Source organism: Coenobita brevimanus, chromosome 80 (assembly GCF_032717465.1).
Source record: "Coenobita brevimanus isolate Jiangsu-jjx chromosome 80, ASM3271746v2, whole genome shotgun sequence".
Lineage (NCBI taxonomy): Eukaryota > Metazoa > Arthropoda > Malacostraca > Decapoda > Coenobitidae > Coenobita > Coenobita brevimanus.
In genome coordinates this window covers 16,217,111-16,289,199 of record NC_137033.1, presented here as the reverse complement: position 1 = coordinate 16,289,199, position 72,089 = coordinate 16,217,111, and the positions used below count along the sequence as shown (strand labels likewise).

Here is a 72,089-nt window from a genome sequence, read left to right as displayed (position 1 = left end):
GTTGTATGCTGCCTTCATGGATTTGGAGAAAACATATGACAGGGTGGATATACAAGGATTATGGAAAGTATTAAGAATATATGGAGTGGATGGGAAGTTGTTGAATGTTGTGAAGAGTATGTATGATGGTACTAAGGCTGCAGTGCATGTGGATGGTGAACAGAGTGAATTTTTCTCTTTGAAGGTTGGGTTGAAACAGGGATGTGTCATGTCTCCATGGTTGTTCAATCTGTATATGGATGGGGTAATGAAAGAGGTACAAGGTAGGGCAGTGGATGTTGGAGTGGCCCTAGTGAGAGAGGGTAGTCTTTGGAATCTCCATGTACTGTTGTTTGCAGATGATACTGTGTTGTTAAGTGAAGATGAAAGGGAGCTGCAAGGCTTGGTGGATGAGTTTGGGAGAGTGTGTAAGAAATGGAATCTAAAGGTGAATGTAGGGAAGAGTAAAGTGATGGTCTATTAGAGAGGTGAAGTCAGTGAATGTACAGTGGCGATGGATGGTGAGGAAATTGAAAATGTGAGTATGTTTAAGTACTTGGGGAGTGTGATGAGTAAGGATGGAAGTTTGGAGAGTGAAGTGCTTGAAAGGGTACAGCAGGGAAGAAAGGTTGCTGGTTCCTTGAAAGCAGTGATAAGAAACAGGGAAGTGAGCATTGAAGTGAAAAAGTTGCTGCATGACAGTATTGTGATACCAACTCTAACGTACGGAAGTGAAGCTTGGACATTGTTGGAAGGACACAAGTCAAGAGTGAGAGCAGTGGAAATGAGTTATTTAAGAGGAGCCTGTGGAGTCACATGGAGAGACAGGCTGACAAATGAGGATATAAAGGAGCCTTGTGGGGTGGATGTGGATGTGAAAGGAAGAGTTAGGAGGAACATACTAAGGTGGTTTGACCATGTGGAGAGGATGGAGGGTGAGAGACTGACAAGGAAAGTGTATGTGAGTGAGGTGGAGAGAGGGAGAGGGAGGGGGAGGCCAAGGATGAGATGGAGGGATGGAGTGGAGAGGTATATGAGAGAGGGGGGGGGGGTGAGTTGGGAGCAGGGCAGTGAAATGGCGGAGGGCAGGGTGACGTGGAGGCAATTTGTTTGTGGCCATCCCGTACGGGATTAAGGCGTCTGGCAGTGGATGGATGGATGGATATTACTTTGATATTAATATTCATCTCCATGGCAGGACCCCAACAACATCACTCTGTCCAACACTACCCTCATAAAGATGAAGCAGCTGAAGAAAAAGCGTGAGAATCTGCGTGATATAGAGCGTCGTCGGATGGAGCGAGAGTCAAGGAGAGCACAAGAGGAAAGAGCCAGAAAGTACAGGCAGTTGGAACTCCAACACAGCCAGAATTCACTGCAACCCTCTGGACCTAACACTGGGGAGGGCAGACTGTGTAGGTTACAAGGCAGACAGGATCCATGCATATTGTAAAATTCACTAAGCTCCTCTTACTCCAACTTGGCCCAAAATTTCACCTCTCCTTCATGAATGTTGAGGTGTAGCAATAGGTTAACATTAGGATATAATACTGGTCAGGAAGAAGTCTGTAGAAGGGATGTAGAGACATAGGATTGTCCTATTTTGCCAGTGAACTTCATAAAATATGCAGTAGAATGACAGAAGTCTAGGCCAAATTAAGGTAAAAAGAGTATTCTGTAATTGTAAGATAAACATGTCTCCATAGCAGTTTACTGTTTTCACTAGTAGTTTGTTTCTCATACTTTTTAATTTCAGTGTTAATATAGTTTGACTTTCAAGTGTATAGTTGCTGTATGAGTGATAATAGAAGTATAATCATGCCCTCTTATGCAGAGATTAAGATCAGGAAAGTACAGTATGTAAATAGAAACCAGGGTAGCCTGAGATAAAGTAAACCATATAGTAGTCCGACAAATTTGGGGTTGGGGTGATACTCCTTCCCAACGGATGCTAATTTGTATCACCATTTAACTCCAGCTGCTATACAAGTATAATTGTCTGGCTCATTTCACTTGGGATGCTGCTGATAATTTTCCCACTTCTGTACGTATTCCTTCCTTGTTTCTGCATCCTGTCTCATCCCATACTTAAATGAGAAAAAAGGTGATGATGATGATGATGATGATGCTATATCTTTTTGACATTGCAGCTGTCCACCCTAACATCACTTATCGAGGCCGCAACACCAAGATTAGCCCTCACCCCAGCCCTCACCGTACACTGAAGCCAAGTCCCCGCCCCAGTCCCCATCCCAGCCCTTCCCCAAGTCCCAGACCCCCTAGCCCTCCATTACCCAACACTAGGATGCCCAAAAGCCGGAGTCACAACAGCAATCTAAGCCATAATCTAGGTCGAACCAATGTTGAGAAGCGTCACAGATCCCTGGAACGTAACACCACTACACATCACAATGGAGTTAATCCCCGCACCACCTACAGGTATGGTACAGTTATGTCTAGTTTATTAAGACTGAGTACATAGGTGATGAGGAATACTGTATGTGCAGATTGATGTAGGAGGAAGGCAGCGTTCTGGATGATTGGAAATCACATATAATAGCTCCCTGTGTAAAGGAAAAAGGGAAAGAGAAGAGTGTGGCAGTCATAGGGGCCTTTGTCCTTAGTGTAATAGGAAAGATATACAACAAGGTTCTTCCTGACCAAGTTAATGAGGTAACTGAGAACTTTAGATAAACAAGGGAGTTTTAAGAAGGGAAGTTGATTTGTAGATCAGATATTTGTTCTAAGATATCAAGTGGAAAAGTATTTAGAGAAGAGAAAGTCTGAAGAAGACACATGACAGACCAAATGGATAAGGAATGTCAGTGCTCTTATGTAGCATACTGTTTATTGCTAATGATATAGTGAATGAGCTTTTTATTCTCCATTAATGTATACCACTTGTATGAGAAGTGTGATGATGAGGGGCAGTGAAACATCCCCAGTAAATGATGAGAATGTTAACAGATTGGACTGAGCTGAGATGAGCTTGGAGAGCTGGTTAAGTACAATATTGCTTCCTCAGTGACCATGTTGGATAGTGCAGCACTGTGGGACTGGTTATTTATAAAGTGCATCTGGGACTTGATGTGAATGGTATGGCTGAGATGGTTCATACATGTAGAGAGGATTGATGGGGTTAACAAAGTGAGGTAGATAATGGATATGAATGTTGATGTCAGAGTGCCAAGGGGTAGAAAGTTTTTAAGTAAAGTCCTTTGGGTTCTTGTTGTGGTCCCAGGTTCATCTGAACATGAAGCTAGTGGACTGCAGGTTAAAGTTCCCCTTCATCAGCAGTGCATCAGCATCCTTTGGGGGATAAGGAAGATATTTTTTATAACTGGCTAATAAGCCACTGGTTTATATTGGTAGTGCCACATGAAGCAAGCCCTCTAGCAACTCAGGGTTAAGGGACTGATCAGAGAAACTGTAGAAGATCAAGCAGTCATAAGATGACCAAGGCTTATACATACTAGCATGGGTAAGGCCTTTAAAAGCATAACTGTAAATGTTTGACGCAGAAAAGAAATTGTACTGATTCTTGCAGGACCCCACAACTGGTGAAGCGAGGACAAGCGCCAGGTTTTGGGAACCACAGGTCACCTCCAGCCTTCACTCACACAAGCAACTATGCCACAAACAAGTAAGACCAGAGCCTCATGTTTAAAGGCATGCTTATTGTACTGCTCATTTTCCTTAATTTGATATTACCTCCTTGAGTCAGATGATGTATTTTATTGCTTTCTTGCTACTTCTAGACAGTTTAATGCAGTTTAGTAAAGGTCTCTCATATTAAGGAGTTAGTGAAGGCTGTATCTAACCTCTTCAGCTCATACAACCTCTGCAGTGCATCTATCCACCCATTTATAACAGTGACAATAGGGTTAGACTGATGTTTATGATGATGTGTAAAGTCCAAAGAACTGAATATGGATTTATCTTTGAGTGTTAAAAAGAGTACCTACTACTACTGTAACCACATCCTAGTCATTATTTGTGTCTGGCTATTTAGCAGTAAGATACTAATAGTGATGAAACTTAAAGCCCGAAAGAACGAGTTGCGACGGATGGCCTGGAAAGGATACACAAATCCAAAAGCACCACACCACATGACAAGCCCAAGTTGTCTGGTGTAACACCTAAGTTGTCTGGTGTGACACCCAAGTTGTCTAGTGTGACGCCACCAGACAAGGTCAGGTTCTCAACTATCACCCCTCCTGACAAGCCACACCCACATATGGTGAAGGCTACCAGACCACTTCCCAAATCTCAGCCAGCCTCTGAACCAAGGGCTGAATCCAGGCTAGTCTTTTTGCCTTGAGTGGTGTGTGTACTGTATACTTGAATGTGTGTGTGGGTGTGTAAGTGTGTGTTTGGGGGTTTCTTTTTTTCTTTTCTAGTTGCATGTTATTACTGTATGTATTCTTATCAGCTTGCAGGCTCTTTAACACCTCTTCCTTAGCTGTTTTTTTGGCTTATTGCACCAAACTGCTCTATTGTATGTTATTAAGTTTTTCCAAGAGAGTATTGATATGGTTTATGAAATGACATACAGAAGAATATTAATTTATCTTATAATGAAGTACTGTACTATAATTTAGCAAGGAATAGATACCAGGAAGCCTCCTTGACCAATGATAAAACATACTTTTGACAGTTTATTGATACAATATTCATTTTGAAATTGCAGTAAGCTGGGCATTTTGTGTGTGCAGCTAAGCATTGAGTTTTTTTTTTTTTTTTATAAGCTACTTTGCACATTTCAGTTTGAATTTGTTTCAGTTGTCTTCTCCGTGTTCTTTATTTTATAAAAATGAGTATATTAATTAGTATCTCTTTTTCGCACTTCAGTCCTTTGTGTATTACGGCACCTGAGGAAGGATTGTTTTAGCTGTCCTTGTTCTGCAGATTAGTGGTGTGTGAGTATCTTCTGAACATGGCATCAGGTCAAGATGAGAGGTGCTCCTACTCCACTGTGCTAGAAAAATTCATTGGAACTGTTCCAGTCTTTTAGAAAGAGGGAAAATTTCAGTTCCAAAGAGATGCAGAAATTCTTTCACTGGTCAAGAAACCTAACGTACCTCCCACTAATTCCTCTAGAGTATTGGACTGTGGTTTTGATAGCTTTCTTTATACTCGATTCTTAGGTGGGAAAAAGAGGTGAGGATGATAAATGATGATGTTGTGCAAACTATGAAGCAGATATTAAGACATAAATAAATAAAATTAAGAAGTGGTATTAGATGGTTCTAAGAGACCTGCTGGTTGCTTCTAGGTATGCCATTAGGTGCCTGTAAGTAATTTCTACAGTAGTTATAGTAAGTATTTATAATGGTTATATGCTTAAAACAAGAATCATGAAAAGGAAGACCAGCCCCAAATTTTAATTAATTTTATTGAAAGCTTTGGGTTTTGAGATCTGATTAGCCTATGTCCTATATGACAGAATGCAGTCAGCAATGACTTGGAGTGGCCAGACACATTCTATCATTGTCTTGTTTCCAGAAATTATTGTGAAGTATTAGGGACTTGCCTTATCCTTCACAGCTTAAGTTTTAAGCTTACAACCATAAGTGCTGATTTCACTGGACATGCTTTTACCAGCCTGAAGTTGGAGAGTGTCATGAGTGTTGTGTGGTAACCATATAACCAGCAAATAGATGCCTAGTTGTGTAGTGGGTTGTTGTTGTTGTTGTTTTTATTGTCACTGTTGTATTTGTTGTTGTCCAAAGCTCAAATGAACATGAATTCAGAGAACTACAACAATATAACATTACCGTTTTGAGGGATAGGGAGGGAGTTGAGAGATGTTTGTACAACTGGATTGCAGAGCCTCCTGGCTATATTGATGCCACTGCAAGAAGGCATCTGTCTCCATCTTTACTCATTTTACTCTTAACTTGGCCCAAAATTGCCACATCATCTTGAATACTGAATTATAATGCAAGTAACAAAGAAGTACTGTAGAAAAAATGTAGAGCCATAGCATTGTCTTTTTGTTGTGCATTGCTAAACTATGTCAAATGAACTGAAAAAGGATGATAATCTGGGCCAAGTTAAAGTGAAAACATGTTAGTCTAGTGGGTTAAGTTGGTGCTACAAGTTGAGTCCCTTAAATGAATTGTATCCAAGAGTAATTGGGCTTTATTGCTCTCATAATGTCATTCAAGGGAAGCTGATGGTCCTTATTGCCTTATATGTCTTGACTTAATAACTTAGACTAAGGCCTCTTTCCATCTGAAAGGGTAATGAAGTTGTAATGCCATAAGAAGCATTTTTCTTCCTGCTTTACAGAGCTTCCGTAGATCTGATGATGTCCGTTGGGTTGAGGGCATCCAAACCTTCCTCTTCCTGCTTCAAGTCCCAACTCAATCCTTTTCCAAATCCAAGTGAAGCCCTCAGAGACGCACATGAAAATCTTAACTCGGGAGACTGGTGAGTTTCGTACTGGATTATGTTCTTGGAATGATACAAAAATTGGATGAGATCATTGCAGATATTATTGATTTATCACATGGGTTGTTAACAGTAAAACAAAATAGATATCTGGTGATCTAACAACTTAAGGTGCTCCAACCAGACGTGGCTCATAAGGGTTTACAATCTGTCTCTGTTGATATGGGTTTATTCTTCATATTATATCACTCAGGGCAAGTATCTGTCTATCTATCTATATATCTATCTATAGCCCGACGCCCTAATCCCGCAAAGGGTGGCTGCAGACAAAACGCCTCCAAGTCACTCTGTCACCCACCATTTGACTACCCTCCCCCCAACTCACCCCCCCCCTCCCTCATATACCTCTCAACTCCATCCCTCCACCTCATCCTCGGTCTACCCCTCCCTCTCCCTCCCTCCACCTCATCCTCGGTCTACCCCTCCCTCTCCCTCCCTCCACCTCACCTACATACACCCTCTTAGTCATTCATTCTCCATTCTCTCCACATGTCCAAACCACCTCAGTGTATTTCCCCTTAATCTTCTCAACCACATCCACATCTACCCCACAACGTTCCTTCACTTCTTCATTCGTCAACCTGTCCCTCCACGTCTCTCCACATGCTCCTCTCAAGTAACTCATTTCCACTGCTCTCACTCTTGACTTGTTCCCTTCTTGCAAGGTCCACGCCTCGCTTCCATACGTCAGGGTAGGGATCACAATACCATCATGCAGTGACTTCTTAACTTCCATACTCACCTCCATATTTCTCATCACTGCTTTCAATGTACCAACAACCTTCCTTCCCTGCTGTACCCTTTCACGTACTTCATCCTCCAAAGTTCCATCCTTACTCCTCACACTACCCAAGTACTTGAATGCACTCACATTCTCCATATCCTCACCATCCAACCTCACTGCACACTCTGTGACTTCATTCCTCTCAAACACCATAACTTTACTTTTGTTTACAAAAGTAACAGATCTTAAATGTTTGAACTAAGCACCCAAGCCCCTTGGGGCACAGATGGATTGGATGATAGATAGACAAAGTTTTGTTAAAAATTTTGCACTGTTTGGGGATTTGTACAATGAATCCTCACTTTAAGTCCAGGCAAAAGCTTCATTAAGTGAAGCAGGTTTAAGTGAGACATTCTTCTGGGTCACAACTGAAACATTAGAAGCACAAGAAGCACTCATATTTATAAATAAACTAATCAGTCCTCTATTTAAGTCACAGAATTAATGTTCTTTTCTACCATTAAGTCCATAGTAAACTGCAGAATATAATAAAATCTCATCGTACTGAAAATGCTTATTAAAACTGTCCTGTAGGGAGAGCCAGGTTGAGGGGATAGAAAGCATAGTGCGATTGACAAAGCATCACCCTGAGGTTATCCAAAGGGACCTGAAGAGCATCAATATTGCACTCCTCAAGCAAGCCAAAAACCTTCGCTCCCAGGTGTCTCGTGCAGCGATACAAGCCTTCACTCAGCTCTTTGACACCATGAAACGCAGTATGGAACCGGTTAGTTACAGTCACTTTTGATAGCATGTCTTAATGTGACAGTGCTTTCACAAGAATGGTTGTTGTTGTAATCATGATCCTAGGCTCATCTAGACATGAACCCAGTAGACTGTAGGTTGAAACTGCCTTTCTCCTGAAGTCCCATACCCTCCTTTTTTTAGAGGGGGGGATGATAGAGAGGGAGATGAGGGATGTTTGTATAACCATGTTGATCAGTTCCAGTTATATGAGTACCACCATGTAATGGCATCTCTCTCCAGCACCTACATGGATGGTGAAAAGGGTACATATGAGTGAGTTTGAAGGTGAGAGGAACCATGGTAGTACAAGAAGATGGCTTGATATGGTAAATGGGTGTGCTAGAAAATGTGATTTGAAAGTTGGGTAGTTTAAGAAATTGACGGGGGATCAAGTTGGTTGAAAAAATTATGACAAAAGTCTTGCACTCACACTTTTGACTTGGTAGTTGGTGAGTTGACACTATCTGGCAGGTTTATGAGAAGTGCATCTGTAAATAAGAGCATAAAAATATATATGAAGATTGCTAAACTTGCGAGGTGCAGCCAAGGCTCATGAACTTGAATTGTATGGTCCGTTTCATTGGGCATGCTATTGAGGGCTCTCTCACTTTTGTGTATTGTACTTTTTCTGGATTTTACCTTAATCATTAGATGGGAAGAAAGATAAGGATGATGATTATGAGATGGGAAAAAACATCAGAATGATGATTATGATGATGTAAGTGATGGATTTAGTGTATTAGATGCTTGGCTTTGTATATGCTGAAAGCATTCATCTTATGTTGCACCTCACAATCTGTAATATACTCCTCAGTATATTAATTACCTTTTACACCATAATTTCCCTGATGTGCTCCCTGTCTTTTTTTTTTTTTTTTTAACAGGACTCAGAAAAAATTGCAAATGTGTTGCTAAACCGGACTGCAGATACTAACAAGTTCCTTCAGTTGGATAGTCACCATGCCTTAGATGCTCTTGTGGAAAATGTATCTCCAATGAAGTCTATACCTACTATCATTCAAGAGGGTATTGGGTAAGTAACATATGGGTTAAAGTTGAATTTTGGATATGTATGTGTACTATATGACTGTATTGTGTATATGTTTTACGGTATTTTGATGTGTGAATGATTGTCTGACCCATTCTGCAGGGTATTGATAGGTTTTTCACTTTTATGCATTCTCATTTTATGTTTCTTCATCCTTCTTCACCCATTCTTAGGTAGGAAAGAATATCATAGTGACAGTGAATTATAGATTTCCTGTATTGTGCGTTTTTATAGGCATAGAAATGCGATAGTACGAACGACAGTAGCCCGTCTACTGGCATATGAGGTAGAGAGGATGGGAGCAAGCAAAGCGCTATCTGGCCAGAAGGATGTCACTGACCGCCTCCTCCCTGCTGCTACTAAACTGGCGCAGGAGGGCAGCCTCGAAACACGGTATACCTTAACTCTTAACTTGCACTTTGCCTCTCATTGCCTGCTAAAGGCTTGACTACCTTGTGTCCATAAGGTCTGTGTGGTCTGTGATCTGTCAGATGAACTAATCTTGAATTTGAACTTCTCTTTGTTCAATTTTCTTTGGAAAGAACAAATTTTGCACTTTCAGTCTTCATTTATTTTCTTTCTTTCATACATAAAAAGGCTGCTAGTGGACTTGATTATATTGTATCAAGGAATTTCTCTGAAAGATAGTTTTTGTTATTTGCTTTTTTTTTTTTTTTTTTTTTTTTTTTAAGTAATAATTTCATCTCTGGAATTACAGACAATATGCAAAGCAGATCTTCCAGCTCTTAATTCAGCAAGGGCAGTTTGATGCAGCTCTTAAGAAGTATGTGTCGTCTACTGAAATAAGAAACATAAGAAAGTTCTTGGATAATCTAACAAGTGAGGTAAGTTAGGTTCCATGATTTAGCCATTTTATTACTACAGTATAGTGTAATCAGTCCTCACCCAAAGTTTAGGATGTGTATTGATGAAATGCCATTTTCAGTGAGTCAACTTATAAGGCCCATTTAACTAGACGTCATTGATAGTTCCAGGTACTTTCACTTCCCTGCTTTGTGTTTCCTCATTTCTGGATCCTCTAATGGGAATGGTCAGGATGATAATAATGGTGATGATGATGACATACTTTTTTCTGCTGTGAAAATTTTTTCTTCATGCAGAACACCCAAAAAATAAGTTGGTTGCATTGTCATATTTTTGTTTTGTCAAAGCACATGTTCATTTCCTTTCAGCAGGTATTAGGTTCAGTATGTATGATACAGGTACAGTAGAATCTTGATTATACAAAATTCATAGGACTTTTCAAAACTTCGATTGATTGATTTTTACGTATAAAAGAATATAATACTGTACTGTCATGTATAGTACTGTATGCACCTGTACTTACAGAAATACACCCCATCATCATAGAAGTTGTACATACAATGTCATATAATACAGTATACATATAATGTAACATATATACGGCACTTTTCCATGGCCTGAGCTATGTCTGAGTTAGACACGACTTTAAGAAGCTTGTCATTATGTTTTCATATATCATACAGAGTGGTAGTTTCAACATTGTATTCCTTCATTAGTGCATCCTTCTGCTTACTCCTCGTTCTATCTTGTTACATATGTCTGTTTTCTGTTTCAAACTGCAGTAAGTACTGTACAACTATTTTCCTCTTTGTTTCCACCACTTTGGTTCACTTGGGGAGGAGCCGTTGCAATATTTATCAGTAATAAATAAACAAAGCCCAAGCAGGGCACATCCAAACTTAGTGTAAATATGGCAGGCTGCCGGATGCTTGCCCTAGCAGAAGCATCATAAACTATCATGGATGGCGCAAAAAGAGCCTGCCAAGTTTGAAATCTCGGTTGGATCTCAGATTTCTTTGGTAAGTTGAATTGAGAATTAAATAGCAAAACCTTCGGTTAAATTCATTTTTTGGTTGAGAGATTGTCGTATAATCAAGACTTTACTGTACTGGAGTATAATAACCTGTAATGCAATCTCTAAGACATATAAATGTTTTCTTTTCCTCCGTAGGGTCGCACCATCCATGAATCGGCTCGTTCCAAGTATTCATCAGGAGCTCGCTTTACTCGCACTATGTGAGTCAGATTTTTCAGTAACCTGAAAGTGCCTCCATTTCAGTCTTACCCCAAAATGAAACAAAAATTGGGATCAAGACTAATAAGAAAGTGTAAGTGCTCTGGTTTATTTAGTCTGTATGTTATACAGATTGGTGGTGGATACGTAATGTTGGATGTTAGCATATACTTCACAGAAGCTATACAGTGTATTAACATTTGCTATGCTGAATTATATGTGAAGGTATCCCTGTATTTGACAATAGAAACTGATGTTCATTGAAATTGAATGAGCTGACAATTTCCTTTGTACTAATGAATTTCTAAAGTAGGTCTGTAATATTTTTGTACAGTAAAATAGTGTATTGCCGTGCATAATATTAACAGCTATGCTGTATTTATAATACATTCCATTTACTGTATTGATGAATATATATCTTAAAGAGATCTAGCTGCTCTAGTCTGTAAGTACAGTACTGTGCTGTGAAATCTTAAATTTTATGTTCACCATCATCTTCCTTAAATTCTGTATTTAAGTGATATTGATACTTCTCCCTTTTCCATACTTTGTCTTTTCTTGTTTCATGATTCTGCCTCACTCAGTGTTTCAGAGGGTGAAAATGTCAGGAAATGTCAGGGTGATGATCATGATGATGATCATGATGGTTATGATGATGATGATGAAGAAATAATAAATTTAATATAAATCCTATACAGTAATTGAGAAAGCTAAGTTCAAATACTAAAATTGTTTTCATTTGAAGTGTGAGTTTCATCTCTGAAATTTAGTTTTTGGAAGTCACAAAATATAATTCTTCAAGTACTGCACTTACAAGATATTTGAAAAAATATTTTCTTATATGACTGTACTTATAGTGTACTGGGTATTAGAAGCTTTTATACATTTTTGTGACAAATTATCTGAGTGCTGAATTGTTTATACCATAAAGCCTGGTAGACACTCAAACGACCATGAAGACTGGCTCTCTTCAGATCTTGTGGGTGATTTATTGTCAAGGAGTTTGGCCTGACAAGTGTAATGTGTATTGCTAAGTTGATTGTGTTCTTATTTGTCTACTGAAAGCTATCATAAATACTCAGTACTGTATAGTCACACTGAGTCATTCAGACTGAAACATATGTGGGCTACAGCTTTGCAGTAACACAGTTGGCCAGTTTATGCAGTACCAGCTACTCCTGTCACAAAAATTTCTTGTTTTACACATTCTGTACATTCGACTTTGGCAGACAAACCAGTACCTTGGAGCTCCCTACCACTCAGACCCAGGTGTTTTTTATTATTGGAGAAAACTGAATGTGCCACTTTTCTCATACATAATTTCATGCATAAATATATCCATAATATGCTTTGTACGGTATATGTTGTATTTGTGAGATAATATTTTCAGCAGAAAAATTTGATGTACAGTGAGCGCCAATAGTCGTGTCGTGAAATTTGATGAAAACATAAGCTGACGGGCTAAACTTCTGGTGCATTCCGCCGTCTGTCATATGGAAGGTGCATAATGTTTCACGAGTTACATTTAATCTTCGGACAAAACTGCGACACGACTATTGTTGCTCACTGTACACTATATAGAAATTGAAAGAATGATAGGGAAAGTTATATCTACCATTATTTCTTTATTCATCGCTCTGTATTATAAATATTGTGCTAAGGTTTTTAATTAATATATACCTTATGTTGTTCATCATACCCAGTCTGGCTGAGTAGATCCATCAACCACATGCAAGCAGGTGCCACTGCAGGTCATATAGGGTGAAGTCCTGTGAAGTCTAGTCTTAAAGAAGTGTTCCCATAAGCTGTTAAATCTGATTGATGAGCATTACCTACCGTACTGTTTTTCCCAGTTCCAAAATTTTGCATAACCATCTATCTAACTCTACTAAGTTTTGCTAAACACAATGAGATACCAGTATAATACTGTACGGTACTGTAGGCTACCTATAAATTGCAACTGTTGGTGCCCACATTAATGTATGTATGTGAGACTTTGGTTTGGCATTGAGAACAAAAAGTCAAAAGTGAGAGCAGTGGAAATTTATGTATAAATAAGGACAAACCATCTGCATATACGAGCATATAAATCTGGGTACAGGGAAAAATGAGTGGGTGGTGGGAGGGGTGAGGAGGGGGGAGCAAGGGAGCAGTGGGATTATGTATAAGAGAAAAGGAGGGAGGGGAGAAAGTAGGAAAGAGAAGTGAGGGAGAACTAGAGGTGGGGATGCACACTTGCCCACACAATGAATTCCCTCTCTGATGTTTATCTTTATATTTAGTATAGTAAAATCACTAGGTAGCAGAATTCTTATAAATGGTTTATTGATCATTATTACATACATTTTTCTGCTGCATTATTGAACCGTTTCATATCTTTTGTATCATGTCATTCACAGGGACTCCAACATGATCACATGTGTCTGTGTTGGTTACCTAATGGTGGTTCTCCACACTGCTTGATCTCTGGCAGCCTCCCTATTTAGTCTCTTATCCTTGAGGTCACACTCTATGACTTCATCCCAGGTCTTTTTCAGTCTGCCTCTTACAACCATACCCCTGACATTCACACTTCTCACCATCTGCATCCAGTTATCATTCTCCATCTTCTCAACATACCCAAACCATCTTAATATACCTCTCCTCATTACAACACCAATACGTAAGTCCCAGCCCACCTTTCAACTCTTCAATCACAGTCCTAGCCGCTCCAGGCCTTGCTTTCAAGAACACACTACACATCCATCTATTCATTGTCATTTCTGGGCATTTGAGCCTATGAATATCCTCTTCCTCTACTCCCCAAGTTACACTACCATACAGCAAAACACCCAACACATGCTGCATGGAAAGAGATCTTAACATGGAGGGAGAACCCTCTCACTGTTAGGAGATTGTATATTGTATTATTACCTCAGTTGCTTTCCTCATCCTTCCTCTGGATTGATGATGTGTTTTTATGGTATGTTTGGTGGCAAGAAACCAATTTCATTGTAACTGTCATGGTATGATAAGCATAATGCTACCCATTAATTACAAGTATGCATCGTAATTAAAGAATCATCATTTTTAAAGCCAGTACCATATTTTCTGAGATGATATGTGACCTCAGCTTTTCATTTTTTATGGGTGGGTCAAATCTTTACCATACATGCTTTAACCTGATGCATCAAATTGGTTGTTACAACACAGTTACGTAGCCATTTTTAAACAAATAATGTTCATCATCAACACAATGCATTGTGGACCCCAAGCTGTGTTTATGCACAACTCTACTGTACCGTAGCAACAGTAGATTAGATGCAGGCTGTAAATTATTACTGATAAGAAAAATATTTTGTTATACTCTAGTGTAATTTTTGTAGTACAGATGACAAGATACCTAACCAAGTGGCATCATACAGCAGGAATTATAAGCCAAATAAAGGTCCAGTTGTGATGAATTTAAAGGAATTGGCCACAGATAAGTAACCCCAGATTTAGAGTACAGCCTCAGAATTGTATTTCTGTGTTCTTTGAAATGTCTCCCAGTAACAAACAGAAGCATGGCAACAGTACTGTAGTTGGTGTATATGCAGTGGCATAGTCAGGTCTCCACAAATGAGAGGGGGAAAGGTGAGGACAACCCCTACTCTTGGGGGGAGGGGGATGCTGCTGCATTGCATGCACACATTAAATAGTCCAAAATTCCAAACTGGGGAGGTGAGTAGGGGGCCAAGGTCTAACTGGAGGGGTCCTTCAGGTCCCCCCTTAACTATGCCACTATATGGATTTACCAATTACCGTCGGTTTATTCTCTACCACTCACTTTTCATGCTACAGAAACAAATAGGCATTAATTTATAATCATTTCTTACATCAACCCATGTCATTTGATGAGAGTAGGTATCGCAGAGGCACTTGGTGGTATAACAGTTAAGACACCCCAGTTGGATTAACAGTCTTGCATAGGTTCGGTTCCCAAGAGGTGATTGGAGGTTTTTTGATCATGTATGGTAATACCACCAGTGGGAGTAGGTGGGCCATCTACACTTAAATGATCTAGAATACAGTAGCCTAGCCATGAGCCATTACACCTCAATAGGGGAAAATGGCATTGGCTATTTTTATTTTTTTAAGAATGCAGGGGATACAGAAATACAATTCTGTAACCCCATGATGTAGTTTTCTTTTATGAACGAGCCATCACTGTTGAATATGAATTGCATTTTACGACTTGGACGAGATGCCATTATCTAAGGCCAGTAAATATACAAGTAGATACTGGATTTGCTCTTATGCTCTTAGCTTCATGTGTTGGTTCCTTTTGAAAAGGGTCTTGTCAGGATTTGTTGCTTTGTATTGCAACTCAGAAACTTTTAAAAGAACTCAGGATGTTAGCTATTTATTTGGTGTACCAAAGACATACATATACTAGTAGATTTCTTTCTGTTTGATGGTTCAGAGGGTGTAGTGCCTGAAATCTATGTATCCTATATTAGGTGTTTATCTGATGTAAAACAAACATACAATGTTAAGTTGCTGTGTTTTAAGGAATAGTAAATCAGGAGAACATTTGCCTCCCCATCCATGATGATGGAAGAACTTCTTGTGATATGTATCACTGTAAGGGGATTATAAATGGTATTCAGGTTGGCTTTGGGATATTTCATATCACCTCTTGCTTAGCAGTTTATTTTGCCTTTTGCACCTTATTTTCTTCTTGTAGGTTATTAATTGCAGCAACTGGCTTTGGATGGATGGATGGAGGTTACTAATGCGAACTTTGCTGATATAAAAACAGCATTAATATCACCTGAGGGAATATTAAACTGTAATTGGCAAAATATATTTTTAAGGAAGGAGCTGCTATGAAAAGCCTCTTATGCCACCTAGAATGCAACCCTATATCTTGTAGATTTATGTACATTTGTGGGAGAAACCAGTCTGTTTATTGGTGAAGAAATTCATTGGTGCCATCTTGTAAACTTTATGTGCTTTATATGAATTACAAATGCAGAACATTACTTTAATTCACCATCATTCATTATTTATATAAGGTGGTTCATATATTGCATCCCCACATGTTACCTAGCTGGTGAATTTTTGTGCTTTGCATGGACAGCTCAGTGTTACCAGTGTCTGCCCTGCCACATTTTCAGCTTCCTTTTATCCTTTTCCATGTTATATAGTGTCTACCTTTAATCATCCATTGATTGCATGGTTGGTTACTAATTACATGGGGCAGTGAAAATGCCAGTGCTCCTCACACCAGCAGACAGCTGTTCTCATCACACACAGTTAAGATATCACTGGGTGAGTGTTAAGGAAGGTGCATTATACAAACCACCCTCTGCATCCTACAGAATACAATACGGTATATTGCAGGTACTGTACAAGACCACACATAACTGAATGTACATATAATTTGCATTGTCTAAACATTAGAACAAGGCACTTGTTGCAGCCTTATGTCATCGCATTTGAACACTGTAGTTCATCTTCATCCACATTATTCATTAATTATTCATGATTAGCCTGTAGTGTATAGAAATAGTACCGTAAGGCAAAGTAGGATTGGATTAGATTTTGTTGATGTACAGTACTTGGTGAAAGTATACTCTACCTGTTCTCTTGTTATAGGATAATGAGAGGTCATATTGAACCCTTTCAGAATGATGACATCTATTTCTCTTTATTCTGGATCCATAGTGTGTGTGTGTATATATATATATATATATATATATCCATCATCTAATCCTATGTCATCATAGTGAAAGGATAAAACTGTAGCAGTGATGAGCAGTGAGAGAGAGCCTTGTCAGTCCTCTGGCAGCAACACACATTCCTGCTTGTGCACAATGATACTGAATAGTAACAGTCCGTCCTGCTAAAGCTACAAAAAACTGGATATTGAGTACAGTCCGTCCTGTTGAAGTTACAAAATGGTTAATTCTAGTATCATTTGTTAGAATTTGAATATTTATCTAGACAGTAATGTAGATGTGAAATAAAGTATACTTCTGAAGAACATTTGTTTACATAGGTATTAAGTTCCTCACCCCCCACAGATGGCAAGAAAGATCAGGATGATGATGAATATTAAATGTGCAAAAGGTTTTGTTGTGGAGGTGAAGCCAGGATTTTGAAAGCTTAAAAGGTGTGTCAATGATTGCATGACTTATTTCACTGGACATGTTTGATGGTTTACCTATATTTATGCTTTCACTTTATTTTTAGATTCTACTTTGCCTCATCCATAGGTGAGAAGAGACCTGGGATGACAATGGTGAAGATGATGATGATGATGATTTAACATGTGTTGATGGTTTGGTTGCGAAGTGGAGCTGGAAATTTCAAGGTATGAATATGTGAATGATTATGTGTCTCAGTTTACTGAGTGTGCTGTTCAGTTGTTCTCCATCTTTTGTGCTTTCTCTTTCCTTGCTTTTGGACCCCACCTCACCCCATCTTTTTGGTGGATATTGGAGTATTGGTTTTGATGATGATGATGATTAGTCTATCTATCTATCTATCTATAGCCCGATGCCCTAATCCCGCAAGGGGTGGCCGCAGACAAAACGCCTCCAAGTCGCTCTGTCACCCACCATTTGACTACCCTCCCCCCAACTCACCCCCCTCTCCCTCATATACCTCTCAACTCCATCCCTCCACCTCATCCTCGGTCTGCCTCTCCCTCTCCCTCCCCCCACCTCACCCACATACACCCTCTTAGTCAGTCTTTCATTCTCCATTCTCTCCACATGTCCAAACCACCTCAGTGTATTTCTCCTAATCTTCTCAACCACATCCACATCCACCCCACAGTGTTCCTTCACTTCTTCATTCGTCAACCTGTCCCTCCACGTCACTCCACATGCTCCTCTCAAGTAACCACATCAGGCAGAGCAATATTCATGATGATTAGTGATGATGATTAATGTTATTTGAGTTATTAACTTGTAAAATTTAATACGTGTGGCACTGAAGGGGGGCCTACACATGGAGGCATGGCACACCCTGGGTGGAGCAGCTGCAGCATCCATATGGGATTCAAACTTCCCCATATCTCCCGTGGAAGGGCCCTGGTCCGACCCTGGTAAGGTTCTGTGTACCACAAGGGGGCACTGGATCCCTACATAGTGCATTGCATGTACTGTACTGTACCTATAGGATTGCCCCACAGAAGCAGTTGCTTTCTTATGGTCATTGGGTCTGCCGAGCCAGAGAGACTGGGATTAAGCAACAAGAACTACTTAATATGGCTGTTTTTTATATTGATGAATGCTGTTACTCTTGTGGTGCTCATTGGTCTTGGTGGCAACATCCAGGGTTACATTCTAGGTGGCATAGGAAAATGTAGCACATCTTCCTAAGTGATTTATTATGCCTGTTGCATATTCATATCTTCATACATGCTGTTGTTGCAAACATATCAACATTAACAAGAGAAAAATAAGGTACAGGAGAACACTAAGGTGCAGTATGCAAAATAAATCACTATGGAAGATGTGCTTTGAAGTATTTGTACCACCAAAAATACAACCTCCAGTGTCACCTCACTCAGGATGCCTTATTGTTCTGGGGTTGTCAGTTCTTAGGCATCTCCAGGATCTTTTCTGGGTTTTTCAGTGAAGAGGAAGACCAAACACAGGATCCCTTGCCCTATCATCCTCAGTGTCCTCAGGGTTAAAATGAAGACAGGTAGATTCAGAACCACATCAGGCAGAGCAATACACATTATTCCCTTGTAGGGTCATTAGCATAAATTTGTTCAGGTAATGGCAAGTGTGAAGAAACATATCAAGGTACTCTGGTTATGCGTCAAAAGAGGTCTCATTTCACACACAAGAAAACATCTTTATGATGAGTAGGAGTCATGCATCTTATATTGATATCACTGACTTATATACCATGGGTGTGCACCTTTAGTATATCACTAAGGCTCAGAAGAATAACACAAAGAAACCTTTAATGAAATTGGGAAGGTAGAGGGACAACAGATTTCAAGGTATTTGGATAGGGGTGATAGTAGTGTCTAAATGGTGGTGATATATTGGTAGTGGTGGTGGTGGTGGTGGTGGTGGTAGGGTCAGGGTGGTTGTGTCTAGAGTGTGGTTGTTTGGTGTTTGTGGTATGTGTGATAGTGGCATTTAAGCAGAGACAATGGTAATATCTGGATGATGTTAGTGTGTGAATGGTGGTGATGGTGATCGTGGTTTATTTATTGGTGGTGATGATGGTGATGGTGGTGTATTGGTGGTGGTGATGGTGATGTGGTGTGTGGTGTTTATGTGGTGGTGGTGGTGGTGTCTAGGTGGTGAGGTTGATGTCTAGGTGGTGGTGATGGTGATGGTGATGATGGTAGTGGCAAGATCGGGGTAGTGGTGACGGTGCTTTAAAGAGTGGTGTTGGTGGCACTAATGATGATGATGGTGTCTGGGTGATAGTGATGTCAGTGCGTGTGTGTGTGTGTGTGTGTGTGTTTTATCATAGTACAGGATATACTATATTGCTACCTCCGATAACTACTTTCAACTTTAATTTCAGTTCTACTTTCAAGTATTGCTAGTAGTATATTATTTCATTGTCATTTTATTACTGCTGGTTTAGTGGTCAGAACGCGCCAGTTGGGGTAGCAAATTTCCATAGGTTGGATCCCTAAGCTGTAACTGGAGGCTTTTCCATCATGTAATGCCACCAAGGGAAGTAGATTGGTCATCTTCCCTCAAACCCATGGACTCTGATGACGTGTTTTGTATTTTATATTTGCTACTCCAGATCTTTGTATTAAACTTAGGACAGATCTCTAGTTATGAAGGGGTAAATGAAGGCTTTGTCTAACCTCTCCAGCTCGCAAAGTCTCCTTGTGATTGAACAAAATCGTCTGGCAGCAGCAGGAACAAAATAGGCATCACCGGATTGAAAGAATTAAAGGAACTGGATTGCGGTAGCCTAGAGTCGGAGAAGGGGGGTAAAATGGGACTTTTTATTTTTTTTTACCAGAATCTATCAATGAATTATTGATTTTGTGTCATGGAATATCGTCCTGTTACCGATAGGAATATCGCGAGGAAATGTCTATGAAATCAGGGTGAAGATGTACGGTAGTTAACGTAGAGAGGTACAGACAAGTATTGATAAGAATATACTGATTCTCTCTCTCTCTCTCTCTCTCTCTCTCTCTCTCTCTCTCTCTCTCTCTCTCTCTCTCTCTCAGAAATAGGTTTCTTAGTTCACTTTCTCCCTCCGGAACTAAATGAACCCGTGAAGCTTTGATTCACGTCAGTCATCCTCTAACTATGAGAGGATACACGCAGCGGTAGTGTTGTGTTGAATGTGAACACGCTTCTTCGTCTTGAAATAAACAAAGGTAAGCGGAGATATTAGTCGTTAACTCATTGATATGATATTTCTCAGTTGAATCAATTCGCCAGGGTTAGTGTGAAACGTACTGTATGTAGCTGCCTCCACTGTAGATAGTTTATCTACTGTATCTATCTATTTATACCGAGACACCTTTTCCGTAAGAGATGGCCACAAACAAATCGCCTCCATATCACCTTGTCCTTTCCCATTTGCCTGCTTTCCCTCCAACTCAAACCTCTCTCTCGCTTTCACTCGTGCATCTCTTCACCCCTTCTCTATCTCATCCTTGGTCCCCTCCCCCTCCACCTCCCCTCCTCCCACCCCCGTCACTTCGCTCGCCAACACTCTTCTAGTCAGCCTCTCTTTCTCCATTCACTCCACTTTTTCTGTTTTGACAATATGATTTTCGGATTTTTCTAAGCTGAACACCTTCCAGTCTTAGTAAGGGAGAGGTAAGCAGGGATAATGTTGTAGCACGGTATGTGGCCCTCGGACAGTTCTATGCACGATATATAGATATATTGTGGTTCTATGAATGTCTTATCTGGTCTGCCGAACAAAGGCCAATGACATCGTCATTTACATCTCTCAGTGGCGCTGACGAGGAGCCTGAGCTCGGTGGTGCTGTGCGCACTGGGTGACGCAGCTGCGCCATTAATCTGGAAGCCAAACTTCTTGATATTTCTCTGTACTTTGCCGTGGGATGAGATGGTGAGGCGTTATATACCACAATGGGCGCCGGATCACTGCACAGTGTATATACAGTACTCAACAGGAGGGACAGCCCCACGGAAGAAATTCCCTACCTGTGCTTGACTGGTCTTCTCAGCTAGAGGGACCTGAAGTAAGCAACAACAACATTTCTTACTTCATCAAAAAGGACAACCAAGTTAACTTCATTAGCAGTAGTTTCAACGTTGTGCACTAAAAAAAAAAAAAAAAAAAAAAAAAAGGTGTCGCTGCCCTGGGTATCGATGGATATCAAAATGAGCAAATTCCTCAGACAGACATATTTTGATGGTAGATTCTTCAGATTATACAGCATCCTGTAGCCTACCGTGCCGTTCTGTGTAAGTTCAAGTACAAGAGTGATTGATACCATGGGTTTTATTTGCACTGACGGTACACTACAGCACAAAGTGATCCAAACATCACAGAGTTCGGTAGCTGGCACAGCGCTATTTTGAGGGGTGTTTGACAAAAGGTGGGTGTACGACAAAAAGGCGACAAGATTGTGAAACCCATAGATTCTTAGCACTCCTTGCTACGGATCGAGTGTGACCACCACGGTCAATTGCTCCGTCGTTGCTGGGTGCCTGTACTTGGAGCCATGTCTTGGTAGAACCTATTTTAATGATTTATGAGGTCTGGGCCAGTACCTCGTAGAACTGGGAGACATTTTTTGTCTGATCTCTAACACTGAACTTACCAGGTCCTATTACAAGGTACGAGTATGGTTGCAGCTGACCCGTGTAGCTCCATTGGTCACAATGATGCATAAGCTGTTTTCTTCACGTCAAGACAGTGTTCCTTCTAAGAAGGGACACGTGGTATATGGTGTATTCGAGAAGGCAGCACCTGTTGACGAAGATGAAACACTCAGGGGCTCATTACTCACCACCACCAGAATACAATAGCCTGTTATTAGCTAAAATATACTAGAATAGTAATGCTGACGTGATCATGAGAGGGGTACCAGGAGTAAAAGCGTTGTAGCCTGATCACTGAAATGGTATTTGTAATCTTGAAGATCATATTTTATCCCTTCAATCCCATTACATATCTCCTATTTTTTTCTTGCCATAGCCTAGCGATTGTATAAAGTTTAGGACAGAACAGAAAAAGAAGGGTTGATTAAATCCATCTAAAATCCCTTTACAATTGGGAACTTTTCGTAAAGGGGACTAATACTTAGAGTAACAGCGAAACAATATTATATATCACGTCATCAGACTAAAGAGGTTAAGCGATATCATGAGAAATAAAACTGCCTTAGTTTCTATAATTTGTGTGTTGTAGTCTACAGTGAGTCGTGGCTGCCGAATATCATGATGAAGAGGACAAAGGTGTCAGGAGTCACACGGAAGAAAAAGAAGAATGGAAAAAAGGAGAAATGCTCAGAAAGCAGAGGTATGTCATGAGAAATATATTTACCTTTCATTTTGGTACCTAATGTTACTTTTTATTTGTTACTCTAAAATCAAGATAGGCTTGTTTCTTTTATTTGGTCATTAACCATACCAGCATTTATTGCTAGAAATATTCATTTTCTGTTTATTTATTAAGAAGTTTGGTTTCAATGTTTTTAGGAACCTAGAACTCACTCTCAGCAAACAAAATCTCCTGTCATTAGCTGGAATAGAATACTAGAGTTACCCTGACCGTGAGAGGGTTAACGTTAACAATATTGACACTCTCAGACTCCTCTAATTCACTCTCTAGATTAAGAAAATCGTCTGTGAGTAGTTGAAATAGAATACTAGAGTTGTCTCTACTCTGAGAGGGTTGACGTCTATCTGTACAGCTACCTATCCCCTCCTTTTTTTTTTTTTTTTTTTGTGACGTAATTTTAAAATGTGTTGTCAGCTATCCCTTTCAGCCAGAGAACTTCTTATGCAGTCATATTCTGATCTCCAGACGATTTCATTCAGCTCTGAAGAAAGTTTTTGGACTGAAGGGTTAGATAAAACCTTCATTAATTCCCAGAATATTGTGTAATTATTAATCAGCTTAGGATGCACTTATCATTAGCAGGGTTTCATCATCATCATCATTATCATCACCACCACCACCAATACTATATTCGTCATCATCATCATCATCATTATCATCATCACCATCATCATCATCATCATCATCATCACAACATATACTCCAATACTACATGGGATGGACTGATAAGGAATTAATATAACACCATCAGACGCCATACGACGAAGACTGGGGAATTTCAATAGATAGTAAGAAGTGTTCAGACAGACACACCACACACATATCGAACGTACACACACACACACACACACACACACACACACACAGTGACATCTCCAAATGCACACCCACACCTCCACAAACACACAATCGCACCATCTCGTACACAGGACAGGATAGATAGATAAATAGAAAGACAGACAGACAGACAGATAGGGAAAAAGATACGTAAAAAACTGTGGATGTGACCCGCAACTTGTGTCTTGCGGAGTAAAGAAAATAAATAGATAAATAAAAATGGCTGACATGAAACAGGAAACCATAACTGTCGCCATATTCAGTCTCCCTCGACAGCCTCTCCCGCGCCTGTGTCATAGCGAGAAAAACGCCAATTAATCTTGTTACAGTGTTTGACCTGTGAGGCGGCGTCAGGAGTCCGAGAGCTTGAATGGTGTGTGAATGAATGTGTGGCCCATTTCACCTGGCATGATGTTGATTTCTCCCACTTTCATGCTTTAGCTTTCCTTGTATCAAATCCCACGTCACTATCTAAAGGTAGGACAAAAAAGTGATGATGATTATGGTGATGATGATGATGATGATGATGATAATGATGATGATGATGATAATGGCGTTCTTTCATTCTTCTGTGCCCGCAGATGTGAAGATAGGTCAGGGTAGGAAGCAGTCTACGTTGAAGTTGGAGACTCTTTAGCTGCATTGTCTCCCAGCCTACCGCCACCATCTCCCCGCCGCCGCCTCCTCATCCACCACAAACAATATCACCACCACACCCACCACCACGATCACAAACACTTCCACCACAAACACCTCCACCACCACAATCACCTGCACCACCACACCCACCGCTACCGCAACCGCCACCACCGCAGCCATCATCACCACAAACACTTTCACCACAAACATCACTATGGATGCTCACTAACACTTCTTATTTATTTATTTATTTGCACATAAGGAACATCGATAATCATATTTATGTCATATATTCCCCAAAATTTCAACATAGCTGTGATATAAAGACCACAGAGGTTAATACAGAGGTGAAACAGCAGAAATGAATGGCAAAGGAAGAGCATGAAAGATAATACTGAGATGATACGATAAAAATAAATCGCTAAGTTAAAGGTGCTAGGAAATCGAAGCTAACGAGAATACTGGCCAAAGTCTGTGTGCATAAACCGTACAAGGGGAAATGCAGGCCCCTGATTTTTTACGGGCATTATGGAACGCTTGTGGTTCTGGGATATGGTTCGCCTGCATCCCACATAACAATACTACGGCGGCTCTACTTCCATGTCACAGCATTTCCTCGTGAGTAGCATCATATTCTAATTCCAGTCTATTGTTGCAGCTCTACAATTATGGTAAGGAGGTAGCAATGTTGGGCCAAGTTTGAGTAAAATGAGTATAATAAGTGTAATATATAAGAAAACTGTGATATGGGATAGTCAGATATGCTCCATCTTTGCCACATATTTCAGGAAAAAAAAAAAAAAGGTTCATCCATTCCACTTCGCGATGAAAGGTTTAAGCCAACATCCCTCAGTGTCTCATGTTTGTGTCTCCTCATCAACAAACTTTCAATAAATATCATAAAACTGCGTGTGACACATGTCGACCAACATTGTGAGGTCTTTCAATAAATCGCTGTCTTGTTTTATTTTTCCTCAGTATTTAGTTTTTCCTGGCTATTTTCAGATTATTTTGTTCAACTTAGGAAAGGGTTCTTGTACTGAAAGGACTAATGAAGGCTGTATCTAACCTCATTAGTCGTAAAGTCCATCCTAAAGCTGAAGAAAATCGTCTAAAGATGATAGTAAAATGTAAAACACGTCATCTGACCTAAGAATTAATCACACCAAACATAATATCTAAGAAGTCCACAACATCATCAATTTTTCCACCAGTAGCTCTACTAGTCATTCAAGGATAATTTAACTTTCACTACGATGACATATTTCTCGCTTTATTCTTGCTCTCTCCAGACGATTTTACCCACCTGACTTCCTGAACTGGATGGGTTTAGATATACCCTGTTAACCCCAGCAGCACTTGTAATTGGCTCTGCTAAACTCAATAAAAATCGTCTAACAGAATAAAATACAATAAAAGATGTCACCGTACTGAAGGGGCAAGACTGAAAGTGTTGCTACTTCAGGACAGTGCGGTAGTTATGAAGGCTTTTTAGATCACTAAGTCATGTTACTGTTTGAAAGTCGATGCGCAAGGCTTATGTAACCTACGCAGAGAATGAACATTAAAAAATGAGTTGAAATAAAGCTCCAAATAATCTGTATGTATTAAGCAACCGTTCAGGTCAGTGGCCCCACTCAGACAACTCTACCCTAACCCTGTTGCCCTGGAAGTCCACTGAGAGAAACCCCGTAGCACCAAACCTATGATATTCGTGACGAAATGTGGCGTGCAACTCCCGTAGATTTTTAATGTAAGCCCAGATCGGCCAACAGCAGTCCATGTACGCCTTGCTCCCAGCCTTTATATACCCTCGGGTTTTCCTTACCTAATTTCGGATCTTCAAGGAAAATCCAATATTTTAGTTTAATTCTTCAACTTCAATTCGCAGGTTACCACTCTATGAGTAGGCGAATTAAAATGCCATTTATAAAAAAATACTAGCATGGATGATCACCAAATTTTGCTGAGAATAAAGCGTTAATAAATTAATTTGTCGGCGACTCGAGCCCTGAAGACCACGAAAATGTTGTGGATTCTGACTGTTGAGTGGCGCTGCGATAATTTTGACATCTTTTTTCTTGTATACACGAACTCTTAATTGAATTTTGTTATTACTCACACCTGCACACTACTATTGACCAATATCTTTTGGCAACAGCATGGCGAAAAACAATTCAGGTCGTGATAAAAATCGAATATATAAAATTCTCTTTTTGTTGTTGGAAAATTTAGGGGGAGTTATTATAAATCTAAAACTGTACAGTTCCTGGTCTGGCTTACCAGATGATGATCTAACTTACCCAGGATTTCCTGTCACTTTCTCCTCTGACGGTGAGTCATCGTTGTATTTGCTGTTGCTACGTGCAAAAGGTAAATTGCATTGCTTTTATTAACATGTTAGTTAACACATGTGTGTGCTTGTGCGTATGCTTGTACATATATGTTTGTGTGTGTGTGTGTGTGTGTGTGTGTGTGTTTTGGTGTGTGGTTGTGTGGTTACTCTCAGTATAGGCAGCAGGGAAGGTGTGTTTCGAAGGTTACAAGCACAGAAGTGGGGACGTTGATGGGGGGCTGTTGAGTTGGTGGTTTCTGGATCACTCATTACGCGTTGATTTACTTGTATTTCTTCAAACTTCGTAAGCGTCTTACTAAATAAAATTATTTTGTTTTTTACGGCTATTTCATGGATGTGGCTTTATTGAATGGGTTATCTTTATCTCATTGCTATTTGTTTCCAAATTATCGTTGATTATCATATCCTACTATATTATTAGCAAATCTCTGTGACCAATGACATTGCCCTGTACATGTCGCAACTCGACTATTTCTGTTTCATTTGTTATATCTGTATTTTTTTATCATAATCATCATCTTAATTCAGTTTCCATTATTACGGGGGATGAATATAAATTCATTATCTGGATACTCATCATGACTTCTCTAAACCTCAGCTGTATTTTGCGATATCATACTTAAACCTTAGGTATATACTTTTAATATACTTTGAGATGTTGTTAAGTGAAGACGAAGGGGAGCTGCAAGGCTTGGTGGAGGAGTTTGGGAGAGTGTGTAAGAAACGGAATCTAACGGTGAATGTAGGGAAGAGTAAAGTTATGGTCTCCGAGAGAAGAGAAGTCAGTGAATGTACAGTGAGGCTGGATGAGGAGGAAATGGAAAATGTGAGTACGTTTAAGTACTTGGGGAGTGTGATGAGTAAGGATGGAAGTTTGGAGGGTGAAGTGCTTGAAAGGGTGCAGCAGGGAAGAAAAGTTGCTGGTTCCTTGAAAGCAGTGATAAGAAACAGGGAAGTGAACATGGATGTGAAAAAGTTACTACATGACAGTATTGTGATACCAACTCTAACATATGGAAGTGAAGCTTGGACCTTGTTGGAGGGATACAAGTCAAGAGTGAGAGCAGTGGAAATGAGTTATTTGAGAGGAGCCTGTGGAGTCACGTGGAAAGAGAGACTGACAAATGAGGATCTGAGGGAGTGCTGTGGTGTGGATGTGGATGTGATAGGAAGCTTTAGGAGAAACACCCTGAGGTGTTTTGGACCTGTGGAGAGGATGGAGAATGAGAGACTGACGAGGAGAGTGTATGTGAGTGAGGTGGAGGGAGGGTGAGGCCAAGGATGAGATGGAGGGATGGAGTGGAGAGGTATATGAGAGAGAGGTGTGTGAGCTGGGAGCAGGGCAATGAAATGGCGGAGGACAGGGCAACATGGAGGCGATTTGTTTGTGGCCACCTCTTACGGAATTAAGGCATCTGGCAATAGATAGATAGATAGAGATAACACTACGTCCTCTCAGAGTAACCCTACATGCTGCCGTCATAGCTACTAATGTACTTTGTAAATATGATTGTAAATGCGAAAACTTGTAAGAAAATAAAGAGAATAAAACAATAATGTGTGTAATAAGTTTATTTGACCTTTTATGATATGATTGCAAAAATATGAATTACAACAGTAAGTGGGTTTGCCGAGGGTTAGTGCCCCTCCCAGTAAAAAAAAACAACTCGAAGACAAACGACCACCCTTTACGGGATTATGGCGTCTGGCAATAGACAGGTAAATAGACAAGAAAGTACACAATATTTAGATGGAACTAAGATGAAAAACTCCAGCTGTAAATTAACTCTTGGTGTACAAAAACCCAGGCTTCAACTTAAAGTACCGTGGAGTTCAACAGAAATTTTAAGAATGGAAAAGACACCAAATTCACCGTACGATTTTTGAGATCATATGGAACTGGCTAAAAGGCGTAGCGATATAAAACCAAACATGATGATGATTAATGTTAGTGTGGAAGTAGTAAATGCTTTACATTCCCAGCAGTTTAGTTATATCAAATCTTTTTATTTAGGTACGAGAGAGAGGGGGGGGGGGATGTAACCAAATAATCCACTCGGCATAACAGGACTGTGAGGCCAGCCAATAAAATGCAAACACAATCTGTTTTTTATATCATGGCAGGTAAATCGAAACGGCAGACAAATATATATTTATTCTTTATTTTTTAATTTACTCAGTACATTCAAACAAAATAACCCCTTGAGTCCGTTTTCTTTATTTTTGACACCAACAGACGATTTGGCACTAGTTGTGACGGTGTTAATGAAAGCTATAGCTATTAGCTAACCCCTCTAGTTCCATTGCACTTCTTCGTGACTATCATTAAATTACAGTCAAATAGTCCAAGTGGCCCAGGAGATTTCCTAACACTTATCCCTCAGTGACTTAGGCTCCAGTTTACACTTCGGTATCTGTTTTTTACGTAGACATAATAAGTTTCCCCGTTTAATACTAATACTACGACTCTATATCCTTTACATAGCACTTCTTCATGATTAGCATTAATGTGGAATGTTAAATATTCTAAGTTGCCGCTCCAGATTTTGTAATACATTTTCCTTTGCTAATTAATCTGCACATTACACTTTAGTATCCCCTTGTTTGGTACTGATACCACATAAGAAAATACAGTAGACGTTCCAGACCCCTACCCAAGGTGGTATGGTGGAAGAGTTGATAGGAAGGTGGCGTTCTGTTTGGGTGGACCCGAGTTCAATCCACTATTGGAACATAAAGTTTTAAGACCGGTAGAGTAGCTTTGTCCTTACTGACCGAAAATAAAATCCAGTAGAAGTTCCAGGTGCATTCAGAGTGGGGCCATGGTGGGCGAATGAGTAGAGAGGCAATATGCTGATCTACAGGAACCAGGTTCGATTCCTGGGCAAATAGAGGTATATTTAATAAATGTGGCAGGAGGGTTTGCATAGCAGACTTTCCTAACACCTTCCATGCACACACACTGCACATATACCTAGACACACCAGAGAGACACAACACGGGGGTGTTATGCACAGAAATAGGGGGGTGCAAAGGAGGGGATTTTATTTAAAAGTCCAATAAAACCATATGGCTTAATTGGACTTTTAAATAAAACCCCCTCCTTTGCACCCCCTATTTTTGTGCATAACACCCCTGTGTTGTGTCTCTCTGGTGTGTCTGTGTATATATGCAGCGTGTGTGTGTGTGCATGGAAGGTGTTATACAAACCCTCCTGCCACATTTCTTAAATATACTTCTATTTGCCCAGGAATCGAACCTGGATCCTGTAGATCAGCATATTGCCTCTCTACTCACTCGCCCACCATGGCCCCACTCGATTGGCACCTGGAACCTCTACGGGATTTTATTTTCGGTCAGTAAGGACAAAGCTACTCTACCCGTCTTAAAACTTTATGCTCCAATTGTGGATTGAACTCGGGTCCACCCAATTAGAGAGCCACCTTCCTACCAACTCTTCCACCACACCACCTCGGGTTAGGGGTCTGGAACGTCTACTGTATTTTCTTATGTGGTATCAGTACCAAACAAGCGGATACTAAAGTGTAATGTGCAGATTAAATCACTAAGAAAGTGTTGTTACGAAACCTGCAGACCTACTCATAATATTTAAGTCCGTAATTTAATGCTACTAGAAGAAGTGAAAAGTATCGTGCATGTGCATAGATATAAATATATAGAAAGTATATATACAGGGAGAAAATAAACAGAAGTAGTACTGTATATTGTTTTTCATTTTTCCTTCTATTTTGAATAAATTACAGTAATTTCTATGCTTTCCCTGTGTGTTTTTATTTACTTTCTCAATCTCATATGACCCACTCAACTGGACCAAATCGTCTGGCTTCAGCTGGAACAGAATATACCAGAGTTATCCCGGTCATGTGAGGGGTTAATGGTGGCAGTGTACTAACTCTCTCAGGCTCCTATGACTCACTCTCAGCTGAATTAATCGCCTGAGTCAGCTGAGATGGTACACCAGAGTTGTCCCGAGCATCAGGGGCTTAACATATACCTAAGTTAACCCTCTAATGCTCGGACTTACTCCAGTTCTTTACTCCAGCAGACAGGGAACTCATTATATTGGGCTGAGAGTGTGTCCAAGGAGTTTGAGGGTGTTAATACCGTCACCATTAACCCTCTCACGGTGGGAACAACTCTAGCATTCTGGTCCACCTGACGCCACACCGCTTTATTTAGCTGGAGTGGGTCATAGGAGCCTGAGGGAGATAACATGTTATACTTGGTTCACTTTAACTAGGAGAAAATATTGCCCTGTTTCCACCTTGACTGCTGGCCTGTAGCGATACATTAAATTACTATGCAGGTCACGAAGAAGTAAGTGATAGGGAAAGGATACAGGGCCGTAGTACTGACTCACTCTGCCACTAAGATACGGGCAATAATCTATAAAAGTACGAAAAATTCCGCCCAGGTAAAGTGAACGAACTATTGGTGAAAAACTGCATACATGCAGTTCGTCGTTTGACCTCTTCTCTTCGCAGCAATGCAGCGGTAACGCCATCTTGTGCGTGGAATGCGTGAAATCCAGGATCTTCTTGACCGGAATGGAGTCTGTCGCCACGGGAGTCTTAATGAGTCTCTAGTCAAATCAGCCTAGGACACTGGAACGACAGTCTGAAAAAAAATAGCAATAACAATAATATATATATATATATATATATATATATATATATATATATATATATATATATATATATATATATATATATATATATATATATATATAATTCACTATGTTAATCACTCAGTCAGAAAATAAATGTTAGTCCTTTCAGCACGAGAACGCATATCTGTAGGTTATTTTTCGAACTGGAGAGGTTATTTATGAATCTTATTGGGTCCTTCCATAACACATGGCTGCCTAAAGCTTCATGGAATGGTCTGAAGGTAGAAAAAATAATATACAAAGCGTCTTCATGATATAAAAACGTTTGTCCACCTTGGGACTCGAACAGTGGAGTATAGTGCTCAATCTGCTGACGTCATTTTTACTCTGTTAGCTTCAGACGCTTTCCTGCAGCTTAAGAAAACCCTCTCAGGATGATGGGACACAAACATTAATCCCATCAGACCGAGCACGACGTATTTACTTTGTTCTAGCTAACCAGACGATTATATTCAGCTAAGGGGATCCCCTGGTAGTGATGGGGTTGATGATGGCTGTACCCAACCCCTCCAGTGCCAAAAATCCCTCCTGAGCTGAAGAAAATCGTCTGAAGAAAGAACATAGAAAAAAACAGTGGCACAGGGATTAAATAAGGTACGTCAGGGTAGGATAGGGTAGGGTTGGGTTGGTTATGGTAGGGTAGGGTAGGGTAGGGTTGGGTAGAGTAGGGCAGGGTAGGGTAGGGTAGGGTAGGGTAGGGTCGGGTCGGTTCTGGCAGGGTAGGGTAGGGTTGGAGAGAGTAGGGTAGGGTTGGGCAGGGTAGGGTAGGGTAGAGTAGGTTCAGGTAGGGTAGGGTCGGTTATGGCAGGGTAAGGTAGGGTAAACAGGGTAGGGTGGAGTAGAGTAGGGTCGGGTCGGGTACGGTAGGGTAGGGTCGGTTATGGCAGGATAGGGTAGGGTAGGGAAGGGTCGGGTAAGGTAAGGTAGGGTAGGGTAGGGTAGAGTAGAGTAGGTTCAGGTACGGTAGGGTCGGGTAGGATAGGGTCGGCTAGGGAACTGTACGATAGGGTTGGATAGAGTAGGGTTGGGTTGGATAGGGCAGGGTAGTGTTGGGTAGGGTCGGGTAGGGTAGGGTAGGGCTAGGTCGATTATGGCAGGGCAGGGCAGGTTACGGTTGGGTCGGATATGGCAGGGTAGGGTAGGGGTAGGGTAGGGTAGAGTAGGGTAGGGTTGGGCCGATTATGGCAGAGCAGGGTAGGGTGGGTTGAGGTAGGGCAATGTGGGGGAGAGACGAGTAGGAAGGGGTAGAGTTGAATCAGTTATGGTAGGGTAGGATAGGGATGGGTTGGATCGGTTATGGCAGGGTAGGGTAGGGAAGGATAGAGTAGGGTAGGGCAGGGTTGTGGAAGGTAGAGTAGGGCAGGTTAGGGAATGTTAGGGCTCTATTGTTAATCTCCAGTTAAAGCTTAGCAATGAAGATGGAGGGACGGCAATTTTAGGCCAAGTAAAAGTGAAAAGAGTACATAAACAATACTTGCACAAACGTAAATAATAACATAGACATTGGAAGTGTGTGTGTGTGTGTGTGTGTGTGTGTGTGTGTGTGTGTGTGTGTGTGTGTGTGTGTGTGCAGGTGAGGCTAGTGCAGTATGATTGCAGGGAGGGGGGGGGGTCTGTTTGTGTGAATGTGTGGAGACGTGCTTGTAGGTGTAAAGGTGTGGCAGTGTGCTTGGAGATTTTGTTGTGTTTGTGAAGATGTGGCGATGTAGAGCTTTGGATGCGTATGTGGTGTGGTTATGTGGAAGTGTGACTGTGTGGAGGTGTGGTTATGTGGAGGCGTGACTGTGTGGAAGTGTGACTGTGTGGAGGTGTGGTTGTGTGGAGGTGTGGTTATGTGGAGGTGTGGTTATGTGAAGGTGTGACTGTGTAATGTTATTGTTTGTGTCGGGGTCTGACGACAAGGAGGTGAGGATGTTTGGGTAGATGTGTGTGTGTGTGTGTGTGTGTGTGTGTGTGTGTGTGTGTGTGTGTGTGTGTGTGTACAGTAGGTCTGGCAGTGTTTGTGGAGGTGTGGTTTTGTAGGTGGAAGTGTGGTAGTTTGCGTAGAGGTATGAAAGTGTGTGTGTGAAGGTGTGTTTAAGTACAGGAGTGACTGTGTGTGGAAGTGTGGCTGTGTGGTGTCGCTGTGTATGTGAAAGTGTGGCTTTGAGGTGTGACTGTGTGTGAAGATGTTACTGTCAGTGTTGTATAACTATGTGTGACTGAGTGTATGGAGGTTTGACACTGTATGTTGAGGTGTGGCAGTATTCGTATATGTGGTGTGACTGTGTGAATGGAAGTGTAGCAGTGTATGTGGTAGTATGGCAGTATGTGTGACGTGGCATGTGTGTGTGTAGAGATGTGGCAGTGTGTTTGGAGGTGTGGCAGTATGTGTGATGTGGCAGTTGCGTGGAGGTATGGCAGTGTGTGTGAAGGTGTGCCAATATGTGTGAAGGTGAGGCAGTGTGTGTAGAAGTATTGTAGTATGTGTGGATGTGTGGCAGTAGGTGTGGAGGTGTGGCAGTGTGGCAGTATGTGTGAACTGGAATAAAATGTCTTCCTGTTCAGTAATCACTTCTCACCTGCTTCAAGACGCTATGGGAAAGTAGTTGAATCAGTATCCTTTTTTATTACACTTTTCAGGAGGCTGAAGTAAACGTGCAACCAAACGGCCCTTAAGTTTCTTTATCCTTATGACTCTTAGTTTGTTAAGGAGTTTTAACGCAAATTATTTTAGTTAGTACTTCGTTGTCAGTCCACATCCTATCCCAACCATGGTTGGGCAGCTGGTGGGTTACTATGCCCTGACCCAGCGGCAGGGCAGCCTAACCAAAGTTGCCGATGAGCGAGGAAAGCTCCATTTATCGTCAGTCTTTTGACGATTACTGAAGAATCTAATAGGTATTTAAACTGGTCTAGCATATCTCTTACGCGTTTTCTTGAGATTCGTGTACTTAGAAAATTCTAGCAGCTTGTTAGAGCAACCATAAAGACATTTTAAAATCTGGTTTGGTACCTCAAGTGACAGTTGCCAGGATGGTGGTGATGATCGTGGTGGTCGGGGAGGGGGAAGCAGGGTGGCAAAGGCCCTTGTGACTCCACGACTACTTACCCTCGTTAATACACAGACTAACATCCTTATAATCATATATGAGTCCAAATTAATAACTCAGATACCTTTGGTTTACTCTGTAAATTCATTTGTAATATATTTTAGGCAGTGTGAGGCTATGTAGCCAAGTAGAAGTATTTTTCCATCATTGTGAGACGGCTGTGATGTCACCTAACTTAACCAACTCGACGGATTTTATCTATATCTTCCAAAACAACACATTTCCTGAGTCTTACTTTATTACTGCCCACACACCAGAATGTTCCCCCAAAGCAATGCCACTGCAAGCGTACCGTGCCGAATGAAGCTGTTGAGGTTTGATGTTTCGCAAGATTAAAACGCCTTTATTGTTTACGTTGCGTTGTGATGGTGGGGGTATTGGTGAAGGGGGGATCAGTGACTTCACATTACACGTCAGCCTATCAACGACCAGTATAGTCGTCAGCTCAGGGAAGGGACTTTATGTTAACCTGTTCTGAAGTAACTGCATGGATGCGCTTATATGCCGGAATCGGAGTAAATTCATCAAGGATCAGTACTTACTTCCCTGTTGTATGTAGATATATATGCCCATCAATGACTGTTTCTGTTTTTTTCACTTTATTATTCACATTAGTCTGATGGTACGAGTAACGATGTCAGTTTACACGCTCCGTAATTTTTGGGAGACGGATGCTGAAATTCTACAGCTTTGCTTTCTCGTTTATTCTTTCAGCTCAGACGACTGAATCATTGCTGAATTATCTCCAGTTAGTGTGATACTGATCCTAAATGAAAAATTTTAAAAGTTAGTTTACAGGGTTACGTAGTCGGAATAGGATGACCCCCCCCCGCCCCCTTTTTCCCTTATGCTTCTGTGAATACGACCATTATAACTGGATGAACATAACATTATCTCCAATATGTGTTGTTGATCCGGAGAAGGGTAGGGATGCTGTGAGAAGGATAGGGATGATATGAGAGAGGTAGGGATGATGTGACGGGTAAGAATGCTGTGGGAGAGGTAAGGAATGTGAGAGAGGGGTTGCGATGCTGTGGGAGAGGGACAGGAATGGTGAGAGAGAGGTTGGGATGCTATGAGAGGGACAATAGTGTGACAGGGGTGGAGATGGTGTGAGAGAGTCAAGGATGCTACGAGAGGTAAAAGGATGCCGTGGAGAGCAAGGAATGTTGTGTGAGGACTAAGGATACTATTAAATGGGTAGAAATGCTGGAAGATAGGTAAGGATGATGTGAAAGAGGTGGGGATGAAGTACAGAGGGGTAGGAATGGTGTGACAGGGATAGGGATGCCGTTAGGGGGGTAGGGATGCCGTTAGGAGGGTAGGGATGCCGTGAGTGGGGTAGGGATGCCGTGAGAGGGGTAGGGATGCCGTGAGAGGGGTAGGGATGCCGTGAGAGGGGTAGGGATGCCGTGAGAGGGGTAGGGATGCCGTGAGAGGGGTAGGGATGCCGTGAGAGGGGTAGGGATGCTGTGAGAGGGGTAGGGATACTGTGAGAGTGGAAGGGATGGTGTTAGATGGACAAGGATGCTGAGACATGGACAGGGATGGTGATACATGGAGAGGGATGTTGAGAGAAAGGTAGAGGTGGTGAGAGGGGTAGGGATGCTGTGAGAGGGGCAGGGATGCTGTGAGAGGAGTAGGAATGCTGTGAGAGAGGTAGGGATGTTATGAGAGGAATAAGAGTGCTGTGAGAGGAGTAGGGATGCCATGAGAGCGGTAGGAATGCCATGAGAGAGAGAGAGAGAGAGAGAGAGGGATGTGTTGAAATGAATGAGTGCTGTGAGAGGGATAGGGATGCTGTGAGACGGACAGGGACACAGTGAGAGCGGTAGGCATGCTGTGAAAGGAGTAGAAATGCTGTGAGAGGGGTAAGGATGCTGTGAGAGGGGTAGGGATGCTGTGGGAGGGGTAGGGATGCTGTGGGAGGGGTAGAGATGCTGTGGAAGGGGTAGGGATGCTGAGCAGGGTAGGGATGCTGAGCAGGGTAGGGATGCTGTGAGAGGGGTGAAGAAAGCTGCGAGAGAGGTATATAAGGGCTGGGAGCCTTCAGTATCTGAAATAGTATTACCGGTAGTTGATACAGTAATTTTTGAAAATCTACTGGAGTTGTACATCAAATTTCATGGAAAAATCTCTTAGAAATGGGAGCTGTCTGGTCTCCCAGTGGACTTCTAGACCAACAGGATTAGTATAGTCATCTGAGCAGGCCCACTATCTTGAATGGGTTACTTACTATGTAAGTTTGAGCTTTATTTCAGTTCTCAGTCATCATATATTTTCATCATCAAGATAATACTAAGCTACCTGACATAAATAGTAGCTTGACCCGTTTGTCACCGAGTTTGTAGCGAATGAGGAATAAGTCCAGTAGTTTATCATCTTTGGTGAGGCCAGATGAAATGCTATTGGTCATGAATGAATTAGCAGGCTCTTTTTTTATAGCATTCTGGTGTTCTCTTCTGGCCCTTTATGGACTGGTAATTTTAAAACATGATTTTAAATTGGCTAAAGAGATTTCATTCACATCCAGTATGAATGATTACTACTGATGGGGATAATGAATCATGGAAACATGTATTTACCTTCAGGGATGAGAACTCTGACAAAGTTATATATAATTACTACGAACATGGCACCTGGTGGTTTAGTGGGTAATTAAGGTGCTCCAGTCGGATTGAGCCTGTGCAGATTTATATCCAAGGGGTGGTTGGGGTCTACTGCCCACTTAATGCCACTCACGGATGAGTGAGGCTGGTCACTCTCATCTCAAATGTCAGGACCAACTTGCCTAGCCCTGGGCTCCTACGTTCCTCATGGGGCAACGTAGGATTGGATGATGAATGAAAAATGAATGAACTATGAACATCAGGAAAATGTGACTTTAGAGGGCTGATGATTAGCCTTCCAGACAGATGAGTGGTGAGGGACTGGTGGGGATGTGTGGTGGTGGTGGCTAGGGTGATGACACTGCAACTTTCTCCACCATCGGGTAACTTATGGGTAAATTATAAACTTGGATTATAGCAGTGGGTGTTCAGCTGTACTGTTCGCACTCAGTCATCACCTAAAGTCAGTGATAAGTGCAGGCAAAAGCTACTTTAAGTGAAACATGCATCTGATCCATAACTGAGAGGTCAAAAGTTGTAAAACACTCATTTCCAACTTCAAAACAACTTCGAAATAAGTGGCAAGCAACCAAAAGTCAAGTGAAGGTGTTAATTCATTAACATCTTTTAGTGCAACAACTTTAAATGATGACTACTTGAAAAACAAAAGGACAAAAAAACACTTGACACATATTGCAGTATTTTATTTAAGACATAAGGGGGTCTTTGGTTGCATTTGAACTAAAAGCCTGAATTATGACTGAAATAATCAAAAAACCTTGCTGTATTAACCAGATACATGAACAAATATATTCAAGTCAATCTGTGTTTATCTATGAATTTCAGCTACTGAAAAGAAAAAAATATATATCAGTATGATAAGCATTCCTGAAAAAAAAAAAAAAGTGATAAACATTGTTGGCCTGTTAAATGCACCAGCCAATACATAAAATAAATTTACAGAACAAAACAACAGCATCACACCATGATTCACTATATTTGGCTATTAGTCCTCACTCATTACACCCCTGGATTACCGAATAGCTTCTGTTCGATTTGGTCAGACGCCAAACAAGTTTGTAAAAAACACAATGTCCTTTGATGCCCGTCGTCACTCGTGGCTGACTCTGATCCTCAGGTTTTTCCCATAGCTTTACAGTTGCTGAACTTATCATGAATCAAAGCAGTCACAACACCCTTTCCTACTTCTGAAGCTTGCTATGCCCCAGTGTGCTTGCAGGGAGGAAAGATAAAAGCTGGCAAACACAAATGGTCAATCAAAACATACAATAAAAATAATAAAGTACATTGACTATTCACACCACAAGAAGGTATGGGTATGTTAGTCATCATACGTCTATCAACAATTACTGTTCATGAGAAAATGCTTCCCTTTCAAAATGACATACTAATAACCTTTGGATTGTACATGGAGGTTACATTATCTCCCAAAATGGCATCTTCCCCCCATTTTTAGTTTTAAATCCAGTCTGCATTGTTTTTGCTGGCTTTATCTCCCCTTCCCCCACAAAGTCCAACTATAGGTATACTGTAACTAACGGATGCAATGACAAAGGACTAATGATCATATATAATAAGTACAGTTGTAATACTCTTGTTTTGGTTTTCTACAAATTACAAATTATGTACTGGCTGGTGCAACAAACAGGCCAATGATGTTTACCATACATTTTTTTTTTTTTTTTTTTTTTTTTTCACTAGCTGTAAATGCTTGCTTTGGCTTCACAAACTGGTTGGGAAAACTTTTGTTGATAATGTGATGTTTATAATAAAAGGTCTCAACTTCATCTGCCTGCTGCATATACTGTACTGTTATAACAAATAACAGCTAATCTCGTATTTCTTCCACTCAGGTACAAAGATCAAGGCTACCCCCTTGAGGACATTAAATGATGGAAAACCTCTAGAATAGAAAACCTCCAAGGGAATGAACATCTGCAAGGCCATCACTCCAAATGCGGCATTCTAACCATTAGAAAACTAACAACTGAATACAGTATTTACTGCTGCTTTATCAATAAATATTACTGAAACTCCATGTCAGAGCTTATGGAAAGACATTTTATTCTCTATCACTAGAAGATTTTATTCAGATTACAAATGACCCCCTCAAGGTCAATACTTTTAATGTGGTACAGTGCTTTTTAAGACAAAACAATTTGTAACTCATAAATATTCATGTTAAACTGTCACGGGTTCATCATACATGGACTGCTGTGAAATTTTGGGGTGTAAAAAATCTTGTCTGTGTGTCTCATTTATCTGTGATTCACTGCTAAAACCAAAGGAACTGGATCATTATACTGTGCTATTAAAAAAAAAAAAAAAAAATCATCATCTAATTTAGTATTGCCAATTGAGAAGTGTACACATCTGGGGCTAGGCAAGTTGGTCCTGGCATTTACAAAGAGTGTGATGAGTAAGGATGGAGGTTTGGAGGGTGAAGTGCTTGAAAGGGTACAGCAGAGAAGAAAGGTTGCTGGTTCTTTGGAAGCAGTGATAAGAAACAGGGAAGTGAGCATGGAAGTGAAAAAGTTACTACATGACAGTATTGTGATATCAACTCTAACGTATGGAAGTGAAGCTTGGACGTTGTTGGAAAGACACAAGTCAAGAGTGAGAGCAGTGGAAATGAGTTACAGTAATCCCTCTAATATCCGGGGGGGGGGGGGGGGACCATATCCGAACATCCCCACTAACCGGACGTAATCATCCCGGGATCCAATATTCCCCAAATGGGCAAAAAAACACAAAAAAAAAATCGAAAAAAATCTGACTTTTTTTCCCACCCATAATTTGAAATTGCCGCCTGGCGCCGAACAGCTGTTACACCATGGTCCCTTCACCCCTTCCTTCCTCCCCCTCCCCCCTCCCCTGTCAGGTTGCCATTTGGTATTTTTCATTACCAAGTGTGGGCCAATTTGGTAATGAAAAATTCGTTTGGTAATGAATTAGAATAATGCAGTACCAAATGGATTTTTCACATGTATGAGGATACACAGGATGGAGATGGTGGATTATTTGCTCCCTCTGATTAATCTGCTACCCTACATAGTGTGAAAATAATCAACATGGTGTTAGTTATAAGGAGAGTGATTACATGTATTTCCACTTGTATATATAATTAGTGAAGAATAAATGCTAGCTTTACAAATTTGGTAATGAAAAGTTAAATTTGGTAATGAAAGTTGAGGAGATTGGTAATGTGGCCGTTGCGATCTGGCAACTCTGTTACCCCGCCATCATCAACAGTCACAGCCTAACTCCGATCGAGAGCAGATGCTTATGGCAGTGCAAGCCACAGGTGCTTGTTTTTTGTGAATAAACTGCAATACCTCGCCACTAGAACACACGGGAATTTACAGTGTTGTGCAGTGTTAAGAAATTAGAATTTAGAGTGGAGAGGATTAACTGTGGACTGCAAACTGGCGGTTCAAACCAGTCCAGGAGCCAAGGACTTGTAAGTATCCAGAATATTTAATATTATATAAACTCACCTCTAAAACCTCATTTTATGGTTCTTTTGCATTTATTTCAGTCTTTTATGTCCCTTATTGGTGTGATTTGGGTATTAAATAGCTGCAATGCATATCCAGAGGGAGTTGTATAGGTGTTTTTCTGAGTTAGGGTCCATAAGTACAAGTCCAGGAGGCTGGGGCCCAATATCTGGACATGATCACTATCCAGACATGCCTTTGGCTCTATTACATCGGATATTGGAGGGATTACTGTATTTAAGAGGAGCCTGTGGAGTCACATGGAGAGACAGGCTGACGAATGAGGATATAAAGGAGCGTTGTGGTGTGGATGTGGATGTGATAGGAAGTGTTATGAGGAACACACTGAGGTGGTTTGGCAATGTGGAGAGGATGATGGAGGGTGAGAGACTGACGAAGAGTGTATGTGAGTGAGGTGGAGGGAGGAAGAGGGAGGGGGAGGCTGAGGATGAGATGGAGGGATGGGGTGGAGAGGTATATGAGAGAGGGGGGTGTGAGTTGGGAGCAGGGCAGTGAAATGGCGGGGGACAGGGCGACGTGGAGGCGATTTGTTTGTGGCCACCCCAAACGGGATTGAGGCGTCTGGCAATAGATAGATAGACAGACCAGCCTCACTCATCCCTGAGTGGCATGACGCAAGCAATAAACCCCAACTACCCCTTGGATATGAACCTGCACCGGTTCAATCCGACTGGAGTGCCTTAAATTATCCACTAAACCACCAGGCATCATAATATTGTTATATGACCACCCACCATTGACACAAGTCAAGAGTGAGAGCAGTGGAAATGAGTTATTTAAGAGGAGCCTGTGGAGTCACGTGGAGAGACAGGCTGACGAATGAGGATATAAAGGAGCGTTGTGGTGTGGATGTGGATGTGATAGGAAGTGTTATGAGGAACACACTGAGGTGGTTTGGCCATGTGGAGAGGATGGAGGGCGAAAGACTGACGAAGAGAGTGTATGTGAGTGAGGTGGAGGGGGGAAGAGGGAGGGGGAGGCCGAGGATGAGATGGAGGGCTGGGGTGGAGAGGTATATGAGAGAGGGGGGTGTGAGTTGGGAGCAGGGCAGTGAAATGGCGGGGGACAGGGTGACTTGGAGGCGATTTGTTTGTGGCCACCCCAAACGGGATTGAGGCGTCTGGCAATAGATAGATAGATAGATAGACCACCCACCATAGTAAATGGTTTCCTGGTGTAAAGGAAACCATTTGATTTGTCACTCAATGTAGAGTCACCCACAGACAGAAAGAAGAGGAAAGAATGAAGGAATGAAAGAAGAGCAAGGAAGAAAAGAAGGAAGCAAGAGAAGCATGAGCAGGCACCTGAGAGCAGCACTACATTGGGTGTGTGGATGGTGAATGCCCTAAAAAAAAAAAAAAAAAAAAAAAAAAAAAAAAAAAAAAAGGGGGGGGGGGGGGGCCGGGGTAGGAATATAGTCATTTTTATGTACCATACTGTAATGCAATTTCTTCACACTTCATTAATGCCAGTAACAGTCTTTTGCAAAAAATTTGCATTATCATCATCATCCCACCTCCAATTCCCAACCACACATGGAGTGAGGTAGGGTCCAGAAAGCAAGGAAAAAGAAAAAACATGATAGTGGGAGAACTACTCAACAGTATGCTCCAAGAAATGAGCCACACACTCATGCACTCACCATTCAAGCCCCCTGAATCATTGTAAAATTTTGTATACCATGTACAATGGTACCTCCTCCTTCTTAAGCTGAGCATGACATTTCATTTCATAGATAAAAATAAAAATACTTAAAACATTGCAGTGCAGAACTGGTAAAATTATCTTTACTGTGCATTTTGATTATGAGAGCATCACATTAGCGGAACGTGCATGAGCAAAGTCAGTAAGATATACACGGAGTAATACAGATACTGAAGGGAAAAAAAAAAAAAATCCTCATACCTCTTTTGAACTGTATGAGGGCCTGAGCCAGGCTATCATAGTCCAGATCTTTAAGGCATAGATCACCCTACATCCCTGGCAGTGGATATACAATGAACCCTTGCTGTATCAAACTAATTGGGGGAAAAGACAAACATTACATTAGAAAATTAGTTATATCTGATGTTTGATGGTTATCTTATTATATGAACCCATGTTTGAAATATATGTACTCCAGTTTGGTGAATATCTAAAGAAATCATTGGTGTTCATATCCCACAAGCAAACACTGCTTCATCTCAAGTCAGCAAGTACCATAATTATCTTCATCCATCCATCCATCATCCAATCCTACGTTGCCCCATGAGGAGTGTAGGAGCCCGGGGCTAAGCAGTTGGTCCTGACATTTAAGATGAGAGTGACCAACCTCACTCATCCCTGAGTGGCATTATGTGAGCAATCAACCCCAACCACCCCTTAGATATAAATCTTCACCGGCTCAATCCGATTGGAGAGCAATAATTACCCACTAAACCACCAGGTGCCGAAATTTGGTTATATGGTTACCACCCAGCATAGTAAATAGTTTCCTGGTGTACAAGAAACCATTTGGCTTGTCACTCAGTGCAGAGTCACCCACAGGCAGAAGGAAGAGGAAAGAATGAAGGAAAGAAAGACACAAGAGGGAGTGTAAAGTCACCCGTAGGCAGAAGGACGAGGAAAGAATGAAGGAAAGATAACTGTGTGTATTACAGTTCTGAATGAAAATTAACATTTTTTGAACTTTGAAGTGCCAAAAATTGAGCAAAATATGTGAAGACTAATTACACACACACAACAAAAGTATGTATTAACTGATCACTTGGTAACCATCAACACACTAAAACAAAGCAGACTGCATCATCTCAAGCCAAAGTGTGATATAATTATGTGGAAAAACACCAAATGCTGAGAAGGGAGCAGTTTTACTGAACAGTTCCCTTAGCAGGTTTCTTTAGGTCCTTCCTTGGTGAAATGGTGAATAAAATGGGTCCCTACTCTGCACTTCGTGTTTTTCTGCTTATTGTCAGAGTCAATACTGGGTGACATAATTATCCAAAATATGGTCTGTGCATTACACAGTACAGTAATTCCCAATGAGTTAATATTTTCTGTGGCAAAAATTGAGCAAAATATGTAAAAATATGAAATTACTAAGTGTCTATCTGCTGACTGCCTGGCACTCATCTTCACACCAAAACAAAACAGACTGAATCACCCTGAATCAAAGAGTGACATATCATCCCAAATATGGTCTCTGGGCATTGCAATTCCGTACAAAAAATAATGTTTTGTGAACTCTAATGTGGATTTATGGAGTTTAGAAAAATAAAAGGCACAAACAATCCATTCTCCACTCATATGGTCATTCCGTCACAGGGCTGTATTCATCTTATATAATGAACTGCATTCATTACATAACAAAACTGCTCAGATGGTTCAGAGAGTTCATTATGGAAAAAACTTGGTATAATGAGGTTTGCTATTGCTATGGCTTACCCTGTGACAGAAAAACCTTCAGCCACTTCTTGGATTTGAACCACGGCATATTAACGTATGGTCTACTCCCAAAGCAAGACCTCTATCACCAGGCCATGGCCTGTATGGCAGCAATGACCTCTGCTGTTATGTTACCATGATCTATTTAAAATGTAAACAAGTCAATCAATCACCAGGCTACTGTGGTGTGCAATTTTTTTTAGAGAGGGTAATGGAGAAACAGAAATAACTTGCAAAGAGAAGAAAACACAAATGCTTTACAAGAGAACAAGTAAATCACAGAAGCATGATCATGACACAGGTACTATATTGAACATCACTACCTGAAAAAATACTATATACAGTAATACTGAAAACAGACCACGAATGAAAAACGGAATATAATTTATCATTAACAACCGTTTGTATATAAAGTACCATATACAAAGAATAACACATACAGTAATTCCTCTTTTAACATCCTTTAACATGTTTTGGACACCCATACAGTATTCCCTCACTTAGCTCTACAGTTACGCTCTTGAACGCCATCATGTTACGTGGAAATTGCCTAAAGTTTATGTTCCAGGAAGAAGGTTATCTTCTCAAATATTAAGAAATCATTTTCACAGATGCAGGTGAGTGTCAGAAAGCAAGCACTGTTGTGACTGGATGTCTAGATTTATTAAATAATTAATTTATAGAAAAGAACAAATTTTGAGACATAATACTGTGAGCTGTAACATCCCCAGCCTTTCACTGCATATTGTGACCACTTTAAAATGAACACAACATGTCAATAAAAGTGTTCATATGTTGATTAACAACTTCATCATCATCATCATCCAGACCTCCTTTCCCACCCTAGGGCAGGGTGAGTAACAGCATTATTCAGAGAGCCGAAGTTTGCCCAATTCAATGGGCCACGCTTCCCTTCACTCATCATTCAAGCCCTCAGAATCCTGGTTTTATTTGATATGCCGAAAACATTCACCAAATTTATCTGATACGTTTATGTGAAGCTACAGCATGTGGTGAAAGTTTTCGGCGTATCAGATAGAGCCAGGATTCCAGGGGCTTGAGTGATGAGTGCTTGAAAGTGTGGCCCCTTGAACTGGGCAAAGTTGGGCCGTCTGGATGTTGTTACTCCTCACCCTGCCCTAGGATGGGAAAGGAGGTCTGGATGATGATGATGAAGTTATTAATCAACACATGAACACTTTTTATGATATGTGTTCATCAGAAAGTGGTCACAATATGCAGTGAAAGGCTTGAGATGATACTGCTCACAGTAATATATATCCCAAAATTTGCTCAACTCTTTAAATTATTTAATAAATCCAGACACATCCAGTCACAACAGTGCATGCATTCTAACACTCACCTGCAGCTGTGAATATTATTTTTAAAATATGAGAAGATAACCTTCTTCCTGGAATATGAACTTTACTTTAGGCAATTTCCACATAACATGATAGTGTTCAGGAGCATAACTGCTTTGTTAAGTGAGTGAATACTGTATAGGTGTCCTTATTACAGGTCAAGGATATGTTCCAAAACATCACAACTTTTTCCATATAACTGGTGATGTAAACTGGTGAAACAGGCAAATCAGCTTTATAGATACCAATGAAACTTTAGCAAGTTTCTGCTTTTGACTGTGGACTTAACACTACAAACAAAAAACGGTGACATTATAATGAGGACTTGTTATTCATCTTACAGGTAAATGGTATGTACACTTTCACCCAGGACATAAATCATACATACTGTATCATTCAGTCTATGGCATCTCTCGTTTTTAACTCATTCAACTTGGGGTCGTCGTCACTAATGTTTGCTATTTCCTGACAGTTTCATTTAAGACTGGTTTTTCCAACAGGCAGAATTTGATACAGCCTTAATAAATCCCTTCAGTATGAGATGCTTTTCCTACACTGAACAAAATCATCTGGTTGCAGCAAGAATTAACAAAAAAGGACATTACCTATTTTCAATGGGTAACCCCTTCAAATGAAAGGTGTACTTTTATTAAATTTTTAGTGTCTCCAGATGATTCTATTCAGGGCAGGGAGAGGAATGAGGCTGCAAAGTGGTTAACAGAGACTGCTTCTAATGATATCATTACAAACTGTCTCTCCAAAGCTTAACAAAACTGTCTGGAGGTATCAAGAATAGAATAATGTCCTCTGACTGAATGGGTTAAGAAATTATCCTAAGTGCCAAAGGTGAATATTGGCCTTATGCTCAGTTTCTAGGACTCTCTCTTTTCACTGGAACAACACCCTCATCAATTCGTGTTTCTCCTGGATGCAAGCATCAATCCGGGTATTCGGTCTGTGGGGAAAGAATCCTTAAGTTAAGGTAGGTCATGAGATAAGGCTACAATGGGTTTACATCAGAGGAGTGTTTAAAGTTTACTGTTTATGCAACACTATGCAGAGGGTCAGTGACTGGTCACTCTCAACTTAAGAGTTCCAGACTCATTAGCCTAGCTCCATGTCTTTATGCTTCTGATGGCAATAAAGGACTAGATGACAGACAGATATATAGATTATTCCTCTCAGTCATCTGCATGGAAACACTGTGTTAGGACATTTCCCTTCCCAAACATAACTGAATGCATCAAGCCCTTGTTTGATGTTGGTGATGTGTTCCAAACTATCACAACTTCTACTATATGCCTGGTAGCCACCTAAGAGTCATATAAACTTTCCAGTTCAATCTCTCCCTTTCCATTTGTTCCACAGGACCAACCCATCTCAAGGTTTTCCTCATAATACATTCCAGCACATTCATATCAACCTCCTCAAAGCTCCCAAACTTCTCACACAGATTATAAATAATAATGCATAAACACAAAACTTTACATATTTTTCCCAACCACTTCACCAAAATGAAGATATGTATTCCCCCATTTCTGCTGATTACTGAAAAATAAATGCTTATCAAAACTCCAAACAAATATTTACTATTACCCCATTAACATCCAATGCTCAATACACTGCCATTTACCAGTCACTTATTTTTACCTGATGAAGCTATGCCTTTCCTGCATACTGAGTTCCAAGCTGCAATTGCCTGAAATTCAATGAGCCTTACTTGTTTGATGCAAACTAGTCTCTTGGTTACTGATCAAATTACCCTCCAATCCAACTATACATACATGAAAAAAATAACCTGAAAGGGGTTAAGCATCTTACTAGAGTTAAAACAAATGTGCTACAAAATATACTCTACATCCAGACTTACTTTGACAAGAATAGTTGAAGTGTATCCTTTGTGCTACTGGGGAATACAGGCTGCCGAACAAGGTTGGCCAGAGTTAGCAGACATCCACGTAAGTCCCATTCCAGCTGAAATTTCTTGTTCTGTGAAAGAATATCAAGCTGACTCAGCACAAACAGATGAAAGAGCATAAGTACTGTAGTTATGGGACTGACTCATGCCTAATTCATATCTAGATCAGGTGCTGAAGAGGGAAACTTTCATCTGTTGGCTCCAACATACAAACACCTCTCAACTCCCACCTTGTATCTCAAAACGAGGATTGTGAACTGCAAGAGAGGGGCAACTTGAACCTGTTGTCTATCCAGTTTATGTTCAGATAAGCTTGAGGACACAAGAACAACAAAATATATTCACATCAATAACAGGGGCCACACAGATTACAGTATATACTGTAATAATGGTAGGCCAACATTGTAACCCTCTCAGTCTTGAGAACAATATTTGCATTTTTAATTCATCATATTCTTTCCTCTTCCTTCTGCCTACAGGTGACTATAAACTCCCTCTTCCATCTTTCTTTCCTTCATTCTTTTCTCTTCCTTCTGCCTGTGGGTGACTCTACACCAGGAAACCATTTACTAAGCTGAGTGGTAACCATATAACCATAGTGTGGCACCTGGTGGATTTGCAAGTAATTAATGCACTCCAATCGGATTGAGCTGGTGCAGGTTTATATCCAAGGAGTGGTTGGGGTTTACTGCTCACATAATGCCATTCAGGGATGAGTGAGGCTGGTCACTCTTATCTTAAATGTCAGGACCAACTTGACTACCCCAGGGCTCCCACGCTCCTCATGGGGCAACATAGGATTGGATGAAGGATGGATGGATGGATATTTTTAATGTAAAAGCTGTTTTACTAACATAAAATACCCAATAACATGTAAAACAAAAGTAAGTTTTAAAACCGGCTTCAAACCTTTATACAATATGAAACATTCTGTAAGCTTTGGAGGAATGCTTCTTAGGCAGATATGTTCAATTTCTTTCCTACGTGAAGCATGTGTGAAAACTGTTCAGAAGTGACACTGATTTAGACTACAGTAATTCCTCATTTTACACTTCTTTACCAATATACCATACCAAGTAAAATTGCCAATCATCATAAGAACTGTTTTCACATAACTTGCCATACGTATTACTAAGTAGTCAAGATGTGAAGTGAAGGATCAAGATTGACAGAACTCCTCATCTTTTATCTAAATATACCCCCCTTTTGGGGGGGAAAGCAGCCTAGGTACAGTATAAGTCCTGTAATCTGAACAGCAGGGGACCAAGGGTCTTTCGGACTATTGTTTTTTTCGGACTACTAGAGGGCCCTTTGAATACATAAGGAATACGTACATGATCATTAAATAAACACTTAAAATGACATGGGTTATTGTTTTACTCACGGGAAATGAATAGAAGTGTAGATGAATAGTTGCAGACAAGTACATCCAAGTCCAAGTCCAAGTCCAAGTCCAAACCAGATAAATCCTTAGATAGAGCCCAGGAAAAAAAAAAAAAAAAAAAAAAAAAAAAAAAAATTTGCCTTGACAAATTAGGAGTATTGGGATTTTCGGATTATGATTGGTGGTAAGATTGGAGGACTTTTACTGTACAGTATATAGAATAGACCAGTTAATTTGTTAAACTGCTTATGAACCATAACTTTCAATACATTCAGATACACCTTATCTTTAACAGCTACCTGGGAAGGGTAATCTGTCTTACTGAAGCACAACCCTCAATTATCCTCTTCGGTACAGTAACATCCTTTTAGTCAACTCTTGCTATCTCCAGATGAGTTTATTTAACTGAGGAATTAATGAAGGGTTTCTATAATCTTTCCATTCTGACATGCCTATGATTAAATCGTCTGGAGGCAAAAAGAATGAAATGAAGAACACAACACTAGAGTGGTGAGATTAATGTAAGATTTTCTCAACAAGGCAGCTTTTAGATCACATCTACAGTCTGAAGTGAAGAATAACTGTACAGAAGAACCAGATATCTATATGCAAGGACAATTACCCCATCAAGTTACAGTAGCTATATGTTTGTTTTAAAATTTATAGGCAGCCCAATATATCAGGAATGTTATCTGGAAATTCTATACCTGTCTGTCATCCAATCCTTTATTGTTCCGTCAGGAATGCAAGGGTTCAGGGCTAGACTGTTCAATACAGACATTTAACTCATAGACACCTGGCATATTTTGGCGCGGCTGCCCTCTCACAATGGGCATATTTCCCAAAATAGCTATTTTTCAAACCTTCATAACTGGGAAAGAATAGCAGTTAGGGAAACATATTAAGGACCATATCACTCATCAACTCTTTTTACGAATGAATGCATCCCCAGGTCTGCAGGTGGTCGCGTCGATGAGTATGTACGTGAAGAAGATTAGTAACTTTTGCCGCTTGAAGCGGGATGTCTCCGCGTTTGTGCGCACAGCCCTGACTTTGGCTTCATTCTCAACGTGATAACTTCTCCACTATTAGATAAACTAGACACAGCGGCATGCAAGGCATGCCCTATGGCACTATCACTGAGCCCTTTCCTAGTATCCTTGGGCAGAGGCTTGGCAGGGGTGAATGAGGCAAGGGGTCCGCATGAGGCGGGAACAGAATCGGACGAAGAGGTTTCAGAAAACATCATTCTACACCTGGCTAAGTCAAAGAGAAGCCTGAGGTACGCCTGCATCAGGTGGCGGGCATCTCTCCCTACCCTTTGGTAACAAGATCGCATGGCAGCCAGTTCAAACTGTGGCGGGAATAAACTTGTGGCTCCTCCCATCACCAGGCGGTCTCTGTTCACCCCTTTTGTGGTGGCCTATGCCATCAAACCAGTGCGTAGGGGTTATGACAGGAAAGCTTCCCCCAACACCCGTAGCATTACAGGAGCAAAAACATCACCTCTTGGAGCTAAACTCTTATAGACCACCAAACCCATTAAGACCACTTGGTGTCATTTAGTTATAAATTTACCACCCAACAACAAATTCCTGTTATTAAACTAAGTACTGTATGTGGAGTAAGATACACGAAGTTTAACTGTATTTTTGTCCTACCTCACATTTGATCAGCCCTAGATGAACCAGTAGGCTATTGGTGGGCAGAGACGACAGTTCACGCTCGGAACTAAATGCAGCTCTTGCCAACTCTTCTGTCACTCTCTTAACTTCTTCTTGCACCTGGAATAAGTAAGCAACAATTAAAGAATATGCCACACACCATGTAAATTCAATTGGAAAAAAAAGAAAAAAAGTTAGTTGCTATGATCATATCTAGCAAAATAATCTCAGAAAAATGAGAAGAGACTGGGAGTGAAAAGCATCAAGAAGGAAGTAAAAGGAGGAGATTGAGATGGTTTGGACATGTCAGGAGAATAGACGAAAGGAATTATGTGAAGGAGTGTAGAAACACAGAAGTAGTAAATGAGTGTCATTAAGTGAACAATAAATCACACCCATCTCCTGGATGTGCATCCTTATGAGCAACATCCAGTTGGAGCAAATTGACTGACTAAACCAAGAACTATCAATATCTTCAGAAAAAAGCAACTTTATATAAAGGACACTTGCTGTGGTATTGTTGACAACAGCCAATGATGCCACTCTCATCAAAGTGGTGAAGCATGCCATGATGTACTCCTCATCTGAGCCCTCCCCTTGCCGCCTGGCCTCCTCCAGTAACTGCTGTGGTCCAGAATTACCCAAGCCAAGAAGTCGACCTGCTGTGGGCTGTTCATTGAACTCTGAAGCTGTACACTGAAAGAAGAACATGAGATGTATGAGGTAAAGGAAGAATATAAATGATATGAGGAAAAATGCTCTTAACTATAAATGACATGTGGAAAAGGGCTTTTATGAGTTAACAGTGAAGGAGCACTGTGGTATGGATGTGGATGTGATGGAAAGCATTAGGAGAAATACTCTGAGGAGGTTTGGCCATGTGGAGAGGATGGAGAGCGAGAGACTAATGAGGAGAGTGTATGTGAGTGAGGTGGTGGGGGGGGAGGGAGGGGGGAGGCTGAGGGAGGGATGGAGTGGAGAGGTGTATACAAGAGTGGGGGCGTGAGCTGGAGGGAGGGTTGTAAAATGGCAGAGACAGGGTGACATGGAGGCGATTTGTTTCTGGTCACCCCTTACGGGACTAAAGTGTCTGGCAACAGATAGATAGAACGGTTAACAGAGACTGAGCTGCTTAGGCTGTACAGTGAAAGAGTATGAAAGCTAGGAAAAAATGGAAAGGTATCAATGGCATGTTGTAAATAGTTCTTAACAATCACAAAACTATACAAATTCTATCTATCTAGCTATTTAACTACCTATTGCCAGATACTTAAATCCTGAAGGGAATGGCCACAGGCAAACTGCCCAAATGTCACCTTAATTTAAAACTGTCAAATGAAAAAAATTTGAAGAAAGTAGTGTGGAATGATCGGTTTCTCCAGCAAGACCCCTCCTTGTACAAAGCAATACAAAATTTCACAACCAATATCATTTTATCAGTAATCCCTAACTACAAACTGAGGTGCAGTGGGATCCACAAATAAAGAAAGAGAATGCAAAAAAAGGCTGCAGTGAAATGAACCACAGAATTTTCAGGTTGGAATCCCAGCTCCGACTCACAATCAACTACCGGCATGTTAATTTATTATTACTTTTCTTTTTTTTTTTTACTATTCTATATAGGTGTGCTTCACATAAGCCTGTCAGAGAGTCATTACATCATTTATCAAGCTGTGTGGGGATGCTAGACCTATCCTGCATTGTTCTGTATATACAGTGCTTCAGTCATTTTGATCCCCTGTCAAAACATAAGCTCTCAGTTTTCATCATCAAATGTTGATTATGAAGAATAATTCATTATGAATCACATTACACACAAACAGGAAGCATTTAAAATTAATTAATTAACCACATTAATTCTTTTTGGATACTTCTTGCCACAATCTGACAATATTATTCAAAGTAGGAATGGCCACTCATAGTGATGGAGTTTATTAATGTTATACCTACCTCTCCAGCTTAAAATGTCTATCTTAGGCTGAATACAATCATCAGGATATGGGAAGAGCAACAGGAAAAATAAGGTGCCCATAGGCTTTACTCAACTCAGGAAGAGCCACGCACACTGAAAGGGTTTATTAGGGCTATCTCTAACCCCTCCTGTTCAAATGGCCTCTCCTAAGCTGAATGAAATTGTCAGGATATGGAAAGAATTAAATGACAAAAATATATCCCTATGCTTTATTCAATATGGAGCAGACCTCTTATACTGTTTTTTTTTTTTTTTTTTTAACCACTTTCATTTGAAAAATCCACCATAAACTGAATAAAATTACAAGAATATGGTAAGACCAAAATGATAAAGATGTCCCGGGGACCAGATTCTTAATACAGGCAGTTCTTGATGTAACTAAGGAGTTTTTTTTGTTAATATAATTTTTTTCATACAATTGTTAGTTCTCAATATAAGTAATAGAGGAGTAAAAAAAAAAAATCATACAATAGTTATAATATCCTAGAGAAAACTATTAAATCAACTTCACAGACAGCAACAGAACTTCAATGGGCAATTTTTCTTTAATTTACCAATGACTTAAAGAGAGAGAGAGAGAGAGAGAGAGAACATTAAACATGGGTACTTGCCATGAGGGCTGTCTGCAGATTGCCATACCTTCACTGGAGTAATAACAGCTTCTGAGCGTTTGAGGGGACTGACGCCTGAACCAGATACCTCTTGCACCTCATCCTCATCCTCTTCCTCATCTTCATCCTCATCCTCTTCACTGTCAGGTTCTTCATCGTTTTCCAGAGTGTCAAGGGCATCTAAACGGGCAATTTCTTGCAAGACAATAACAATACTTTCTCGGCCTTCTTCCCCTGAAACAAAAATACAATTGATGACCTCACTACAAAGTATGTACTGTATACAAATGGGTACAAAGTACCTATCAAACTATTATCCAATCCTTTAATGCTCAATATACAGTGTACAGACCCAGGGCTATGCTACTCAGTCCTATCATTTAAGGCAAGGATGTCCAGTCCCTTGTACCAGTGTAGCATTATGTGAGCAATGAACCACAACCAACCCTTGGATTGAAACCATTATGGGCCACAACTAGTGAAAACACCTAAATCCAGTATATTACTAGGTGCCCAAAAATTTTAAATTAATGTTAAAACAACCCTGGTAGTGTTCAAAAATAACAAGTAAAATGTTAAAACAACCATTGGTTAAAGAGCCTCTTGGCAAGGGTAGTTAGTTAGTTAGTGTTCCTACAGTCGTTTGAAAATACAGGTGGTCCTCATTATGGTTGGCCTTGCTGGATATATTTTTGGCTAATAAGTAATCAGTAAATTACGCAAATTGTTCATACTTAATCAACAGCCACTAAAAGATCAAACTCCCCAAAATGGTTTGACAGCAACTGTGCCAGAGCCGCGACCCAATGGTCTTTAGCATATAACTTTTACTTAAAATCAAAATGATCTGAATCATTCACTCAATTTAAAATTGCTAGAAACCATGCAAAAGCAGTAACTGACCTCACAAACTCAAACTTTCCTCACAACTGAGCATCCAAACTATTAGATAATCCAAATGACAATAGAATACTCTGGTCAGCTCTCAATTCTTCAACAATAACTTTACAAGTCACTACCAGTTCCCTCACTAAAATCTTCTGATGGTAACACCATAAATGACCCACAAGGTAAAGCGAACATCCTAGCCAGTACATTTGCCAGAAATTCTACTTTAGTGGAAGTCAGCCAGAATGTTCATATACTTGAACATGACTCTCCAGATATAGCTCCAATTAAGATACAGACTAGATCCATAATATCCGTTCTAGACAATTTACCAACCAACAAAGCTTCAGGTCCAAATGGAAATCCTCTAATTGTTTTGAATAAATGTTCCCCAGAACTTGCTGCTGGTCTAGCTAAATTATTCAGACTATGTATGCGTACTGTACTTCTTTATTCCCTAATTCTTGGAAAGAAGCCAATATCCACCCAATTTCAAAGAACAGAAGTTCCTCTAACCTCTCTCATTACAGACCAATGGCTATTAAATCTTCTCTCTTGGTAAAGTATTTGAGATTGTAATTAATAAGCACACTGTTAAACATCTTGAATCCAACAACTTTATTAGTGATGGAGAGTACGGTTTTTGCCAAGAAAGAGTCACTCTTGATATACTCCTGACTCAACCCATCCATCAATCAACTGACCAACATGGAGAAACCCATGCAGTAGCCCTTGATATCTCTAAAGCTTTTGATAGAGTGTGGCACTGTTCCCTGGTGCCCAAACTCCCTTGCTATTGCCTAACATCTTTTGTTCCTCTGATTTCCTCATATCTTAGCGACAGAAAGATAAGAGTAGATGATGTATACACCAATTTCCAGTCAATTAATGCTGGCGTGCCACAAGGATCAGTTCTGGCTCCAACCCTATTCCTAATTAATATTACTGATCTCTTATCTGTTGCCCATAATCCCATTCACTCATATGCAGATGACTAAACACTTTGCAGTTCATTCATACTTAAACACCCATTCACAAATTGCAGGGAGCACAACATCAAGCGAGTGGATAATGGTCGCCATCACCTACCACCTGTTCTAATAACTAGACTCACCAAACTGATTGTAGTTAAGATTGAGTGTGGTGAGGTTGTCCTTGTTGGTCATGGCATTGGCTACTGCCAGACCTCCCTCCACCTCTATCTCATTGCTGTCCAGGTGTAGTTCCTGTTATAATAATAATAATAATAATAACAACAATACAAAACAATGTTCTTCTTTTTATTATATCATTTTATTACAATTAATTACTGTGAACTCTTTCTTCCACATAAGGATGGGGTGAGGCAGAGGAAAGAAGAAACTTGATAGGAGGGGAATTAATCAACTGAATGGCCAGTAAAACAGTCACATCATCATTATCATCATCAAGATTTTTTCCTCACCTAAGGATGGAACGATGTAGATTAAAAAACAAAAAAGGGATTACACACACTAAGTTTTTCAAAAAATAAGAAAAGGGATTACCACATACACAGAGTTATTTATAAAATAATCCTACCTGCAAGCATATACAACACTATCTGTGCTGTACATGTACTCACTTTAAGCTGCAAGTGCCCATCAGTGAGGGCCTGAGCAATGTGCTTGGCACCAGCTGTTTTAATAAGACAGTCCCCAAAATTGATGACCTCCAGATTCTGCATGAGTGGTAGATGTGCTGCCATGGCACGTGCTCCACGGGGGGTGAATGTGCTGTAAGATTAAATTCCATAAACATGGTGAACAAATTACAAAATGTGATTCATAGGCATGGAAAACAAACGACAAGAAACAGTTTGTCAGCAGGGGGAAGACTTCACAAGATGCAGTTTACAGATATGGGGAATTAACTATGTGGGTAATTGTACTGAAGAGAAGATGCATTTTAAAGACATAGGAAACAAACTATTATATTCAAGAGGGATGCTAATAAATCAATATAATAGAGACAATAAGACCCAAATGAAGAAATGAAACAGAGAGATAACCATAAGACTTAAATTTATACAGGAAATGTTTGTAAGTCACGAATGTTTTTATATATATATATATATGGAGAGAGGGATGGCATTGGTAATGAATGTTGATGGATGGAATATCTCAAACTTGTTGTATGCTGATGATGCAGTACTGCATGGAAGTACCGGACAAGAACTTGGTAGGCTAGTGCAGAGTTTTGCTGATGTCTGTAAGCGTTGTTCCTTGAGAGTAAATGTAGAAAAGAGTGGACTGATGGTTATTGAGAGAGAAGGTGACTCCCAGTGCAATGTAACAGTGAATGGCGAGAGACTGGAATTGGTGTGGGAGTTCAAATACCTAGGTACAGTGATAGAAAAGAGAGGAAAACATGCAAAAGAAGTTGAAAGTAGACTGACACAAGGAAGAAAAGTAGCTGCTGCAATGAAGGCCTTGATAAGAAACAGAGGCTTGAGTGTTGCAGCTGCATGAGGCTTACATGAAGGAGTGTTAGTGCCAACTTTACCATATGGATGAGAGACTATGGTGTGGCATGAAAATGAAGTCAAGAGTAAGAGCAGTGGAGATGGGACTGCTGAGGAATGTATGTGGAGTACAGAGGGTGGACAGGATACAAAATAATGTGATTCGTGAAAGATGCGGAGTGAGGAAGTCGGTGGACACCAGAATTGAAGAGAGTATACTGAAATGGTATGGTCATGTGGAGAGAATGGATAACAATAGAGTGGTGAAGAAGGTATATCTGAGCGAATTCGAAGGAGGGAGGAGGCGAGGTAGGCCAAGGAGAAGGTGGAGAGATATGGTGGATGAATGTGTAAGGAGGAGAGGTTTGGAAGTCGGTGAGGCTAGGGAACTGACAGGAGATCGAGCTGGGTGGACGAATTTCGTGAGGAGCAGTGCATGATCAGGGATTTTTGGCACCCCTTTTTAACGTGGCAGCGTCTGGATTGACTCTGTCGGATACGATTATGTGAAGCTACAGAACGTGGTGAATGTTTTTGGCGTATCCGATGGAGCCAGGATTCCGGGGGCTTGAATGATAAGTGAATGGAAGTGTGGCTCATTGGACTGGGCAATTTTGGGCTGTCTGGACGTTGCTACTCCTCACCCTGCCCTTGGGTGGGAAAGGATGATGATGATGATGATGATGATGATGATGATGATGATGATGATGATGATGATTGATGATGATGATATATATATATATATATATATATATATACAGTATATAAAAAGGGGGGATGATGGAGTTAATAAGATCAAGAAATAATACAGTACCCTTCTCTGGGATTACCTGGAGACAGGATGATGATGATGATGACTCCTAACAATATTTACTGAATGTTTTATTGCAAAAATATTTACTTAATAAGAACATGAGCCTTAAGGCCATTCAAGGTAAAGCTGTACAGCAGTATAACCATCTCACAGAGATATGTTGATGAGAATGTTATTTAAAATTAAAATATAAACAAAACAGACAACAATGCTCACTTGTCATTTAGATTAAGTATCCTGAGGTCTGGATTGGTACTAAAGGCTTGTGCCAGTGCTGCAATGCCCTCATGGAATATTCCATTTTGTGGCATGGCAACCTCCTCTAAACTGCCAATGGCCTGGAAGAACTTGGAAAACTCAATGGCTCCCTCCTTCTCTAATCTGTTGCGCCCAGCAATGAATACCTGAAAGAAGACATGATGCTCTTCAAATATTCACCTATTATCCAATTCATTATTGCACCAACAGGAGTGTTGAGGTTCGGGGCCAAGCTACACAGTCCAGATATTGCAGCATTATTCTAACCAAACAACGGGGTGGAGTGGAGCCTACTATTGTGCCCCTGTTAACAGGGTGGAGAAACACAAATGCAGCATCCATCCCAGTACCAAACCTTCACACTTTTCCCCTGCCTCACTACTGTGAGGTGCTGTCGACTGCAAGGGAACATCAGTTCAATGAACAGTTCTGTCCTCCAGGGGTCGCTGCTTGCCTATGGTTGAAGAGTCTGCTCAGCCTGACAGACTAGGGTTGATCAACAACAACAATAATGTAAAAAGACAGGTTATAATCTAGCCACACTGTATTAAAATTCTGTACAGCCTGCCACTGTCTTATTCTAATTAAGCCTTTCTTGTGCAATGCTATCAAAGCAAATCACCAATCATTAAAGAAAACATTGCTGATACAGGAACAGCTCATAAACTACTCAGGCTATGTCAAATCAATCAATCAATTGCCAGACGCCATAATCCCGTAAGGGGTGGCCATTGACTTTAAGTTATTTGTTTTACGGGAAGGGGCACTAACCCTCGACCAACTCACTTGTTGACACGTAGGAAGCACATATGGTTTGGTTATATGATTACCACCCAGCGCTGTAAATGGTTTCTTGGCTTAAAGGAAACCATTTGGTTTGTCACTCAATGTAAAGCCAACTGTAAAGGAAAGAAAAGCAATAAGAAGAGACAGGCAAGATGGGAGAAATAGGAAGACAGGAGGGCAGCCACAGAAAAAAATTAATAAATAAATCAAGGCTAAGGAAGAAGTAGGCAGCACTACATCAAGTGAGTGGATGATGGTAGCCACCACCTACCACTATGAAAATGGTAATTATGGCGCTCCAACTGGATTGAGCTGGTGAAGGTTTATATCCAAGGGATGGTTGGGGTTTATTGCTCATGTAATGCCACTCAGGGATGAGTGAGGCTGGTCACTCTCATCTTAAGTGTCACGACCAACTTGCCTAGCCCAGGGCTCCTACGCTCCTCGTGGGGCAACATACAATTGGATGATGGATGGATGGATGGAAAATAATTACTGAAGAAAAAAAAAAAAATTGGTGAACATAATGAATAAATTCTATTTACCTACCTATCTATTGCCAGACACTGTAATCCCATATGTGGTGACCACAAACATAGCACCTCCATGTCGCCCTGTCCCCTGCCATTCCACTGCCCTGCTCCCAGCTCGCACCCCCCTCTCTCATATACCTCTCCACTCCATCCCTCCATCTCATCTTTGGCCTCCCCCTCCACCTCACTCACATACACTCTCCTCATCAGTCTCTCACTCTCCATCCTCTCCACATGGCCAAACCACCTCAATGGCTTTCTCCCAATGCTTTGTATCACATCCACATCCACACACAATGCTCCTTCACTTCCTCATTTGTCAGTCTGTCTCTTCAAGTGACTCCACATGCTCCTCTCAGATAACTCATTTCCACTGCTCTCACTCTTGACTTGTGTCCCTCCAACAAGGTCCAAGCTTCACTTCCATACGTTAGAGGTGGTATCACAATACTGTCATACAGTGTGAGTTGGGAGCAGGGCAGTGAAATGGAGGGTGACAGGATGACGTGGAGGCGATTTGTTTGTGGCCACCCCAAACGGGATTGAGGCGTCTGGCAATAGATTGATAGATAGATGCTCACTTCCCTGTTTCTTATCAATGCTTTCAAAGAACCAGCAACCATTCTTCCTTGTTGTACCCTTTCAAGCACTTCATCCTCTAAACTTCCATCCTCACTCATCACACAACCCAAGTACTTAAACACACTCACATTTTCCATTTGCTCCTCATCAAACCTCACTGTATATTCTGTGACTTCATTTCTCTCGAAGACCATAACTTTGCTTACCCCTACATTCGCCTTTAAATTCCGTTTCCTACAAACTCTCACAAACTCGTTCACCAAGCCTTGCAGCACCCCTTCGTCTTCATTTAACAACACAGTATCATTTGCAAACAACAGTACCGGGAGTTTCCACACACTGCTCTCTCTCACATTAGGGCCGCTCCAACATCCACTGCCCTACCTTGTATCTCTTTTAAAACCCCATCCATATACAGACTGAACATCCATGGAGACATGTCACATCCCTGTTTCAGTTCAACCTTCAAAGAGAAAAATTCACTCAGTTCACTGTCCACATGATTTGCAGCCTTAGCATCCTCATACATACTCTTCACAGCATTCAACAACTGCCCATTTACTACATATATTCTTAATACTTTCCACAATCCTTGTCTATCCACCTTGTCATATGCTTTCTCCAAATCCATGAAAGCCACATACAACTTCTTTCCCCTCTCTAGAAACTTTTCTACTAAAGACCTAAGAATGAATATCAGATCTACACAACTTCTTCCCTTCCTAAAACCTCCCTGTTCTTCTCCAACTAATTCATCTGTTATTTCCCTATGTCAATAAGTATCCTATCATATACTTTTCCTATTACACTAAGAAGACAAATGCCTCAATAATTACCACACAATTCTTTTTCCTTTTCCTTTGTACAAGGGAGTAATTCTACCTGACCTCCAGTCCTCTGGGACTTTACCTTCCTCCTAGGCCAATCTGCATATCTTCCACATCCATTCGACTACTATCTCTCCTCCATGCTTCAGCATTTCATCACACACTCCATCCATTCCTGGAGCTTTCCCCAATTTGACTTTCTTCATTGCTTCCCCAACTTTGATCTTACTCATTTCTTCCTCTTTTCTCACATCCCTCCTTCTCCCAGCCATTCCCCAGTCACTTATACTCACATTACTTTCATTCCCAATGTTCAACAATTCCTTAAAGTGTTCACTCCATCAGCTCACTTTTTCTCCCTTCTCCACTAGTAATCTACCATTTTTATCTTTCACTCCCCGACAAACTTCTTTAACACCCTGTCTAACTCTCTTTACCTCTTTCCAAAACATTTTCTTATATTCCCTCTACTTAACACTCAAATTCCTTCCAAATTCCTAAATCACTCCTTACTCTCTCTTACTAACTTTTTCACCTCTCTCTTCCTCTCTATATATAACTCTCTCTTCCATCTCCCATCTTTCTCCACACCCATTTCTCATACACTCACTATATGCTTTCTTTTTTTGTGCCACAGCCTGTCCCACCTCTTCATTCCACTATGCTGTTCCTTGCACCCCTTTTCATTTTCTCTTCACCCCACACACCACCTCACATGCTGCACAGATTTCTTCTGTGAATATCTTGCACACACCTTCCACATCCCCAATCAGCTCCAAATCACATTTACCCAATCGCTCCTCCACTTTTCTCCTATATTCTGCCTTTTTTCCACCCTCTTGTAACCTTTCTACCCTCCTTGTACGAACTACTTCCTCTTGTCCTTCCCTTTCTCTATTCCTCCATTTCATTTGGACCTTGACTTTCATCACCACCAAGTGGTGGTCAGAAAGTCCACTCCCCCAACCTCTATATGAACTTGAATCCATTACACACATTCTCTCATCCGCATACATGTAATCAATCATTGTCTTCCGTTCATTCAGTTCACCACCCACCCTTCTCATCACTCGCTACGTATAACTGTGGATCATTTTGTGTCTGAAGAAGGTACTGGCTATATTAATCCTCTCCCAGCAAAAATGCCCACTAGAGCACCGCCATTCTCATCCACTTCTGCAGGTACACCCCACTCACCAACTACTCCATCCACCTTCACATTCTCTACTTTTCCATTTGTATCTTCAATTAGTTACACTCTCTCATTCCTTTCAAACTTTTCCATGCATGCTTCCACATTTGTCCTGAACTCTTCCTTCACTCTGCTTGCACGATCTTGCACTGGCACATACACACACACAATCGTCTATATTTGTGGTCAAACTTTCAATCTTACCCACACAATGCTTGAGCCAACTGATCCATACTTTCTTACATTCTCCTTCCATCTCTAGCACAAAATACTTTACACACTCCTTCTTTTGCCCTCTCATTCTCACCCACTCCCATGCATATACTCCATCCATACTCCCATTCTCTCACAGTCTCACCTTTACCATTTAGTTCCAGTTAATCCACATACATCCACTTTTGCACCCTCAAGCACCTGGACAATCTCTTTTTCACATCATTTGCACCCCTTACATTCCATGTCTTTGTTTGGTTTTAAATCAACACCTGTTGGTCAGTCCTGGTCCAAAGCTTCTCGTTCGTATTTTTAGTTAGTTTTCTGGGAAGGGGCACTAACCCTCCGCCAATCCAACTGTTGTCACATAGGAAACACGTGTTGGTTAGTTATAAGGTTACCACCCATAATGAATAAATTAATTCTATATAATGCAACCTTATGGGAAAACAAGTCACTAGTGCATCTGAATTTAAAAAAAAAAAAAAAAAAAAAAAAAAAAAAAAAAAAAAAAAATGACAACATTGTGTTGCTGCAAAATTTGAGATACAACTAAACAATGGAGAAGTAGCTCATAATCAACCATGACCATCAAATCTCCAGACTACATGAGTAATGGAAAGCTGCCTAACTATAAGATGAAGGCTGCTTTATTCAACTAACATGAAAAATACCGTCTTTCTCTTTCCCTCTAAAATACTTAATCAGACTCATGTGGAACATAGAGTAACCCCCTGTTGTTCACAGTTTTGAGGTTGCCAGTTTGTTATTTGCAGATGGATAACCCATCACAAAATTCATTAGTAAAATATGTACTCTGGGAAGATTTAATAAAGCTTATAACCAGAAAATACACTTCAAACAAGTAGAGTCCAACATCTGGCGATGCTTTGCAGAATTAAACAATCACATAATCAAATTATGGCTGTGGTGGCCCTTTTACATGTGTTTTCATTAAACGTGAATTTTCACTACTGTATTTGTGGATGGGTGATTCCCAAAAGTAGTCTTTCTCTTTCTCTATTCCTTTTCTGCTTATTCCTCCTCCTTCCATCTCTTCCTTTCAACTACCTTCACAAATCCATTCTCCTTTACTGCTCCTTACTTTTTGTTCAGTACATGACTCACAAGAAATGCACCCAACAAACATCCCCCCAGACTATGATATGTATCCATCATCTTATAACTCCAGGTCCCTGTTTCAATTCTGGTGCAAACACTCTACAGTAAAGAGACCAAGCCCAAAAGTCTCATGGCCAGCCCAAGAATCAACTCCAGATCATCCAACTGTGGGCCAAATGTGCTTTGATTACTCCACAACCACCACCCTTTTCAGTGAATTTACCTTAAGCTTAAGCGGAGCTCCAGCTGCCTTGGCATTCTCCACCAGCTTCATGAGTGAATTAGCCAGCATGGTGCCACCCTTGATGCCTAGACCATTGTTGTTCAGTCGTAATTCCTGTACAGTTAAAGCAGAGAAAATTATAGCAATCACACATGAACCACAGATATGTACAATAAAATTCAAAGCTCAAAAGGAATTTTGATTAGTAAAATAATAATACAGTATGTCATCACAGACTAAATATAAGGGTGCATTCTAAAATATCAAAACTTTTTACACAAAAGATGTGTAGGTGGTAATCAATGAACAATCACGGTTGACCTAAAGTGACAATTTACATTTTATAAGAGTATGTATATATGAATTACTATACTGCACTACATTAGTTTACAAGTTTTGCCCTATCACTGATCAGACCTCAAGTGTGTAGCAGACTGGAGAGCTCATGAAGTCAATCATTCCTTCCACTCCAACTGGTCCAAGTGCATTGTCACTTAGGTCAAGTTCCTTTAGCTTTGCTCCTGCTTGAAGCAAACCCGAGAAGAGATGGCGCTGCCAAAGCAAAGAAGTTAAAGTCAGTTGGATCACTAAGTAAGAGGAAGTAGCTAGGTGCTGTATCTACAGTACCAGTAAGTGAGGAATGAAGAAAAAAAAAAAAAATAATAATAATAATAAGATAAAGTGGGCTCACGTTTTTCATTTCTAACTGGTTCTGGGTATACAGTACATGAAGAGCAAATAATGTGTGTATCAAATAAATGTAGCTAAGTAAGATACCCCACTTAATGATTTAACCAAAGGCTACATCTGGAACAAGTTTAATCTTACACACTTTTCTGCACAATGGATGGGATTTGCCTTGCTTGTAGGCTTTTAACTCTGAAATTTGAGCTTATCTGCAATGAAAGGAAATAAGTGAAAGTTTGTAATTACAGTACAGTATACTCCTAACCCCTCCACCTGGAAAAATCAGCCAATGCCTGAAATGATTAATAATAAAAACATATTGTAAAAAGAATATACTGTATACACAAAATTATGAACAGCAACCCACATCAATTATGAAAATTCAACAAGAGAATTACCTAAACTATAAATTAACACCTGACAATCCAGTGAGCTAAGGCACCCCTACTGGATGCAGCCTATGTGGGTATACATCTGTGGGATGGGTAGAATTTATTGCTTTAGCCTTATATAATGCAACTCAGGGATGAGTGACTTGTCAGTCTTGCCTTAATTATCTGGATTAAGCAAAGCAGCCTAGCCCCAGACCCCTACACTCCTGATAAGTTAATAAATGACTGGATGATAAACAGATAGGTAGATGAATACAGGCAAATTCTGATTTACGATACACCGGAATAGAATGAAGGTAGAAATACCACCCTACCCTGCCTATCATAGTCCTACCCCCAGTTTTGCAATGGTTTTGATTTTTTTAAAATTGATTTTGATGAATATTTTAGACTTAGATTTTGTGTTTAGGTTGAATTATAAACTGTTTTTAGACTCAGATTAATGTGTTTTAGTCACAGGTGGAGTGAACACTGTCATTTGGGGCAAGGATTCTCGCCCATCAGACGAGGAACAAAACAGAGTGGACAACTTGGCAACTCAACAAAGAATATTTTGCGTCTGACCATGGGACATCTAACTTATCATGGAACACATAATACTAATTATACATAAATATTAATAATTATGAAAGCCTTAAACAGTACCAGTAAATATTTCATGCCCTGATGAAAACTGTGACATCAATAAATCATGTATTTACAATTGGGCTGTTTGAGGGAAGACACGTTGAAAATACAAAGGAATTTCTAAATAAATGCTGGAAAATAAGGGAGAAGAAAATAAAGGAGCTCAGCAACCAGAACAGTAACTAAAACGACATAAAAAGGGACCGTTGAAAAGGCTATCCCATTCGCATCATCGATCGCATTCCCCATTAAAACATCAACAATTCTCCATCACAACAATTTGCACCTTGGACGATTCTGCGTCATTCATACATTATTATTATGCATAACATATTTTTATTTAATTGTTCCCGGACCATCTGATGGTGGGATTGTATTGTATACAATGCTGCTGCTTATTCTCTGCCAAGTTTGAATACAAGTTGGAGATCACATTCTCCAGAGACCTTGACTGGGTACAAGCAAGACGGGCACTGGTTTTAGGATTAAATTAGTTTCTTTTACAGCTGTTAGGCCATTTAGATTGGCTTTAAACTTTTATTTTGGACTCATTTGGGTGGGTCTAGGACTTGGTTGGAGGGCAAACCCAAGGCTCAAAAAAGCATCCCTATACTTTTCATATTAAATCGGCTCTGATTTACGATAACCAGCGTAGCAATGGGTTTTTTACTTAATCAACTGCTTTGTTGAACCGGGGTTTGCTGTACCAGTACACACAGGTCAGTCAAACACAAACCAGGGCATCTGGGATCTCCGTCTTGAGGCGTCCAGTGAAGAGGTCCTTCCAGTGTGCACGTTCAAATTCTGGGTGAGCAGCCAGCGCATCTCCCATCACTCTGGCAGCCTCCACCCCAAGTGTATTGCCCTCCAGCTGAAGGCACCGCAGATCCTGCGCACTTCTGATGGCAGCTGCTGCATCTTTGACTGTTGAGGAGTGCGCAGTAAGTCCTCCTTAAAAGTCACCAGTTCATGATCTGTTTTGGCTACTAAATCCAGAGTTACTGTATTAAGAAAAATAGACAAAAAAGTTCCAGTAATAGCTATACAACTATTTGGCTGATTTGGCAATTTCTTCCGATTTACAATACTGGTAGCAACTGCATGGGAAAAAAAAAAAAAAAAAAATGACATATTGGAACATATCCCTGTCTTCAATTTGGAACTGTAATTACGTACTGTAGTGACGGAGGGTTGCAGAACATTTTGAGGGGAGTGAAAAATAATGGGGAAGTGGGCATGGAAGTTAAAAAGTCATTAGAAGATACTTTTGTGACCCCCCACACTATTTTACAGAAGTGTCTTTCTTTCCTTCATTCTTTCCTTTTTCTTCTGCCTATTGGTGACTCTACACTGAGTGACAGGCCAAATGGTTTCCTGTACACCATGAAACCATTTCCTATGCTGGTGGTAACCACAGAGCCTAACTAAATTATGGCACCTGGTGGTTTAGTCGGTAATTAAGGCGCTCCAATCAGACTAAGCCTGTGCAGGTTTATATCCATGGGGTGGTTGGGATTTACTGTTCACGTGATGCCACTCACGGATGAGTGAGGCTGGTCCCTCTCATCTTAAATGTCAGGACCAACTTGCCTAGCCCCGGGCTCCTACGCTCCTCAAGGGGCAACATAGGATTGGATGACGGATGGATGGATGAAAGTTGAAATCTGTTGGATGGACATACAAAAAGTATGTCAACAGTGAGAATGGCAGACATGAGTTAGCTAAGAGGAGTGTATGGAGCTATATGGAGAGACAGACAGACAGAGAAAAAGTTCAGGAACACTGTTGTACTCACAATGATGTGCTGGAAAGTGTAAGGATGAGATGTTATCCTTAGATGGTTTAGCCGTGTCGAGGAAATGGATGACAAATTGACTTGAAAAGCGTAAGTGAAGTAGAAGGAAAGAAAGGTAGAGGAAGATCAAGAAAAAGTGGATGGGTGGAGTGGAAAGGTATGCAAGAAACAGCTGTTGCTGATCAACCCCAGCAAGTCTGGCTGAGCAGTCCTAACACAGTCGACTGGAGGAGTGTTGCCTTATGGTGGAAGACAGGAAACATGAAGGTAATTTATTCATGGCCAGACCTCCAGGAATAAGGTATTTGGCTGTAGCTAGATACTAGGTATAGACTGACAGACAGGGGAGAAGGGATATATTTTTATTTTCAGGCAAACATGAATTTTATGGCTAAAACAAGCTTTTTCTTGTTTTCTTTTGTAATTCATTTACTTTTGACCCTCACTTCTTGCGGAAATGTCTCATTTTCCTGCTTTCTCTCCCTCTTCAACCTTCTCACTGATAATGGGGACCTGTGGGAATGAGGGTTTTAGCCAGGGTACATGCAGGGAAATGAAGCATTTCCACTGAAAAATGAACTTGGTTGAAAAAAAAAAAAAAAAAACTTGCTTTATCCAAACCTAACCACATCTACCTTCACCCCAGACCCCATGCCCCTCAAAACATTAACCAAATCTCATCTAATCAAACCAGATCAATGGTATGTAAAGAAAATTGGACAACTAAACTGATTTTAAGTGTCAATCTAATTTCATCTAACCAAACCTAACTTAAACTCATGTAGCCTAACTATCCCATCTCCAGTATTACTATATTCCGGAGATAATGGTATGCTACATGAAAAAACAAGGTAAATTTTTAGAATCATGCCTAATTAATGGATAATCATATGCTCATTACTGAATGTAAACACTTCTCTGCACTTTCTATTATATATGCATACATCACATTTTTTTTTTTTTTTTTTTCTTATGTACTGTACTTAGTAAACAGTGGTGGACGGGAGTGATTCTCCAGTTTCTACACTACTTCCGTCTTTTACTGCATCAAGTTCACTTGGGTTAGTAGGAACGATTGATTAATGACGGACTGAACTTAGAGTTGAACCTACCTGTGAAGTCCGGCATGGTGAGTGACCAACTATCTATCTATCTATCTATTGCCAGACGCCACAATCCCGTAAGGGGTGGCCACTTGACTTTGAGTTATTTGTTTTACAGGGAGGGGCACTAACCCTCCACCAACCCACTTGCTGACATGGTTATTTTCAAAATTACACATTTCTACAACTTTAAATCTACTGTAATGATAATTACAGTACAGCTTTATTATTGTTATAGTTTGAAAGAAAATATGTTTATAAATTCTATGCATGGGACCTCTCCTGCAGTTGCATCAAGAAATTATACCCCAAAATATTGCTAGTGGTGTGGATGCCATAAAAACATGTACTGTATACATGTCTGCCTGTAAAAAAAAAAAAAAAAGGGGGGGGAGGAGGACCTCATACATTTCTGCTTTATTATAATAGGATGTATACTCTGAAATACGGGAAAATGAAACTGCAAAACTCCCAGTGGTTGAGTAACAAGAATCATTGGCTATGTAGCGGTACCGGTACGTTATTTTAATACTTTTCTTTCTTTTACACTTAAATTGTAAATATGAAATTGAGTTAAATCAATCGTTCGATTTAAATATGCACTTAAATAAAGATCTGAATAAATCTGCTACCTACCGTAGTTAAAATGTAACCCTACCACAGCAAACACTGAGGCCTATAGCCTTCATACCTTACCATCTTCCACTGTATCCCATTTGTTGTTTTGACCAGCAAAGCTCAATGTTGTCGACATTACCAACTGTGATGGGAAACCTTTACAGTGAGGAAAATACACAATTTACCGCCAAGACACACCACACTCTTTTCGAATATAAACATACACAAGCGGTTGTTATTGTAGTTCTAGGAGTAATACAAGATTTATTATGAAAAATCATCTCATTTCACTGTCAGATCTAGAAATATAATTTTGTACGATTATTGATATTACGAAGAATATTTATATTTCCTTCGTAGTGGAACCTTACAAAGGGATGTATTCCCAAAAATTCTTGAGTATCCGTTCGTTTAAAAATTTTGTCTGCACTTATTTATATAGTCAGTGCAATTATCAAACATTTGACAACTAAACTACTATGAAATAAAATAAGTTTTGATAACATTAAACTGCTGGAGCCTTGTTAATCACAGAATATATCTAAGATCCTTTGTGATTATCGCGCCATTAGTGTATTGTTTTGCACACAAGTTCTGAGGAAGACAAGCGTTGAAAAATTTTCATTCATAAATATCAAACCACAGTATCAAACTCATTTGTCATTACATGTTTATTATGGCTCATCCATTGTCATCAACCAAACCCGATTTCCAGCAATAATTCATTGATTTAGTTAATTATCACTAACAAACATTTTTGTAATCATGAAACAAATTCATTTCTCTTCAATGACAAAATTTTATTTCTGTTAACTTTCTGCAGCCATTATCGTCTTCCAAACCTTACTTCAAATAATAATTCACAGTCTTAAAGCAAATATAACTGACAAATACGACTCACATTATACTCACTTCTCCCTCGGTTACAGACACTGAGCTCAATGAGCTCAGAGTCTGTAACTCATTAGCGTCAAACTCACTGAACTGGAATTGAAATATTTATTGTTGTCAAGGTTACAGAGTACTTATACAACAAAAGGCGGTGGGTCTTGCCATCTTCTTTAGCAAATACAGTTATACAGTCAGTGGTTATAAATTCGTGGGTGTAGCCACACACCCTTTAGAAAATATTAGCCATAGTTATTCAGTTGGATACGTTTATGTGAAGTTACAGAATGTGGTGAATGTTTTTGCCGTATCCGATAGAGCCAGGATTCCAGGGGCTTGAATGATGAGTGAATGGAAGCGTGGCCCACTGGACTGGGTAAGTTCGGGCTGTCTGGACATTGCTTCTCCTCACCCTACCCTTGGGTGGAACAGGAGGTCCGGATGATGATGATGATGATGATGTTTATGTTATAAAATGTAAAGCAGTTTGTAAGGTATATTACATGCAAGAGTGAGAAGTAGTATCAGAGCAGTACAGAGGCATAGCATAACAGCATATAAGCCACAGCCTAAGATGACATAGCACATCATTATCAGTGGGTCGTATGGGGTCGGTGAGGAAAAAATAAATAAATAAATGGAGAAATGAATTCCACCGAGTTAGGCCATGAAGACCATATAGCCCCGGTAGGTGGGGAGAGCGCTACCTCTCCCAGCAGGGCAGCTACCCGGGCGGGGCGAAAACTCTCGACCTTTCGATCTCGCGTCAGGCGTTCTACCACCAACACGACCCTCTCTCTCTCTCTCTCTCTCTCTCTCTCTCATCTTCACTACTTTTAGTTGTTCATTTATTTCATACATGTCCTTCACTGGTATACATTAGCGTTTTCTCTTACATTGGCTTGAGTAGTACATTTGGTAGCGACTATGGCTGGGTAGTATAGGCGTTTATTGTGTCGAATGAATGAATGCATGAATGACGTATAGAAAAGGAGGGGAAAGGAATAAAAGTAGAGAATGAATGTGTATGTGTGGTGAGTGTTACGCAGCAGGACTGGGTTGGTTGCATTGTATAGTGTGCATGTTTCTCTCTCTCTCTCTCTCTTAAACAGTGGAAGAGGAAGAACTTTAGAGAGTCGGAGCTTAGCCCAACATGCGAGTGCTTAGTGTTGGGGAAGGGGGGGGATCCGCACGTGCAAGTTTTTTTATTTATTATGGCGGTAGGCAAGACGGAGGAATTAAGTACAGGCTCTCTAGTGCCAAGTAACCCCACTGCACCCCACCCAACCCCATCATTACCCCACGAGGCCTTACCATTACCCTACTATACTCCACCCAACTCCACCATTACCCTACTACACCCCACCCAACCCCACCATTACCCCACTCAGCACCACCATTAACCCACTGCACCTCACCCAACCCCACCATTACCCTACTCCACTCCACCCAACCCCACCATTACCTCACTACATCCCTCCCAACCCACCATTACCCCACTACACACCTCCCAACCCCACCATTATCCCACTACACCCCACCCAACCCACCATCACCCCATTACACCCCTCCCAACCCCACCATTACCCCACTACACCCTTCCCAATCCCACCATTACCCCACTACATCCCTCCCAACCCACCATTACCTCACTACACCCCTCCCAACCCCACCATTACCCCACTATGCCCTCCCAACCCCACCATTACCCCACTACACGCCTCCCAGCCCCACCATCACCCCACCCAACTCCACCATTACCCCACTACACTCCACCCAACCCACCATTACCCCACTACACCCCACCCAACCCCACCATTACCCCACTACACCCGTCCCAACCCCACCATTACCCCACTACACGCCTCCCAATCCCACCGTTACCTCATTGCACCCCACCCAGCCCAGCCAGAGGGAGGGAGGAAAGAGGAAAGGTAGGATGGAACGAAGGAAGGAAGGAACGAAAGAAGTAAGGATGGAAGGAAGGATGGACAGAAGGAAGAATGACTAAGAAAGGAAGTAAGGAAAGAAGGAAGGTAGGAATAATGAAAAACAGGAGGGAGGTCAGGAAGAAGGGAAAGAAGGAAGGAAGGAGAGGAGGGAAGAAGGAGGGAAGGAGGGAAAGAAAGAAAGCAACGTCAGGAAGGAAGGTAGGTAGGTAGGCAGGTCGGGAAGGAAGGAAGGAAGTTCAGACTGTAAGGAGTCAGTAAGGAAGGTTGGTTAGGACGGAAGGAAAGTGGTCAGGAAGGAAAGAGATCAGGAAGGATGGAAGGGAGGAAAGGAAGGAAGGTTAAGCAGGAATGAAAGTGGCCAGTAAGGAAGGAATCAAGGATGGTAGGTGGGTAGGTAGGTAAGGGGAGAAGAAAGGAAGGAAGAAAGGGAGGGAGGAAGGAAGGCAGATAAGTAGGTAGGTAGGTAAGAAAAGAAAGAAGGAAGGAGGAAAAAAAGGAATGCCAGAAAGGAAGGGAGGAAGGAAGGAAGGTAGGTAGGTAGCAGGTACGTAGGTAGATAAGGATGGAAGGAAGGAAGGACACGAAAGAAAGAAGGAAGGAGGGTACATCAGGAAGTAAGAAGTAAAGGAGAGAAAGAAGGAAGAAAGGAAGGAAGGGAGAAAGGAAGAGAAAGAATGGGGAGGAAGAAAAGGAACGAAGTCAAAAATGAAGGAAAGGAGCGAGGAAGAGAGGAAGGATGGAAGGGAGGGAGGAACTAAGGAAAGTCCGAAGGAAGGAAGAGAGGAAGGTAGGAATGATGTCAGGAAGGAAGATAGGAAGGAAGGGGGTCAGGAAGAAGAGGAGCTAAGGATGAAAGTAATGGAAGAAGAAAGGAAGGAAAGGACCAGGAAGGAAAGAAAGAAGGAATGATGGAAGGAACGAAGGAGTGATGTCTGGAAGGTCGCGAAAGAAATAAAAGAAGGAAGGAAGGAAGGGAGGATGGATGGAAGTAGGTCGGTAGGTAGGTAGGCAGGCAGTCAGGTAGGCATGCATGTTACAAGGCAGTTAAGTAAATTACAGTAAACAGGTAGGTAGGTAGGTAGGTAGGGAGGGAGGGAGGTTGATGTCACCCTCCATCTTATGGTTTCTGTCGTTACTGGAGTGTTGTGCCAATTATTAACACAAGTACTAATCAACAATGGCTACTCTAATAAGGTCATCAACCGGCTAACAAGCAAAATCATCGATAACTGGTACAACAAGAATAACGACAGAAACCGTAAGGAGGATGGCAGCCTTTACCATAAAGCCATCTTCTCAACAGCCTAGCTCTACAGGGAAGAAGAGCCAACTATAAAACAAATGGTGAAGCGAAATGTGAAGCCATGAAACCTCAAAAAGAGACTTAACCTGGTAATATATATACTACAAGAGCAAAAC

General features: G+C 40.8%; 2 protein-coding genes across 2 annotated transcripts in view; one reads left to right on the top strand and one right to left on the bottom strand.

Moving 5' to 3' along the window:
- The window catches only part of LOC145409274 (TOG array regulator of axonemal microtubules protein 1), a 137,582-nt gene extending 126,048 nt beyond the window's left edge, over positions 1-11,534 (top strand). The window contains exons 15-24 of the mRNA XM_080279754.1: positions 1,178-1,394; positions 2,130-2,418; positions 3,527-3,622; positions 4,024-4,281; positions 6,274-6,414; positions 7,754-7,946; positions 8,851-8,999; positions 9,249-9,407; positions 9,733-9,859; positions 11,011-11,534. Coding sequence (XP_080135880.1) covers positions 1,178-1,394; positions 2,130-2,418; positions 3,527-3,622; positions 4,024-4,281; positions 6,274-6,414; positions 7,754-7,946; positions 8,851-8,999; positions 9,249-9,407; positions 9,733-9,859; positions 11,011-11,079 — 1,698 coding nt within the window. The 3' untranslated portion in view covers positions 11,080-11,534. The remainder of the gene's footprint in view (positions 1-1,177; positions 1,395-2,129; positions 2,419-3,526; positions 3,623-4,023; positions 4,282-6,273; positions 6,415-7,753; positions 7,947-8,850; positions 9,000-9,248; positions 9,408-9,732; positions 9,860-11,010) is intronic.
- Positions 11,535-45,913: 34,379 nt separating this feature from the next.
- On the bottom strand, positions 45,914-67,991 carry RanGAP (Ran GTPase activating protein). Its single transcript, XM_080279682.1, has 12 exons — positions 67,909-67,991; positions 65,051-65,238; positions 63,026-63,160; positions 62,609-62,722; positions 57,089-57,276; positions 55,180-55,330; positions 54,691-54,802; positions 52,717-52,922; positions 50,616-50,801; positions 50,103-50,225; positions 47,010-47,128; positions 45,914-46,094 (listed from the first exon to the last, which is right to left on the bottom strand). The coding sequence occupies exons 1-12, from the start codon at positions 67,964-67,966 to the stop codon at positions 46,028-46,030; spliced, it is 1,647 nt and encodes a 548-aa protein (XP_080135808.1). The 5' UTR covers positions 67,967-67,991; the 3' UTR covers positions 45,914-46,027.
- Positions 67,992-72,089: the final 4,098 nt, after the last annotated feature.

What these genes read in the sequence shown, in the direction of transcription:
- RanGAP (XM_080279682.1), bottom strand. Translation starts at nt 67,966, where the DNA reads ATGTCGACAACATTGAGCTTTGCTGGTCAAAACAACAAATGGGATACA. An exon ending in CAGTCTGCTACACACTTGAG is followed by an intron (nt 62,723 to 63,025) that starts GTCTGATCAGTG and finishes TTAACTGTACAG; the next exon opens with GAATTACGACTGAACAACAA. An exon ending in CTTCAACTATTCTTGTCAAA is followed by an intron (nt 46,095 to 47,009) that starts GTAAGTCTGGAT and finishes CTTTCCCCACAG; the next exon opens with ACCGAATACCCGGATTGATG.